The 71,206-nt window shown below is 42.3% G+C and overlaps 7 protein-coding genes and 1 non-coding gene across 9 annotated transcripts; 3 read left to right on the top strand and 5 right to left on the bottom strand.

Moving 5' to 3' along the window:
* Positions 1–19,245: 19,245 nt before the first annotated feature.
* Positions 19,246–21,996, top strand: LOC4348011 (MEIOTIC F-BOX protein MOF-like). Its single transcript, XM_015757935.3, has 5 exons — positions 19,246–19,275; positions 19,455–19,530; positions 19,667–20,544; positions 21,200–21,355; positions 21,429–21,996. Exons 3-5 carry the CDS (start codon positions 19,720–19,722, stop codon positions 21,624–21,626), a joined length of 1,179 nt encoding a protein of 392 aa, XP_015613421.1. The 5' UTR covers positions 19,246–19,275; positions 19,455–19,530; positions 19,667–19,719; the 3' UTR covers positions 21,627–21,996.
* A 2,742-nt stretch (positions 21,997–24,738) lies between these two features.
* On the bottom strand, positions 24,739–27,808 carry LOC4348010 (putative F-box protein At2g02030). Its single transcript, XM_015757460.3, has 2 exons — positions 26,357–27,808; positions 24,739–24,956 (listed from the first exon to the last, which is right to left on the bottom strand). Exon 1 carries the CDS (start codon positions 27,765–27,767, stop codon positions 26,394–26,396), a length of 1,374 nt encoding a protein of 457 aa, XP_015612946.1. The 5' UTR covers positions 27,768–27,808; the 3' UTR covers positions 24,739–24,956; positions 26,357–26,393.
* An 8,643-nt stretch (positions 27,809–36,451) lies between these two features.
* LOC4348009 (disease resistance protein RGA5-like) lies at positions 36,452–43,472 on the top strand. The gene is given in 7 exon segments (XM_026020940.2): positions 36,452–36,577; positions 36,732–36,860; positions 38,170–39,018; positions 41,100–42,037; positions 42,040–42,675; positions 42,678–42,737; positions 42,740–43,472. Coding segments are annotated over 5 exon segments (2,652 nt in total). The 5' UTR covers positions 36,452–36,577; positions 36,732–36,860; positions 38,170–38,179; the 3' UTR covers positions 42,919–43,472.
* An 883-nt stretch (positions 43,473–44,355) lies between these two features.
* LOC107275543 (probable CCR4-associated factor 1 homolog 11) lies at positions 44,356–45,243 on the bottom strand. The gene has a single exon (XM_015758017.1). It carries the CDS (start codon positions 45,241–45,243, stop codon positions 44,356–44,358), a length of 888 nt encoding a protein of 295 aa, XP_015613503.1.
* A 3,270-nt stretch (positions 45,244–48,513) lies between these two features.
* Positions 48,514–51,905, bottom strand: LOC4348008 (uncharacterized). 2 transcript variants are annotated; one of them, XM_015759012.3, is made up of 3 exons: positions 51,662–51,905; positions 49,929–50,274; positions 48,514–49,830 (listed from the first exon to the last, which is right to left on the bottom strand). In XM_015759012.3, exons 1-3 carry the CDS (start codon positions 51,749–51,751, stop codon positions 48,704–48,706), a joined length of 1,563 nt encoding a protein of 520 aa, XP_015614498.1. In that variant the 5' UTR covers positions 51,752–51,905; the 3' UTR covers positions 48,514–48,703. The 2 variants fall into 2 exon arrangements, with proteins under 2 accessions (XP_015614498.1, XP_066160768.1); XM_066304671.1 differs by having other exon boundaries at positions 49,929–50,268.
* Positions 51,906–52,530: 625 nt separating this feature from the next.
* LOC4348007 (uncharacterized) lies at positions 52,531–54,167 on the bottom strand. The gene is made up of 4 exons (XM_015758016.2): positions 53,955–54,167; positions 53,764–53,867; positions 52,890–53,021; positions 52,531–52,778 (listed from the first exon to the last, which is right to left on the bottom strand). The coding sequence occupies exons 1-4, from the start codon at positions 54,070–54,072 to the stop codon at positions 52,752–52,754; spliced, it is 381 nt and encodes a 126-aa protein (XP_015613502.2). The 5' UTR covers positions 54,073–54,167; the 3' UTR covers positions 52,531–52,751.
* A 4,198-nt stretch (positions 54,168–58,365) lies between these two features.
* On the top strand, positions 58,366–59,193 carry LOC112936656 (probable CCR4-associated factor 1 homolog 11). Its single transcript, XM_026020870.1, has one exon. It carries the CDS (start codon positions 58,366–58,368, stop codon positions 59,191–59,193), a length of 828 nt encoding a protein of 275 aa, XP_025876655.1.
* An 8,625-nt stretch (positions 59,194–67,818) lies between these two features.
* LOC112936709 (U6 spliceosomal RNA) lies at positions 67,819–67,921 on the bottom strand. The gene has a single exon (XR_003239133.1). It is a non-coding gene; the product is annotated as a U6 spliceosomal RNA (small nuclear RNA).
* Between the last annotated feature and the right edge of the window lie 3,285 nt (positions 67,922–71,206).

Here is a 71,206-nt window from a genome sequence, read left to right as displayed (position 1 = left end):
TTTTATGCACCTTTTTCCTTAATTCTAATAAACACGTTCCATGGCATGTTTGGCTTATTTGTCTACGTGGTGATAAATTAATTTTAATTTTATTTGGTGTTCTTTAAATAATGTTATATCATTTAGCATAACAATTAAAATATATTTTGACATAACTGTGACTGAAGTTAATTTATTTTAGATGAGCACTTTTCTTCAGAACGGGAAGAGTACAATATTGAACTGCATGCGCGCAGCACTAATTTTCTTTCATAATTTGCTATATGTCTAATTTGGACTGTAGATATGACAAAGAGGCCGTGGGTACGGATGTAACAACAGCAAAGGAAATAAGGAACGAGTTAATCCTGCAAATTGCGCAAGTAGGACACATTTGTTTCTTCCATGTATTTCTTTTTTTTTCAGTCGTTCCCACTTAATAAATCCTATGCGTTTATATATATGGACAACATTTTTTTCAGATTTTTTATGATTTTCGAAATGGGACAACATATTTTGTAATACAGGTTTATAAAGACTAAAGAGTTTATTACATTATCAAAGTAATTTTCAAGACCAAACTACATATAAAAATATAATTTATGTTTTCACCTTAATTTATTTTAGAAAATATCAATAGTAAAAAAAATAAAAGTTATTCATAAGAAATATCATTTTACCGGAGGAAGTTCACTCTTTTAATGAGTTTTAATCTGAATGGCAGAAATCTATTATACATAAATGAACATAGAACACCCCTTATATATACTAGAAGCCTAGCTAGAACACCCCTAACTGTAGCTTGTGCTTTCCACAGGCCATGTGTGTGTGTATACATATACCTATATATATATATATATATATATATATATATATATATATATATATATATATACATACATATATATATATATATATATATATATATATATATATACATACATATATATATATATATATATATACATACATATATACATACATATATATATATGTACATATATATATATATATATATATATATATGTACATATATATATATATACACATACATATATACATATATATATATATACACACAGATACACACACACACACACACATATATATATATACACATATATATGTATATATATACATATATATATATATATATACATATATATATATATACATATATATATATATATATATATAAGGTTTATGGTTTTATCTTAATTGTTGTAACACCTTCCTAAAGTTCATATATAGCTAGCTTCCACCATATCACTGTCCCGTCGTATAAGAAGGGTTATATATATCACAGAAAATATAAAAAGGTTAGTATGGATATGAGAATTGTTTCGACCACATGGTTCTATATTCTGGTTCCAACCTATTATTTGTCATTTATATATGTCATGTCATCCTTGAAAGCAATTCTGCTATAGGACATATCATATTTAATTATCTTGCAGCTACTGGAAAAATCATGCGAAATCATGCTGAAGAAATATATTGCTGGTGACCTTTTTTCTGAAAGTAAGAAAAATATCGCGAAGGCCCTAAGCAATGAAGACAACCCCACCAGCTCGGTGGATGATGTAATTATTCCTTCCTTGAAAACATTTGATTACGTATGCCAAGGTAAGATACTCACCGCGTATTCCCGTTGTTTCTTTTTATGGTGCACATATTATTTCGAGGAAATTTTTTGTATCTCACTAAATATTTAACTAATTCTTTTTTAGTTTTGATAATCACTTTTATATCCCAAGTTTTTATATTAATAATCTCTTAAGGTTGTGTTTGTTAGTGAGTGTTGGGAACCCATCTCCTGCGAAAAAAAATACGGAACTGTACATTAGCGTGTGATTAATTAAGTATTAGCTTTTTTTCTAAAAATGGATCAATATAATTTTTAAGCAACTTTCGCACAGAAACTTTTTATAAAAAACACATCATTTAGCGGTTTGAAAAGTGTGCACGTGGAAAGTGGGGAAAGACTCAGCCACGTGTTCTGTTAGTTTATTGTAACAATATTGTCCCTAGTTTGTATATTAAGTATAAAATGGGAGACTAAAAACAAAAGACAAAATTTGTTGTTGAACATCCTATTTTGGGGCACCTTTTGTGGGCATTGTAAAAATATGTCTTTATCATGACACTCCAGCTTACAGTATTTTTTTTTTTCTAAAAAAGAAGTTCTGACCGTTCTTATTAGTATTACGGATTAGATATATATCCTATACTTGAATTCATAGCCACCGGAAATACAGAAGTAAATGTATATCCGAATATGAGAATATTGTGGATAAAGTTATAAACTCTATTCCCGCTAAATAAAGATGTCAGACTGCGGCCTAGAAACTACATGGACTTATCTATCCATATCCCTTAAAAAGAAGTCTCCGAGTTCTAGTTAGATATAAAGGCCGGTCGAGTTTAGTTCTAAACTTTTTTTTCAAACTTCTAAATTCTATTACACCAAAACTTTCCTACACACATAAACTTTCAACTTTTCCATCACATTGTTTCAATTTCAACCAAACTTCTAATTTTGACGTGAACTAAACACACCCGAAGTTGTTTGTCCATATAAATATAATGACCACATAAGGAGAGGACATCGAATTACAAGATTTAGCCTATGGAATGGTTTGGATAGCTTTTTGTACCTACAACTTCTCCGAGAATTAGAAAGACCTTGTTTAGGCTTAGACTTATTGACTTATGCTTTTAAGTCTTTTTTTTGTTTATGTGATTTATAAGCAGATGAATTTAAAGTCCTAAATTTAAAGGTGATGTCATACTTTTAACTCACATGAGCCAAAATATCTTCTTCAACCTAGTTTTTAGCTTAATAGTGTAAGAGTGGCTTATGACTTTAAAGAATCCAAACAAAAAAAGTTGCTCGGTTGTTTAAGATTAAACTTTTCAGCTAATAAGTTAGCTTATATGCCTAAACAAAGAGGGCCTAAACAGTCCGGTTTTTTATCTAGATTCTTAGATGATATTACTGTAGAATTCATAAAATAACTAGAACTCAAGAGCTAAGAAACCTAAACTTTTTTAGATTTTCAGTAGTTGGCTACCAACCAGCTGCTTCTTAGAATCTCAAATTCCGCAAACAGACCCTATAATTACCCGTTGACCCTACGTCGCCAGACTAGTTCTCGAGAACTACTGGTTGGTGGGCTAGATTAGTTAGCTTGCTCCCCATTATAATCGTTGTGGTACTTTTAAGCTATAAATATAATAGAAGTAGGACTATGACCCATCCTCAGAGGTTCTGAACCTGTATAAAAATCTCTATCTTCCAATCTTTTATTCCAATCTCACTTATATGCTAGTACCAACGTAACCTACTTATATACTCCCAATATACTGTAGTTGGATCTAACACTTCAATAATTATTTTTACACAGTATTTTTTTAAAAAAAAGTTATGACCATTCTTTTAACTGGCTCAACTGGAGAGAGAACTTTGAAAACATGCACACACTTTTATCATCGTTTAATCTGTGAAACAACTGCAATATATAATTCACAAAAGATTGCACCGACATTTAGAAAAAGCACTATTAATAAAATTTTACCGCATAATGCATCTAATCTAGTACCTTTTTCCGCATAATGCCAGTACTTCAGTTTCGCCTTCGTTTTTAGAAAAAGCACTATTAATAAAATTTTACCTCTCTGATTGAATGGAATATGTTCAGATGCTAGCCATTTAGAGAACTTTTTTTATTTTGTGAACCTTTTTAATTTATAATTTTAAAAATAAATCATTTCAGAACTTGTTTTCAAGATCTAAACCTTTTTGTCATGTTAATTAGTCAAATTGGCATGTCAAAGCAACACTGCAACACTAGTCTAACTAACGCGACAACGTTATTTAGCCACGCTAGTATGGCTGATATGGCAGCTTTATTTGGTCACACCACTATGGCGCACGTGACAGGACAAAATTATTACACCCGCTATGTGTGACATGTCAGTATTGTTTTGCTATGCCACACGGGCTAGCATAATTTAGATTCTAGAAAATAATAAGTTCAAAAATAAAGTTCTCATTTAGAGTGGTTTGCCACATTGCTAACGCCACGATGGTGCGTAAGGCAAAAAGAATATTTTTTCACTTCTAAAAATTAAATAGCTTTAAGTTGTTCCTATATATCACTTCTTTCATAAACTAGTTACAACTTAGATATTTTTTTCTATGGGCAAAATAAAGTATAATTATTCCAAAAAATAGTGCCTAAATCAGAATAAAACCATACTGGCAACATATAACTAAATTTCATTTACTCTGGACAAATTTGTCTATGTTTGTGGTCTACTACAAAACTATATTTTTTTTTTGGAAATGCTTTACTTCATTTGTTAATTTTTAAAATTCAAATACAAAAGCATAGCTGAAATTGTTTTTCAATCTTTAAAATTAAAAAAAACATGAAAAAGTTATCACTTATAGAGTCGTGTGTTTGAACCTAAATAAATTGGGCCCACTGGAAATAAAGTTTATTACTTGCACAAAAATTATTTTCCCTAGATTATAAAATTCACGAATCGTATCGTGCAATTGTCGTTCTTTAGGAAATTCGTGAATTAAGTACCAACATAGTTAGGCTCCCATTCTCACTAGAGGGGCTCTTTATAATTAGTTAAAAAAGACAGACAAGTCAGTTGACTCAGCTGTGTGGACTATGAGGTATATGGTCCAATCATATGGTGCACTACTATAGCCTTTAAACTGGATATATATGTGTCCTTAATACGCCATGCAATCCTCTTTTTTTCATATTTCTGTGTGGTCGCGTGTGTTTTGGTTATGTGTATCCTAGCTAGCTAGATACTCCCTTACCCTGAAAAAAAAAGCTATATACTCCCTCTGTCCCAAATTACAAGGTCTATTTTTCACACGGTCTACAATAATACTCCCTCCATACTCGTAAAGGAAGTCGTTTTGGACAGCGACACGGTCTCCAAAACACAACTTTGACTTATTTATTGAAAAGTGATATATGTATACTTTTATGAAAGTATTTTTTAAGACAAATCTATTCATATAATTTTTACATTTTCAAACTCAATAATTGGAGAGTTATTCATAATTTATATTCCCAAGATTTGACTTAAATATTGTTCTAACTGACTTCATTTACGAGTACGGAAGGAGTATACTTTAACCATTGATTTATACCATAAATTATATCATTGTCAATGTTATGGATTAAGATATATATCCTTTCCTTGGGTTCATATCATATGGAAATACCACATACCTAATGTTATACGGGAAGATATACTTAACTAAGGAGATAAAGTGGACTTGGAAGACAATTGTCTTCGTGCGGATAGAAGGTGTCAGGGTTCGGTCCGGAGAAGATAAGGATTGCCTTGGTTCCTAGTCCCTCCGTTTTAGCTTATAAGACGTTTTGACTTTGGTCAAAGTCAAACTGCTTCAAGTTTGACTAAGTTTGTAGAAAAAACAATAATATTTTTAACCCAAGATAAATTTATTATGAAAATATATTCAATTATTGATTCAGTGAAACTAATTTGGTATTATAAATATTGCTATATTTATCTATAAACTTAGTCAAACTTAAAGTAGATTGTCTTTGACCAAAGTCAAAACATCTTATAATCTGAAACGGAGGGAGTATTATGCTTGCGTTCTTCGAGTTCTATTTAGAGAGTAAGACATTACCGCTATAAATATAGGGTCCCCCATGGAGGCGGCATCGAATCACAAGCCGTAGCTAAAGTCACATTGAGAGAATCCGGAGAAAGTTGGAGCCCTAGTCGCTGACTTTTACCTGTTGAGACGTACTCATCAGATTCTACTCAACAGACTAGACTAGCCTGCAAATTCCCCCATTGCTTTCCCTAGCAATACATATAATCTATAGAGGGGTTGTTATTCAATAATCATCTTTGAGAACTGAACCAATATAAATCACTGTCTCTTGTCTTCTCGATACAATCTCGTGTATATCGTGCTACCAGCAATCTCATACTATACAAATACCATTGTTAGATACAGCCCATCAATAATCATCAAGAACCACAAAATTAGTATTACATGAAGATATTTTAAAATACGAATTTAATGATATAACATATATAAGACTTAGATATTGTTAATGTAATTATTAGTCAAAAGTTAATCAAGTTTGATTTTCCTAGAAATAAGGGTGCCCTGTGATTAGGAAGAAATAAGGGTGCCCTGTGATTAGGAAGGAAGGGAGTAAAAACCTGAAGTATTCTTTGAAAAAATATATCATCTTAATGTTGTTGGCTTACAAAGCTTCTACTTCCTTCGTCCCACTCACTAAAACACAGTTAAACTTGACACAGTTTTCAAAACTAAATTTTGACTTTAAATATCTTATATACTATAATGTTTTTAGCAACAAAATCATACTCATAGAAAAGTAAATTTAAATGACAATCCAATGATACTATTTTTATAAAATAAAATTTAATTTATAATAAAATATTTATTGGTTTAGTGAGTAGTATGGAGGGAGTATTATCTTTAGAAAAATTGGAGCCAATCGGAGACTATCCTATTCCTCTCCGTTTTCATCATTACCACCCATTTACTCAAAATGTGTAGTATCGTTCTAATTGTACATTTATAGTCGTTTACTCGTTTAAACCACTCAATTTCTTTGAACTCGTCGATACCATTGTAATTGGTTTACTTATTGCCAACAGATTTGGAGAAGACATACCGAGCTTCAGTCGAGGAAAACAGGGCAAAACTGAAAGACGACTTACGCAATTATGCAGTTAAAAAAGCCAACAATATTAAGGTGATTAAAAAGATGAAGTTAAATGAATTATCTTCGTCACTGTGATTCGTGATTGAATACTTTCTTTTTCTACGTCACAGCAACGTGCTAAGTACTCCATCTGTTTCACAATGTAAGTTATTCATATTGATATTAATGAATCGAAACATATATATCTATTTAGATTCATTAAGATCAATCTAAATAAGGAAAATGCTAGAATGACTTATATTGTGAAACGAAGAAAGTATTAGCTATGCTTATATTATTAATTGTGCACTTAAAGGGTAGAGCAATCTTACCGTCAGGTAAGCTACTCATGTTTTCGAACTGATAATTAACCGTTAGCACGCTGCACGCACTAGGTAAAAAGGACTTCCTTTTATCGAGAAATGCACTAGTATGATGTACTCTCATTCCATTAACTTCTACGGAATACTACTACTTAATTTTCAAACATTAACATGGCATTTAACGAGGCAACAACATACATATACACCATGATTTTAGATTGTTTTTTTCAATCTATTTAATTATACTATTTTTCCATTATACATGTACCATAAATATTGAATAATATAATGGCGGAATGATCTTAGATTAATATTAACTAGAATATCGAGAAATTTTCTTATGTATTGCTGAGTCTTCACGCGTCATCTGTTCCATGCCAGTTAGTTTGTTTTATCCTATGCATGCTTCTCTTTAGAGTTTTTGTTTTAATTTTCTACCTTTCTCGTTAGTTGATTGTTAAATTTTTTGAATGACTACATTACATTGCCTTTCATCCCATATTAAAGTTCTAGCTTAAAAGTATAAATTTCTCGAGGTCAAAGTTTAAAAATTCAATACTAAATAAATCAAAAGGAATAGAATTATTTGGAACAAAATCAAAAAACAAAATTTAATTTGGAAATAAATTTAATTAAATTTGATAAAATTTCAAAGAGTAATTTAACCTGTGTCCCTCCAAGCAAATTTCTTCAAATTTTCTTGAAATTTTTTTAAAAACACCAATAGATTTTTATTGCTGAGAAGAGGATAGAAATGGTGATTTGTGTTTTTTTTTCATTTTAAAAGTTTCACGAAATTTAATTGCAACTCATTAGATAAAGTTAAATTTTTGGATTTTGAATTTGGGGTCAAGCAATTGATGATGTTTTATAACAAGGTATCTCACTTATGTACGAGCAAGAAGCAATATAGTTATTTTTGAAAAAAAATGTCAACTTAAGTTCAACTAATATAATAGGTATAGAAAGGATCAAAATAAAAAAAATTGGTTGATATAAGAGAAAAATATTAATATTCGTTTGATGTGAAAATCTTATTTATATATATATATAGTAGAGAACCAAATAGGTAGGAGTGCGCGTGGGAGGAAAGAAAAAAAACGTTAGTAACTCAATTACTAATGGGTTAAGAGATCCACTAATTCAGTTACTCATGGGCCAATGGAGAACCAAACTGATAAGAGGGTGGGAGGAAAGAAAAAAAGGTTAGTAACTCAATTACTTATGGGTTAACAGCCTCAGTAATCGAGTTACTTACAAGCTAGTAGACAACCAAACTGATAGGAGTGCGGATAAAAAAAAGAAAAAAGGATGGGGAAGAGTGCGGGATGGGTTGGTTGGGAGGGGGGTGGGTAGGTGGGGGGGAGGGGTGCTGTGAGGGGAGTAGTTTAGTTATATCGCATCCTGGGTGCGGTATATATATATATATATATATATATATATATATATATATATATATATATATATATATATATATATATATATATATATATATATATATATATATATATATATATATATATATATATATATATATATATATATATATATATATATATATATATATATATATATATATATATATATATATATATATATATATATATATATATATATATATATATATATATATATAGATGTATATATATATATATATAGAGAGAGAGAGCAGTACTGTTCGTGTTTTAGATGTGCATATTGCAGCATCTTACAATGACAAATAAAAGAGATGGGAAGTAGATATGCGATACCAATTAATTGTATATGTGTCATTGTATTACATATATCCTTGACTTGGTTATACTCTTTTACCATTCATATACCTATATTTTACTATGTTACAGACTATGCGGGAACTCAAGGGGGCAGCTATACAGACTGCAATAGTAGGTGCATCGCTTGTGAGCAGTGCTGCGTGTCCATTTCCTATGTAATATTTTCGGTGCTTGTTTTTTGTTTGGTTCTTATCGATGTAATTTGTACGAGGTTGTTGGATTATTAGTGTGTCGATCATGTGTGATATGTTGGTGAACTTATGGCTTGTGTGATGAACAATTGATGAACATGTGATCCGTTGATGATATTGGGTGATTTGTTATGGATGATTCATTGTTTATGAGAAAGAATAGGAGCTGTAACAATTTTTTTTTGCCTGCTCTAAATGAATCGCTGCTGGTTGCACAACCAGAATAGATACCTGGGAGAATCATTGCCGCTTTGCACTCTCCCGATTCAAAAAACCTCATTTACAAGTGGTGCACTTGTGTTGCTATTAAATACTCCTATAATATAAGGGATTTTGATATTTTGTTTGTACTGTTTGACCACTCGTCTTATTAAAAGAATTGTGCAAATATAAAAAATAAAAAGTTGTGCTTAAAGTACTTTGGATAATAAAGTAAGTAAAAAAATAATTTCAAAATTTTTTGAATAAGACGAATGGTCAAACGGTGCAAGCAAAATGCCAAAATCCCTTATATTAGGTGACGGAGAGAGTACTAAATACCCGTTCGACGATCTATTATCTGCTTCTATTATTACTCCGTACTACAAAACTCTCCTCACTGTGAACGTTCGATGATTCCTCACGTTTTACTACGGGAATTACTCAACAATTTTTAATATACTTTTTCGACAATCGAGCTTGGAGTAAAAAAAATAATGAAACATCATGATCTATCAGTCCTTATCATGAAACAAGCAAATGATATTGTTGACACGAAATTACCACTACTAGCTAGAAAAAGAGTTTTTCAAGGCGATGGCCTGTTTTTTCACTGGCGGCCCGATGCTTCTCCGCTTGCAAAAGGTAACGAGGGGTGGGGGGGTGTAACGCCCCGATTTTCGTTCGGGATTAAAAATCAATTAATAATGCATTTCCTAGAAATTAAATAAAAAGTTAATCAATTTAATCAAGTGAAATTATAGAGGAAATTAAAATTTCCTTTAAAAATCATTGGCCGGGAATATTTTGTAATATTCTTTGTGCCCTAATGTACTCTCCGGAATTTTCCGTGAATTTTCGGAGCTCGAGAAATAGTTTTAATAGCACAAAGATCATTGCATCAATTAAAATAAAAAGAAAACAAATAAAATCCTCCCTCCTCTCTTTGGGCCCCTTTCGGCCCAATTTCCCCCCCCCCCCCTTCTCTCCCTCTCGGGCCGGCCTTCTCCCTCGGCCCGCTCGGCTCTCTCTCCCTCAAGTCTGCTTTACCTCCCTCGCCCGTTTTCCCCTCTCTCTCTCCCCGACAGGTGGGACCCGAGGTCCCACCAGTCAGCTCCTCCTCCTACCTCTGGCTGGCCGGCTGCAACCGCCAGGGCCGCCCGAGCCACCCCACGACGCCGCCGTTTCCGACCTCCTCCACCCCGCGCGCGAGCCCACCGGTCGTGGGACCCCGTCGCCCCACGTCCTCCACCCTTTTCCCCACTCTCCCCACGAAAATCGCCGCCGGTTAACCTCTCCACCACCCCCACGATGCCCCGCCCATCTCGCCGGCCGGTTGCCACCTCTCTCGAGCACGATCCCGTCGCTCCAAGCCCATAAAAAGCATCCCCGGCCTCCCCTTTCCATTTCCCCCAATTTTCCCGAGCTTCTCGCGCCCTGTACTGCTCTCCCCTCGCTGCTCCCATCGCCGCCGCTCACCGGCGACTCTCCATCCGCTCGCCACCGCTGCTACAGCCGTCGCCGTGCTGTTCCGCCGCCACCTGCGGCTTCGCCGTGCCTTGCCGCACCTCGGCCCCGCTCCGTTTTCCCCATTCCATCGTCGGAACCCCCTCCCCACCGTGCTCCCTCTCTCCACCACTCACCAACGAGCTCCAGCCGCCGCTCCTCGCTGCTCCAGCCACCACCGCGCCGTGCCGCCGCCACCGCCGGCATCGCCCCGCCGAGCTCCACCCCGGTCCCTACTCCATTTTCCCATTTCGCCTCCGGAACGCCGCCGCCACACGCACCACCTCTCTCCCTCACCATGGCCACCTCCAGCCGCGTCGCAACGCCGCTTCGGTCCTCGCCGACCCGCGTCGTCGCCTCCCTCGGCTCCGCAGGGACGGGGAGATCCTCGGCCACTGGCCCTCTTCGCCGGAAATCCGCCTGAGCTCCACCTCCCTCGTCGCCGGTGAGCTCCTCCTCGTATTGTCGTGGTCGGCAGTCGTTTCCATTTACCTCGCACCAGTTCTCACCTCCCTAGCCCCTCCTTGATTTTCCTCAGACCGAGGCCGAGCCCGTCCGCCCCTTCCTGAGCGACGCCCGTCGCCGGAGCTCCGTCACGCCGTCTTCCCGAGGAGCCCCGCCGCCGCCGTTCCTTGCCGTCGGCCGCCCGTTTGCCGTCGTGCCGCTCGGTGAGCACTCCCCTCCCTCTCCCCTTCCTCCCCTTCGTCGGCCACCTCCTGTGCCTGCTCGCGACGCGCCGCCGTCGCCGGTGGCCGTCCGACCGGGTCGCCGCCGCCGCGCTCCGCGCCGCTACCGGCTGTGCCGGGCAGCCGGCTACCGCCTCACCTTACCGCGCCGCGCTGCCTCTCCCTAGCGTGCGCCGCCACCGCCCGCATGCGCTGCCGCTCCCCGCGCCGTCGTCGGCCGTCGTCACCGGTGGCCGCGCTGCCGTGCGCCATCACTCGGCTGGCCGGCTTTGAGCCGTGACCGTGCCCCAGCCGCGCGCCCCGTGGCCGTCCGATCGGCTTGGGCCAATCCGGGCCGTCGGTTCCCGTGGACCGGCGGTGGACCGCCTCGGTGGTCCCGGTCCACGGTGGACCGGCGCCCTTGTGCCAGTGACCGGTGGGGCCCGCTTGCCGGCGCCGCCCCTCCCCTTTGATGACGTCAGCAACCCTCTTTTCCTTTCTAAAAATAAATAATAATTGCGCAATAATTCGTGAATAATTATAGAAATTCATTTAAATGGCTCAAAACTTCTAAAATTCATATCTAATTCATTCGAACTCCGAATTGAGCCATTCAACTTGCAAAATTCATCTAAAATTGAGCTCTACATGTTTGTTTACTTTTTATGTACTGTTTCCTTGGTTTTTATTAGAGTTTTTCCTCGTTTTGCGTGCCAGCGTGTAGAATCCGTCGTTTCGGAAGTCCGCGGTCGCGAGGAAAAGAGTTCGGAAGATCAAAGTGAAGAAGCAAGGCAAGTCACACACTCCCCTTGAGCATGTTGATCCCAATTTATAAATGTTTTACTGTTTACAAATAAATATGCATGTTTTGCTAATTACATGGGATCCGGGTATTACCTATCTGCTCGCTTGTGCCATATTTACTTGATATCTGTTCTTTGTCAACCTTGGGTAATAAATCGCCTAGCTTGTGTTACTTTGATGACCTAGCTAGAACTATATGCTTAGCCATGCTTAATTACCACTAGCTCAGTTGATGGGATAATTACAGTATTAGACCTTTTTAGTATCAGAGTGAGCTGCGTGCTCGAGACATCTGGCCATGCTTCATGGTCGTAATTATCCAACTAAAATGCGACTGAATGGTGGGCTGTGGGTGCATGGTTTTGCTAGTCGCACCCATGGCAATTAAGGACCGGTTCGCGGGATGCCCTGGAAGAACTTATCGTACTTACCACAAGCCAGCGTGGGCAACGGCTGGGCTTGTAGTGTAGCTTTCCTCTAGCCGATGCATCCAGGCAAGGGTGGGCGTGATGGAGTTTGGATGGGCCCTGCGACGGCCTATGCGGCTTCCGGATTCACCTAGGCATGAGAGGGGACTGCCCGCTGCCTTGCGAGGAGTGGGGGTGAAACCTGAGGTGTGGTGTGCTTGGTTAGAGGGGGTTATGCGAAGGGTCCTGTCACGGCCTCTTTCCGGTATGTCGTGGTGGCATGTCGGCGCACGGAAACGTGTCGTGGGGCTGTGTCTTGTGGGTACAGTTGTACACCTCTGATCAGAGTAAAACTATTCGAATAGCTGTGCCCGCGGTTATGGGCGGTCGACCAGATTCACCGTGATTAGTCCCATCTTAATAAATCGACTCAATACACTGTAGTTTAGGAGGGTTGGTTGGGCCTGTTCAACATGGTGTAGCGTTGATCAGTGAAGATTTAATGTTACTCTAATTACTCAACAGTTTTACTGTCTTGCTCAATAAAATGTTTTACAACTGCCTTTATGCAAATAGCCTCAAACCCCTCCTTGTATCCCCTTGCACGTCTGCATCGTTGGTGTGGCTTGCTGAGTACGGTGGTTGTACTCAGTCTTGCTATTATTCCCCCTTTTCAGAAGTGTAGTGCTTCTGAGCTGAAGACGAAGTTAGAAGACCAAGGCTCAGACCCCAGTTGAGTTTTGCCTGTGGAATGGAGCTGAAGCCCCGCTAGGATCGCCTTTTTCCGCTGCTGCTGCTTTTGTTTCGGTGTGAGGACTAAGTGCCTCTTCCGTAAGTATTTTACGCTTTATTTACGTTTGGAACTGTATATTACTTGTCGTTTTGTGTACCCTGGCTGGTCCTGGACAGGGATTTAATATGCAAAATAGTCTGGAAATTTGGGTTAAATTTCTGGGCGTGACAGGGGGTAAGGGCTAGCTACCCCAGCGAAGAAGATGCCATCTTCTTGGCTGTCCTCTTAAGGCACCACCACCATGATTATTTTTCAATGGTGGTGCCTTAATCGGGCCGCCAGCGAAAAGCTCTTCTACATATTCCCAGCCCGAGCTGCCATGCTATTTGGACACAATTTCATCTCTCTTAAGAACTCAAATATAGGGGAGAAGGTTTTGAACTCGAATGGTTCGACAGATATATTCTACAAAAGGTTAGTTCTACAATGTACTACTATATTTCTCTCTTTTTTTTATTTTTATGCGTTTTCTTGAGAACTAGCGCACTTTTTATGTCCATGGTCAAACCATGGCAGGTACGTTTTATTTGTTATGTGGAGCTCAAGATGGTCAAATTTTAAAACAATATTGTACTTGATCGATCTACTATGGATTTCACAATATTTTGATAGGTTTATTTGTAGTAGATTTCTATGTCAGGTTCTTTTTTATGCACTATGATCTTATCAAGTTAAGAAGAGAGAGAATTAAGGGTGTGTTTGGTTGGGCTTCTTAACCAGCTTTTGCTTTTGTAAAAGTCAAAAGGCAACCAAAAGACCCAAAAGTCATAAGTGCTTTTGCTCTAAAGCTGTTTTTAGTGTTTTTAGTGTAGTATAAATCCAAAAGCAACCTCTACCCATGCTTTTACTGGCTTTTGAGGGAAAAAATTACTCACCTTTACCACTGGTTATGAAAAAAACAATTCTTTTCTTTTCTCTCCCGTTCCTTCTCACACATCACACCACTGCCAGACTCGGGAGCAGAAGGAAGGGTTAACGCCGCCGCCTCCCCTCCGGCAGGCTGGCCGCCGCCCGGCCGGCTCCGCTCGGCGCCGCCCCTGGTCGTCCCCAGCTAGCGCCGACCCCGCCCTTCCCCGCCTGACACCGCCCTCCCCTTCTGCGCCCGACGCAGGCAACACCAGACGCCGCCCTGCCCTTCTCCGACGGCACCGACGCCGCCCCTAGTTCGGTCGCCGTCCTGCCCTACTCCGACGGCACCGACACAGCCCCTGGTCCCGACCTATACTTGCCAGAGAGGACGAACTCAAAGAAGGTGGCAACACAACATACCTCGAGGAAGAGCCACGGCATTGGACGATGATGTGCGCTGCGGCGGCACCGGCGAGTTGAATCCGAGCCCCTCGTGGCGGCGCCGGAGGTCGAGCAGCAGCTTCTGAGTGAAGTCGGAGCCGAGATCAGGCACCTTGGCCATTGCCTCCCACTCTCAAGGAGAAGCCAACACCTTCCTCTCCCTCTCTCCAGCAGCTGTCCTGCACCATGAAATGATGAAACCACAGCCAGTTTGTTGCCTGAAGAACAAAAAAAAAAGGAAAAAAAGTACAGTGTAGTTTTCCTCGAGTTGGTCAGTCCGTGTGTTCAGGCTCTCATTATCCTGACTCACATTCTGGATAATTCACAATTTAGTCCTTTTAAAAAACTTATTTCATAAATAAACCTCTAAAAAAAACTTATCCAAAAATGATCCTTTTTAGCGTCAGAGTCACTGGACGGCGCCAGCCTGCCGTCCTCCTCCGACGTGGCCGGGCAGTGCTGAGGTGGCAGGGGAGCGCGGCAGCCATATTGGCGCTCCCCCCCCAACCCCCGCCGGCATTTTTTCCTCTCCTCTCCTCTCTAGTATAGAGGAGAGAGATGTGCAATATTTTTATTTTATTTTATTTTTTTCATACTTAGAAGCAAATAAGAACCAACCATAAAAAAATAAACTCAAATGAACGAGATATGTGATTTGTAAAATTTTCTAAATCTTTACCGAAAATAGGCGTTATTCGAGTGTCATTTCTTAAAATTGGCGTAACTTTCTCATACAGACTCGGAATCAGGCAAATAATATATCCACGGACATCTACAGAAAAAGTTACATTTGATTCTCCCCCGCTTTGCCAGTTCGGCGAAATTAAAACCACCAAATTCTGCTTGCAAGATTGTGTTTTCGAGGCTAGAAGCTTTTCGGTAGAGCTTTAGAAAATTCCACAGGTCACATATTTCGTGCATTTGAATTTATTTTTTCTATGGTTGCTTCTTCTGTGCTCCTGAGCTTGAAAAAAATATCAAAAAATAAAATAAAAATAAAAAAGTTGCACATCTCTCTCCTCTCTCTCCTCTACACTGGAGAGGAGAGAGATAAAAAAATTTACAATTCACATATTTCGTCCATTTGAGTTTATTTTTTTTATGGTTGGTTCTTGTGTGCTCCTAAGCATTAAAAAATATCAAAAAATAAAAGAATAATAAAAAAATCCGGGGGGGGGGGGCGCCAGCCACACTGGCGCGCTCCCCCTACCACCTCAGCACCGCCCTGCCACGTCGGCAGGAGGACGGCCAGTGACTTTGGCGTCCTAAAAATGATTATTTTTAGGATAAGTTTTTTCATAGGTCTATTTGTGAAATAAGTTTTTTCTAAAGGACCAAATTGTGAAAAATCCAGGACTCACCTTTGCCTTGTTCTGCTTCAATGAGTCTCCTACAGTGAGCTACAGTGAGGTGAGGTGTCTCATCTCACCTGGGATGATGCATCCTGTTTAGTGGAAGATCGCCTTGGAAGTAACACATCACTCTGACCTGTTTGCATCCTCAGTTTCACCCGAATGCAAGCAAAGCAAGAAAGATTGTTTGCATTTGGAATCATCCTTGATGATGAGGGTTGTAGTTTTAGCTAATGTTTGCATTATATCACTTTGATGGATGAAAAACTAATATATTTTGATGAAAAACTTATAATTTTTTTCTTTCCAAATTAGCCCTTTAAATACGAAATATTGAACAGATTAGATTTTTACGAGTAATTTGTATATAAACAGTCCCACAGGCCTTTAGGGGCATTATAAATATTTCTTCTATAACCTATAGTTTCACAGTTGCTCTAACCAAACAGGCTTCTGCTTTTCCCACAAAAGATTTTCCACAACTGCTTTTCCACAGCCCACAGCTCACAAAACCTTTCCAAAAGCTACAGCTCAACCAAACACACCCAAGAGAAGGAGGGTAGTTTGGTAATTTTTGTCTAGTTAGTTGTATGTAGTTTCATGTATATTGGGAATTAATAAGTGGTAGTTTTATTTTTTTAAAATGACGTAATAATTTAATTTTAACTTGCTTTAATTATTGGCTGCCACCAAAAATAGATGTTTGTTGGCGGTTTGTAGCCGCCAGAGAAGATATTACATCTTCACTTGCCTTTGGTCTTTGGCGGAGCTTGTGGCCGCCAGCAACAACGTATTTTGGCTGCAAAAAATGGTTTTTTAGTAGTGTACGTCATTCACGTGAAGATCTGAGAGATCCGCGTAGCTCCATTGTAGGTCCTATCAATCGGGTTAAGGGTGTGTCCATTAGTTTGATTTTGTAACTAATTAATAAGATACATAGATGGATCATATAAGATCAAGGAGCCGATTGACCAATAAGCCGATGGGATATAGCAAAGCCAGCCGATGTCGATAGGGTTTTAATCAATCGCTATAGATCTAACGTAGATTCAAATAATCCGATAAAGGGCATGTTTGGTAGAGTTCTAACTCCTAAATTTAGCTCCAGGAGTTGGTTTCGGAGTGGAGTTGTGGAGTTGTGAGCTGCCTAAACCCAACTCTATCTCTCTAGTTCATATTGTGAGATAGCTCCACCCAGCTCCGCTCCCATTTTAGGTGGAGCTGAAACTGTTTGGCTGAGCTCCAGCTCTCGGAGAGGTGGAGCAAGAGCTGGAGTTGGAGCTGTGCCAAACAGGCCTAAAGAATGAGATTTATGTTATTATCGGTTGGAACTAAATTATACATAATCATTAATAAATCATTTTTTATCAAAAGCAATCTTGATTGATCAGACCAAACTGAGACATTATAAGATTGAAGTTGATAAACATAGATTTAATTAAATAATATACAAGTTTGATTATAAGCCGATGTAACTCAAAAGATGTAACAAGATAATATAATGTGAACCTATCGACCAAACTGATATAATGTGATAGATGTAGATCCGATAGTTAAAGCATATATCAGTTGTAGATCCGATCTAAGTAAACTAAAATGTATATTGGCTAACTAACTGATGTATCTGATAGTTGAAGCCCACAATAATGAAAATGCACGGCTAAGAACTTTGATAAACGATGCATAAAAACCTGTCGGCTTACTAAAATTAATTAAACATATTAGTAGCATTCTAATAGATCGAACCCAACCGAGACAGTATAAGATTAAACATAATAAGAAAAACCTATTTACCTGATAGATTTACACAAAAGTGATGGATATAACAAATCTATCTAGAACAACATTACAATTAGAGAAATATCAACTTAGCCAAAACATCAGACCTAACCGAGAAATTCTCATTAAGACTATACAAATCTAAACATCAATACAATTAAAGATAGAATTAATATATTAGATAGGCAACTATTACGTAAACCGAGATAGAATATTAGACTTAACCGAGAAAGTTCTAGTCACGCCGATACAAAGTAAGTTGACTGAACTTACTTACTCACCAGATATCGAAACTGATGCAAACCAACAAAAAATAAGAACTTGATGGAATAAAATATTGAAGATGTGTCGAAAGTAATTGTAGTGATCTGTGAAGGTAGTTTACGAAGAACCCGAGTGTACATATTTATACCCTCGGTTTGATACTGGTCCTAAGCAAACACGATACAGGTTTTTCTAAAGATAAAAGGAAAAAATACAAGTCATGATCAGACACTATATAAACTTACTAAAGATAAACTAAATCCTACCTAATTAATACATAGATAAAATTAAATTGCCGTCTTCACGATTCTTTTTTAACTCAGTCTCTACAGGATAAACTTCCATTGGTTGATCGACTTAACAAATTAACTAAAGAAGCGTACCAAATTTTGATGTTAAGATATACCCACACTTTCTTTCACCTCTCATTGCATTCTTTCACCTCTCATTGCAGTTATGCAACGTACCAAATTTTGACGTTAACATATACCCACGCTTTCTTTCACCTCTCGTTGCTCTATGCGACAGTATTTAGGTTTTATATGGTAGGGGACTTCAGTATTGTCGGCGGCTTTGACATGGTCTTCTGCATGTGTTTTTCTTTCTGATTTTTTCACGATGTAAGCACGTAATTTTCGTACTTGCTTTTTTTACATGGTAAATTACATACATTTACATCACAAATCACAAATCTTACACTGCAAATTTTATATATTAGACTGTGATCTTTTTTCTACACTCTAATTAACATACAAAACATTTTATTACCAACTTGGCTACTTGGAAGAGGGAATAAGAGCAAGTATAATAAAGTGATGTAAGAAGTCTAAATGCTGAAGTGGATGAGAGAGTAGAGGAGAGAGATGAGAAGCGGGCTTTTAAGTTTACAGCTGGCTTAGACACAATAACTAAGAAAATACACACATGTAGACCATATATTTATAGTGAAAAGCTAATCACTATATAAGTGAGCTGAGAGATAGACTATAAAGATCTATACAATAAGTATAGTGGGTAGCTTGCTCAGAAATAGAAACATTTCTGAAGTAAAAATGATAACGCTATTTTTTAAGTAAAACTGAAATATTTAATGCGAGCTTGAAGTCACCGCAGCTTGTCTCCGCCTTTGTAATAATAAATCGATAAAAAAACCCAAGGAGACGTACAGCGAGAGAGACGCTTCGTTTCGTCGAGGTATGCGTCGTCTCCCTCCTCCTCCTCGATTCCCTCCCATCCTTTTGCATTTTGATCGTTGAATTTTTCTTTTCACCTAAAGCGTTCCTGCCTGATCAGTCATCCTTGCATCGTTTCGCTCCCATGGAGTCGAGGATTCATCATGGATTCTTGGTTATTCGGTTTTTCCCTTTCTGCAGGTTCCGCGCGCGCCACCTGTTCGACGGAACGCCCCTGTGACACCTGCCGCCACGCGCGCGCCACCGGCAACTCGAGGTACGTTCCTTCTTCCTCCCCGCCTCCCTCCCCCCCTGTTGTCTTGTTCCTCTTCGAACATTCTTATGTCTTGCTGCTCCCGTTCGAGTTGAGGATTCATGGATTCTTGGTTCTTGGTCTTCCCCGCTGCCTGCAGCGTCCACGCGCACCACCTGTTCGACGGAACGCCACAGGACGGACGGGCGGGTGATGATGGAGCCGGCTCATGCCCCCGGCAGAGACAGGCTCAGCGCCCTCCCGGACAACGTCCTCCGCCGCATCATGTCCTTCCTCAACGCGCGCCAGTCCGTGCAGACGTGCGTGCTGTCGCGGCGGTGGCGCCACCTCTGGCGCTCCCTGCCACGCATCAACGCCGACTACACCGAGTTCTGCTTCGCCTGCTTGGATGAGAAGAAAGAGAAGGTGCAGGAGGCGCGGTTCAAGAAGTTCGTGAGCACGCTGCTGCTACGCCGTGACCCCGTCCCCTTGCTGGACAAGTTCTGGCTCAGGTACCAGGTGTCTGACGGCAACAACAACGAGAAAGCTTCAGCAGAAGCTGGTCTGTGGATCAGCCATGCGTTGCAGTTGCAGACCCCGGTCGTGGAGGTTCTCACATTTCAATTTCCATTGATGCTAGACCATGCTGTATTTACCTCAGACTACTTGAGAAAATTGGGCCTCTCCAATGCTTATCTCCGCATGGGTTTCTTCGAGCAACTCAGCAGAGGCTGCCCACAGTTGGAAGATGTGTTCTTGAATGATTGCATCATTCTGGATGATGAGATTTCCTCAACCACTCTCAAGACTTTGAACATCTATGCTTCTCGGTTTTCGGAGGACTACCGTGCTTCTATTTCTACTCCGAGCCTCACTTCTCTGACATTGTATAAACCTGATGCCAGTGTACCTTCACTAAAGGACATGAAATCACTAGTGTCTGCTTCCATTATTCTCGACGATAATACTGATATCCATGAGTTGCTCATGAGCCTTTCTGGTGTCAGAAATTTGGACTTGGAGTGCCCGCAGAAAATGGTATGTATCCTGATCTGACATATTTCCTCTTTTCCTACCATGTCAATGCAGCATGTGCCAGTACAATAAATGGAGAAACTTCTGTTTCATGCAAAACTAGGTGTGCATAATTGATTCTTATGAATGATTTATTGATAGGATGATTTGTGCTGTCAGAAGTCAACTCGATGCAATCAATTCCTTATACTCAGTTCACTTACAGATTCATCGACCCGATGAACTGAAATGCCTTAATTAGTGGGCATTTTAATTTCAGACAGCGACTGGAGCACTAACACCGGCATGTTTTGATCTGGTTGAATACAGGGGTGATTAGTTAACTTCTATGGAAACCAGTACGTATAGAACTATAGATAGATACCGTGTTTTCACTAGTGTATCTACCTTATTTGCAATGAAAACATCCTGTCAATTAAGTCACATAAAATCCAGGTTATGTATTCTCAATAAAGCAAGTAAATCATTGTTCAATGTGGATTTTAGTTAAACTTAGTTTTTGTTTCTGTCATGTTCTTTTAACATTCACTCAAAACAGAGTACTTATTGCATGATTCGGTGCGCTATTTTTTAGCGTGTGTGGGTGTGAATCGGGAAAATGTTTCCATAATGTGGCATGCGTTTTGGGTAGCCTCCTAATCATTTAAACCTTGTGCAGGTCACAATCGCAAAAAATACGCAATGGTGTCCAGAATTCAAAGATCTTGTAAACCTGAGTCTGGGTCAGTTTTGTCTGGGCTCAAAGTTATATGCATTAACTGTCTTCCTTAAGAACTCACCGAAACTAGAGAAGCTGACTCTGGACCCCCCTGAGGTAGAAGCTTTTCTCCACATGTATGCTTAGCGTATGTGTTATCAGGATAAAACTTACCATTTTCCTACTGTAGGTAATCATTGATAAGCTTGAAGAAAGATCATTTGAATGTGAGCACCTTAAGATTGTTGAAGTCATATGCTCGGAGGATGATAGTACTTTGCTCAAGCTCGTGGAGGACATCTTTGTTACTAGTGGCATGAACTCTCTTCAGATTAATCGCAAAAGCAGTTACAAGCAGTACTATTCAGATGATTTTTTTCAGATTTGATTACGACAGTACGACTGCACAAGAACATGCGGAATGACAAAAGGATCATGCATTCACTTGTCACTAGTCGTCAATATGATCACGCTGTTTGTTGGATGAGCCTAAGTGCATGCATTTCTTCAATTAGAATTTGAAGGCAGATAGACATGTTTACTGCACTCGTTTGCTGATATGGCTTGAGAACAAACAAGTGTGTCTTGAGTTGCATGTAAGGTCTCAAATTCCGACAGGGTGGTTTACTTGTTTGGAAAATTTTCCCCAAAAAACAGTGATAACAGAATGTGTGGCTACTTCTGTTGATGCTCAAAGAACAAAGTGAACTGCATGTTACATTACATGTTTTCAGTATTCTATGTGGCCGTTTTATGTCTTTCTGAGTCCTGACATTATGTTACAATCTGAAGACCTGCTTTCACTTCAAATTTCACTATTTTTTAACCCATAGTTTTCTGCGATTTTCGTTCAAATTAATTTCGCTATCCTTTGTATTAACACATACTACCTTCTGCATTTGCAAGATGCAAGATAATTAGAGGAGTGCATTACAATTTACATTTTACACATGCATTTTTGTTAATTAGATATCTTTTGACCCCTTTTTGCTGCGATTTTCTTTCAAACTAATTCCACTATCTTTTGCACATTAACACATACTATCTTGTATATTTGCAAGATGCAAGTTAATTAATTACAGGAGTGCATTGTTACAATTTACATTTCACACGCATGCATGCATGCTTGAATCTTGATCATGATGTTAATTAGCAAGCTAAATCAAGCAAGCCTAGAACTAGAAGCGATGGAACTTGGAGCAGAACGCAAGGGGGTCCATGTCAAGCCACTGGGCGTTCTTGGGCTGCGCCGCCTTGGCGACACAGAATGGGCAGAAGGCGAAGTACATCTTGCTCGCCGCCGCCGCCGCCGGAGACGGCCTTCTCCTCCCCCTCCGGTACGTCGACCTGTAGTTCTCCGTGCAGCAGCCGTCGTGCCGGACATGTTCTTCTCCGTAGTCGCGGGTGGCGCGGCGTTGGCTGTGCTGCCGCGGCGGCGGCGGCGCCGGACTCTGGCGTCTTGGCGGTGGCGGCGGCTTTGGCGCGTCGCGTTCCACGTCGTCGCCGGAGAAGAAGGGCGCGTGGCCGGAGCTGATGGCCTCCCACGCCTCGGTGACGAGCTTGAAGGCGCCGTCGGCGGCGGCGGAGCGGTTCTTGTCGGGGTGCGTGAGGAGGCGCATCAGCTTTAACTGCTTCTTGGCGGCGTCGAGGCCGTCGCCCCGCCGGACGCCGAGGAGCGTGTGCCAGTCGACGCCGCGCCCGCGCGCGTTGCCCGCCGCCGCGACGACGTGGACGCGGTACGCGGCCATGGCGCGCGCGGCGGCCGGGTGCAGCGGGGAGGGCGCCGGGCACAGCGCGCGGGCGCGCGCCGCCTCGCGCCTCGCGCCGGTGAGGTCGCCGCGGAGGAACATGTTCTCCGCGAGGCGCAGCGCCGCCTCCGCCGCCTCGTTAGGCGACACGGCGGCGGACGCCCGCGGCGGCGTCGCGGCCGGCGTCGACATGTCGGACGACACGCACGCGCACGGAGTGCGCACAGAAGACGACGCCCGTTCCTCACGTCTCGTGTCCTGAAATATGTAGGGAGTTGTCGAGTCCGAATTGGATTATGAACTTAAATCATATTTCTTTCTGCTTGCGGGGAACTTAATCGCATATCAAAATTTTGTCCATTAACTAATACATTCGGCGTCGGTCTTAGATTGCCAAATATTAATCTTTGCATTTTGTCATAAGATCAATATAAAAAAAACTTAAACAATTCTCAATATAACGTGGCGTGTTAGATTTCATCCTTTAACATGTGAAGGCCAAACGAAAAGTATGTTGAGGGAAATTGTCCCTTTATTTTTTTTTCTTCAAGTAGCATTTATCCTCATATTTCGCCTTTATTTTTTAATAAATCTTATTTTTGTTATTCGCACTTTGGAGGGAAGGGGGAACTTGAACTGAACATCCCCCTACCACTCTTGGGTAAAAGAATATATTCATTTTATTTGGTAAAAATTTATGGTGCAGCTCTATCTTGATTCAAATAACACACATTTCATTTTGAATCAAGTTACTGTTGCTACCCACCACTGGATTTATTTAAATTCATCAATATGGATTCGCGGTTTAGCAACAAGAAACCAGAGTAAAGTTTTTTCTTTCCAAAACACCCAAAAGATTAAAACAACCCATATTGCACATTTGAGTTTCACAATTTTTCGTCCGACAAAATCAACAAAGTGCAGCATATATCAGTGCACTACAATGCAATACTGAAGTTTTGCATAATTAAGAGATGGGACTGACAAAAAATAAATAAATGTATAGATGAGACGTAAACTAGAATACATAAAGATACATTAGTATGGCATGATGACAATTTTTCCTTCCCAGTAATATCAACATTGGATTCCTGAAAATTATAGCATTTCTAAACAGAAGTTTTGTTGGAAAAGACGTCATGTAGGAACCATTTGAGAGTACCAATCTATTTAGGTCAATTTATGTTTCCCCAAAAATGGTTCTCTGATGGATTTTATAAATCCATCTAATGGTTTATTGACGAACATATGACTGACTCTTGGCTCCTTGGTTTCCAATGATAACAGCAACGGTGTATTTCAAATCACCAACTCCATCCCGAATAAGTCCTCTTTCAGTTTGGAGGACATTGGAGGGAAATTATTCTCCGTCAAATCCCCTCCAATTCTCTTCAATCTCTTCCAAACCGAACAAGGCCTCTTAGGGATTAAGCGAACAAGCCCTAAAAGAGATTGAGACGGATTTTAGTTCAATGCGAGGGGATCAGTATGGTGGTGTTTGAATCTCCTGAAGATAAAGATGAAGTGTGATAATAATATGTCCTAAAGATTAAGTGTTTCACACAAAACGATGTGATAATAATATGTGATTAATTAAGTTTTAATTATTGCAAACTTGAAAAATAGATTAATCTAATATTTTAGAGCAACTTCCATATAGAAAGTTTTCGCACGAAACACACCGTTTAGCAGTTTGAAAAACGTGCCACGAGAATCCAAAATGTTGCCTAACAAGTGCAAGTGAACTTCCAATACGGTGCAAACACAAGCGGCATAATTGACCTTACTTGAGCAACCAAAAGTAACTTTAAAAACAGAACAATGTTGTCAGAGAGCTACAAATGCTGGAGTAACCTCAAACAGCGACGGCTAGGTACATCTTACATAGAAATTAGTAAGCGCAACGAAGAACATATAAAGTTTAGTCTTTGCACCGGTGTCCTTCACATAGGAAAGTTCTCTTCAGCATCCTGAAAACCACAGAGAAAGCCGGTGAGTGAAGAACGGAAGATTAAATGTAAACTGGTAACCTTTTTTGGCTAATGATTTGTTAAAAGTTATCTAAAGGTGAGAACATCCACAGGGTTAAAAGAAAAAAAAATTCTCTGAGCTTGTAGTAATTCCAATGGTAAGTAATGTGAACAATTATATTTTGTACACTACACAAGCCCAACATAGTAATTCACTGAGCTGTAAACTAATGGCAGAGGTGCAACATAACATAATGGCAGTTTCAAGTTGTTTCTAAAGGAAGGGGTAAGGCTGTTTCCTCATAGAACAGTGCTACTAGTGCACTCAGTGACTTGTATATAATGCTTAACTAAATGATTATATATCATGAAGTAAAATTAGCAGAAAGTTCAGTGATAGCTTCTGCTTACACACCAGAAATAACAGAGAAAAATTATCTAATATGACATGAAATTCTGAAATTTACAGGAAAAGAGATAGCATTCACTTTCTCAAAGAATTGGTGAAGTACCACTGACGGATTAGCAAATGTGCAGAGTTCATGCTGCATTGGGTTAGGGGCTTAGGTATCAGCAAGCAAGATCAATATCAAATGACACTTGTATGAATCACTCCACAAGGCATAGCAAAGAAGCATGTACATATTATCACAGGGCCATTCCCTATGCTTTATCTAACACATGAACTCTCGTGTTATATGATCAATGTGATTTCAATGGATCGGTTTTGGAAAAAACATGAGAAGGGCAATGGTTGTTCTTCACTTCGTTGTATAGGGTATTAGTTTGCACAAACACCAACATGGCCATGAAATACCTCCAACCGTAACCCAGTGGCTCTTATATATTGTTAAGTATTGACACGCTACTGTGAATATCTAGGGAAAGAACCCCCATATAATTATTATCTTAAAAGTTCAGAAGAAAATATATATATCCACATTGTCTCTTCATGGAGTAAAATTCCATGTGGTGACATGATTAATTACCCTAGTTGAGTGAAATCCTTATTTGCAAACTTCCTCTACCCCATCTGTGGATGCAAGTTGAGCTGCGGGGTCACTCAAAAGTCAAGAGAAGTACAAGGAGCCTCATAGGCTCATGGCTCCACTTCCTCTTGCTGTGTTTTCCATATCAATGGTTGAACCCTTGAAAGGACCATAATATTATTGACCAGATTTTTTTCTTACCAAGCTAATTAGGCAAAGAAACAGCTTAATTAGCTTGTCTTAAACATCATATGCTAAAATATGGAGGTGGTACTATCCAAGACACGCTGGTAAGCTAGTCCAAAATACTTACAAAAGTTGCAATTGCCATTGCCTGATTGCTAACAATATGGTATCAGTTTACATAATTAAAGAAACAGACATAGCACAACAGATATTTAAATTACTTACGTTTCACATGGCACAAAATGAGATGGATCAATCAGGATCATTTCTTTGTTCCTTCCTTGAAAAAGGCGTGCTGAATAAGGCTTTCCTTGATTCTATGAGGACTGATTGCTGGCAAGTCATCATTGTACTGGAATTTGGACACCAAATTACCCTTGTTGTCACAGTGCAACAACCAGCCAAAACAACTGACAAGAATATCTCCCTCCTCGGACACAACCTCCGCCCACCAATCACCCTGATCTTGGAAACGCCTGATCTCCATTGTTGGCAGCTTAATCTTGTACCGGAACACCCAGACCTCATGATCGTAGTCTTCCAACATGAAGATGCTCATGTCCATCACACGTTCTTTGCTAACGGACATAGCAAGCATGCCATCCATGGCAAGTAACCTTGTATAATTCCGAGGATTCACAGCTGGTGGGCGCAATTGCCGGAATGACTCCGCCACCGTATTGAAGACTAGGATCCTATTGTAGCGTGTTCCCCGCCGTTTCTTCCAATGCAGGTGCAGATTGCCATGGATGAGTACCGGCCTGCCAAAGATCATCGGGCCCGGTGCTCCTATGATCTCCTCATCCATGGGTGTCACTGAACACGGGATTTGCCTCGGCTTGTTGCTACCCACCGCGAGGACACAGTAGCAAATCGGGCAATACACCTCAGAAGGGGTATCTGACGAAGCGAAGTAGAGCACGCGATACTCTCCGGAAGGTTCATGCCGGTATAATCCGACGATATTGTCAATCGTCCACCTGGAAATGGGCGCGCGTTGGCGTGTGGTCGGGTTGCAGATGTACCCGCCAACGATGAGGAGGCCATCGCAGGAGGCTGTGATGGGGAAACCTCCACAAAAGGGTCGCGGGAAACTGAAGATTGGGCGGCGCTCTGCAGATCGGAGGAGGATGGCGTCGAGGCAGTTGGGCATCCATTGGTCAGCGGGTGCGGGGTTTCGGAAGGAGGTGACAAGGGGGAACTCCGGCTGGCGGCGGTGGTGGCGGAGGAGGAACGCGTGGGTGGAGGCGATGTGGCGCCACGACCGGCACACGGCGCGGCAGTGGAGGACGGAGTTGGCCGGCAGGCGGAGCAGGATTTCCTCCTGGATCTCCTCGGGGATGGGGAGGCCCGCGACGGCGGCTTCGCTTGTTGCTGTTCCTGGCACGGGAGATGGAGACGGAGGTTCACCACGCCTCCTCCGACGAGGAGGTGGTGGCTGGCCATCGCCATCGTCAGGAGGAGACCGGATCTGGCCCGGAGAGGAGGTGGGGCTGCTCCCGCTCGGACGGGGTCGACGAGAGGAGCGGCGAGACGAGTTGAGAGGGGAACCTCCGCCGGGAGGAGAGCCTCGGGGTGCGCCGCCGCCGCCGCCGCCGCCGCCGGCGGCGAGGCGCCGCCCAGATCGAAGGAGCATTGTTGTCGTTGAGTAGTGGATCTGTGGATAATACACATTTCAAAATTTGACTGTAAATGATCGGTTAAAAGAGCGGTTTTCGCTATTTTACTTTATTTTTGTAGTGGAAGTTTAAATAATTTCGAAAATTCGAGTCATGCATAATTTTTTTTTAATAGCCACTACGGCACCTGAAGTTCCACACATTTTTTTTAAGGAAAAAGTACGAATTACTCCCCTAAACTATCGCGGTCGACCGAATTATCTCCCTCAACTCAAAACACAGAGAAATTACCCCATCGACCTAATCAAGAGCGGTTTTGTCCTACGTGTCGTATGCTGAAAAAGCTAGTTCACAGGCGCCCGACGCGCGTGGCTATTCATCGGGCTGTCACGCAGCCATTGGATGTTATCCAAAGCAAATGCTCCCATCTCTCATTTCTTCGAAAGATTTTTTTCTCGTAAACTATTTATCTAATCTACGATCTGATTACACCACTAATTTTTTTACAATTAAATCTTTACAACAAGACCACACATGATTATATTTCGATAAAAAAATATTTTAGCTTTTTTATTGATATTTTTAGAATGTTGAATATGGTCTCTTTTGATGTTTCAAACAGTAATTTTACGATGTTTCAACTAGTGTACTCGTGATGTTTCACTATGTACAGATCAAATATTACAGTGGATTTTGATATTATGTAACGCGTCGTTGCAACAAATATTTTGGAAACCCTTATTAAGGGAATCCGTTTCATTTTCTGTTCCACCAAAAATGTTTCACCTAGTATTCTCATAATGTTTTACTATGTATGGATCAAATGTTACAGTGAATTGAAACATTCTTTCACAACAAATCACCCATATAGTTTGGAAACCCTCTATTAAGGGAATTCGTTTCATTTTTGTTCCACCAAAAATGTTTCACCTAGCATACTCACAATGTTTCACTATGCATAGATCTAATGTTGCAGTGAATTGAAACATTATTCTTATATAAGGTGAAACAATGCCCGATTTAAACAATTGAAACATTTTCGATCTACTTAGTGAAACAATTCTGACATACTTGGTGGAACAACGTGCAACATTTAAAAATAATTCAATAATAAGCTAATTTTTTTTCATCGGAATATATCCATGTGTGGTCTTGTTTTAAAGATTTAATTGCAATAAATTTAATGGTGTAATCGGATCATGATTTGGATAAATAATTTAAGAGAAAAAATAGTTTATAGTAGTTTTGCATGCATGCCTCATGCTGACGTGGGCAACCAATTTTCCCACTCCTGGATTGGGCGCCCGATCCTAAGTTGTGTGGTAATCCAGTCAGCATTTTATTTGTTAAAAATGTGGGACCCACCTGTCATACTCCTCTTCCCCTCTTCCTCTGTCTCTTCACTCTCTCGCATGACTCTTCCTCTCTCTCACGCACACATGGCGCTCACGGCGACACGGGGACGGGCGGTGGGCGGGGACGGTCGGCGTGAACGGCGGCACGCACGGCGCGGCGGCGCTCACAGCGGCACGCACGCGGGCACAGATGCGCACGGCGGCACGGAGGTACGAGTGGCAGATGACGATGTGCGGGGACGGACGGTGGACAGCAGCGAGGGACGCGGAAGCGAGAGCGGCGAACACCGGCAGTGACCCGTCCAACCCCTTCCACCCACTCCTCGCCTCCCCGCCCCACCACTTCGGCCCCTAACCCACTCCCTCCTCCTTCGCCGCCACAGCTCCCCACCGACCCGCCGTCGCTCGAGTGGGAGTGCCTCCCGTAGTGGTCCCACGCCGAGACGGCCGCCTTCCTCGCCTTAGTGGGGTGACGCGGTGCCCGTGACGCCGGCGGCAGGCTCGGGCAGGAAGGGGAACTAGTCGGCGCCGAGCGGCAGCGGCCGCGGCTGGGTGGCTCCAGTTGACGATGGCGCGGATGGGAGCGCCATAGCTCGAGCTTGCGCTTCCTTCATCGTCCATCCTTCGTTCCCGACATCGTTCCCCACCCGTCGGTGAGCTCCCTGCCTCCTTCCCCTTACCGCACGTTGTGTTGCCACTGCCGTCGTTTTCTCTCTTCTCGCCATCGTCCGGCCACCATCGCCGCCGCGCGCGCCATGCGCTGCCGTTGGCTCCTCCCACTAACCCCCACCCCCGGAGTTCCTTTCCGCCTCCCTAATCCCTTCCTCGGCTGCTGGCCCTCTTCTCTTGCCCTCTTGTCGTGCCGCCTTTCTCCGTTGCTGTCCATCCTCTGTTCCCGGCGACCAAATCCTCCCGGAGTTCGTCGCTACCGCCTCTGCGTCCCATGTCGCCGCCTCCTCCATGTCCCGCGCCACCCACCGCCCGCCGTGTGCGCCGAACGCCTGCCGCCGCTTGACCCGCGAGAGAGAGAGGGAGAGTGAAAGAAAGAGAGTGAGAAGAAAGAAGAGGTGAGATAGTATGATAGGCGGGTCCCACATTTTTTTAATAAATAAAATGCTGACTGGATTGCCACGCGTACGACATGTAGGACAAAACCGCTTCGGATTGGATCGAGAGGGATAATGTCCGGTATTGAAAGTTCAGGGTGAACGATGTCTGGTTTTCGGGTTTAGGGGGTAATTCGATTGGCCGTGATAGTTCGAGAGAATAATTCGTACTTTTTCCAGTCTTTGGTGCTTTAATTTATCCAAACAAGTTCTTAACATATATCGCTTGGCTTAACATAGCCTTTAAACCCATAGAAAACGCTACGTGGATGTGTAACGTCAGCTATGCATGTAAGAACAATAATTTAATAACCAATCAACCCTAATATATATCACAATTAAAGAAAAAGAAAGAAAAACCATAATACAACCATTTTTTCACGTTCAAATCATCAGATTGAATTTACGGTGAATATCACAATTTTTTTAACTAAATTTGTTGAACTTTGATGATCGAATCTTCGGTGTGTATTTAGATGGATTTTTATTCTTTTATAGGTGCATGTAACACCTTTACATTCCATTATCTAAAAAAAAATAAAATGTAACACCTTTACATGGTTTGATACATCATACATGTATAGTACAATATCCATGTAGGTCACAGATTTTCGGTTTTCAACATGGGTACTTTGGTATAGATTTGTGGCACTCTCAACGCTGGCGTGCTGTTTCATCTTTTAATTTGGTCTTCCAATGACATGGAGTGATGACTAGCTAGGCTATATATATACCGTTTCTTTTGGTGACACTATTGTTGTTTCGTGATCTCCAACTCTTCAAGCACCATTAATAAGACTGTCGTCTCCTGTTCTAGCACCGAGTCTATGCACCATACAGTCACGGAGGATTAATTGTTGGCTGCACCAACTTCTCGTCAAACAACTCCAGTCGTCTTTGGCATCCCATTTTGGTTCATTAATTTGCCTAATCTCCCAATCTTGCGCGGTGGCCTTAAGATCTGTAAGCCCAATTTGTCTGGGTTGGTGAGCTCTGAGAGCCTAATTTCATGCGTTTCTAGAATTTTGAATGAACAAAAGTGGTATATTAATAAGGATCTTCGTCTCAATTAATGTTAATTCGTCTCAAGTAAGAGAGAAGTAACATAATCTTGCCTATAATTTATTTTTGGGAGGTGGTGAGTTACCTGGGTGCGAACCCAGGCCAATGGCTTAATTATTAGCTGCTGGCAACTGCTTGCCAGCTGAGCTAAACATGGTTCCCGTGTTTCTAGAATTAATCCATTGTAAAAGAAACTTGTGAATCTACCTGTGGTCGAGTTGTTGAGGAGGAACTCGCCATATTGATTCAGATGAAAGTCTCTCTGGTAATTGAAAGAGCACACACGTGTGAAATTCTTTTTAAATTAGATGTTTATAAAATAAACTCAACCCTTCCTTAACTAGTTAAGACTATACTCTTTTCGGACCGATAATAGATAAAAGTGACGTTAAACTTTAGAATCTTTGATTATAAATTATTTTTAAAATATTTCCCTTTCAAATATGGTGACTACATATATATAGATTAGTTTTAAAAAAATACTTTAATAAAATCGTATATTTATTAACACTTTTATATATATTATAATAGAAAATAATGGTCAAAGTTATTTTTTTAGACCATGCCCTTGTCCAAAACGATAAGTATTATCAACCCGCAAGGATTATATTCACATTTCCAATGACTTCTCATGATAGTTAAGTTACCTTCACACTATTTATTTGATGTTTCTAGTTACGTTAGAAGGAGAGATCAACTATTTGGGTGCAAGTATGCAACCAAATATCTATTTACACGTGCATTAATATTGGTATATCACTAATTTATTCATTAATTGCTTTATCCTATCTTTGTATAAAGTTGACGCACCCTAACTTCTAAAGATCAACATGCAACCATGCCACATCATTACCTACTAGCAGTATTTATATATTTAACCCCATACGAGCATACAATATCATCTATAATTTATTTAATTCTACAAATCAACGTGCAAGTATATCTATCATCATTCATCACATCATTTTCATAATATTTTAATAAACATATCTATAATTTTTTTAATATTTAATATATACTCATCAATATGTTACATATTAAATCACGGGTATTATTTGTTTGTTTTATAATAAGTACCGATAAACCCCCACGTTTTATTATTTTGTTTTCTTTTTACTCCTAGCTTGATTATCGAAAAAATATATTGAAAATTGCTTAGTAATTCTCGCAGCAAAGCGCGGGGAATCACCCTAGTTAATATTATCATGTACCAAAATAATAGATTTTGGCTATGCATTTGCATTACCGAAATTCCTTACGTTCCTAGAAGCAAGCAATATGTTTGAAAGTTTTTAATCACAGTATATTTTTCGTGTGATTATTAAATATCGTTATTGTAACTTAGAGCTCGCTATATGTGCTAATCTTCTATGTAGACATTAATCTGCTATCCATTGTTCGCTAGTTATTACTACTACCGCTGCTTTTGCTCTAATAACGGTCAACATACTTATTTTCTCGGTTATTTTTAGTATATCTATATCTACATCTATACTAATATAAAAAAAAGGAGTTGCATCTTTTGCTAACTGCATCTAAGAAAATGTACACAAGACAACCACATCTCTATCCTCAACCATCCGATTTGCTCATCCAACGGCTGAAAACGGATGTGAGTCCTCTCTCTCTCTCTTACAATGCAAAGGTGAAATCACCGATTCCGCTTCACACCCGTTACACCGCGATCCTCTCCTCCACCCGTTACACCGCCACCACGCCCGCAGTTGTGCTATCCCCACGTGCCCCATGTAATGACACCACCGTGTCATCTTCTCCTCGCGCTACTCCAACTCCAGTCGCTGTGCCTTCTCACGAGTCACGACTACTCGCATGCCCCTGCCGTGGCTGGCAGGTTGCACCACACCAATCCGAATCATGCCCATCCGTACTCCACCCCGCCTCCGTATCCTCCCGCCACAAATTGTTTTGTGACACCTCAAATCAGCTTCACTCTGCCACCCATCTGCCGGAGCCACTTCTCAACACACCCTGGGACGGTCGCGCCTTCAGCTACACTGCAACCACGGTCGATCCCGTCTGGACCCTCCTCCACTCAACCACAGCCGCCACCAATCACTGGCCATGTCACCTCACCGTGTCGCTCATATTTAGGCGCAGAGGACCGTGACTGCAGCGTAGCGGATGGAGGAGTAGAGGCGGGCTCCCGGTGTCAGGTGTCGAGTGCTGGAGGCATTGCCGTCGTCATTGGTGCCCATCCAAGCATGGCGGGACCTCTAGATTGCGGCAACGCTACAGGAGGTGCGGTGACGAAGTCAGCGACCGGTGGTGTAGAGGTAGGGGGGACCAGTGTTAGCCGTGGCTGTGCCAGGGTATAGCCATGGATGCCGCGAGACAACAAGGAGGGTGTTGCCGTCGTCGACGCAAACATCGCCTCCATCTTCCATCAATCAGTCCTCCCCACTGCAACGCCGCACTAGGCGTCGGTCCTCCTCCACTATCACCGCCACCACCGCCATCCACTCTTCAACTGGTGATTCTCCGGTCCTCCCAAGCAGCAAGCACTGCAACTGCAAATGACAACCCCGGCCATCACCACCACTTCGCCACTTCACCACTCCATCGGTGGTCTCTTCGAATATAAACGATTTTTCGTATGTTCACGAGTAAATCCAAGGTTGTGCAGTCCATCTGCTTCTTTGGCTGTAAGATTAATGGTTGCTTTACTTGAAATGCCAACAGATTTTACAAGTTCAGCATTTGCAATATGTGCTTCTATAACTTTCCTTTGGGATCTTAAATAGTGGGCCTGATCTTGAGGAGCAAGAATGTGGATATGTGCAGCTACAAATTCATAAACACGATATAATCAATTTCTGAGACTTATCTTCATACGCGCTTCACAATTGCATCGAGTTTCAGGCCTATTGTAATTGAATGTCTCTTCTCTTTTATCCTCAGCACGTGCTCCTGTTTATTATATAAACAATCGGTTTATTTTATCCCTAGAATGAATGTAATGAAAACAAGTTTGTTTAGTCAATACCTTCACGAGAACAACAAAATGCGCGTTGTTTTATTGTAGAAGAGTTTTTTTACCAAGTGTTGAATGCCTCTTTTGATGCTAAAACCTATCTTGAAAGTGTACTTATTATAAAAGTCATAATCTTCTTGTTCAGATAAAAATTGCATACCTAGCTTCGGTACATGTTCTTGAACGGGACCTATATTTTTTGTATCTATAGTTTCCTGAATGCCCTAATTTTGCGAAAAGTAGCCATAACCGGAAGGAAACAGGTCAATCAGCCAATGACTACAAATCTAATAAATAAAGTTTTGCAATAATACTTTTGTCTATGTTTTGGTTTCTGACAGTTAGCTAAGATTGCATTACAGGTTTCTACTTTAGAGTTTACGACCCACACTCTACTTCACATTTCATTTCTATCATGGGAGATATCAAATAATTGCAGTAATGATTCGAGAAGAGAGAGAGAATAAAAAATGGGCAGCCTAACATTATTCATGTACTTTGTAGTTGAATCCATCAGTAGTGAAAGATATTTTTCTCATAAACAGGGTTGATCGGAAGTTAAAAAACAAGAATGACAAAGAATATAAGTATCATATGTTACTTTTTTTGGTTTGATCATTTAGAGTCTCATCCACTGCTTCAAATTTTGGCATGGATATTGGTGGCTTGATGGTGTATGATCAAGTGAAGATGTGTGAGAAAATTGCCGAGGGTGATGCTTCTGTTGAAGCAGATATATGGCCTATTTGGGAGAGTTTTTAGTAGCTACAGCTTCTCTCAGAATCATAAACTCCCCCAAACAGTCAAGCTTTTAATCCATATTTTGAGAATCTGTAGTTGTAGAATCCAGAAAATGAACTAGAAGCCAGAAGTTGAGAAACCCGATTTTTCCAGATTCTCAGAAGCTGACTACCAACTAGCTGTCTCTCATAATCTTAACCTCCTCCAAATAGGCCCATAGCTAGTTTTGTTGGTGCGAACTAGAAAGAATTTTCCCTCTAAAATACAGTGATATATTGTTAATTACCTGCCGTTAATGATGGGATTCACCTGTTATGGTTGTGGGCCAGGGGGGAAAAAGCTGGGAAACTCTAGGATTGCGCCATGTGTACAGGAGCGTGCCGACGGATCAAGTAAGCAAGCCGCGTCCGTTCAAGTTGCTATGAGAACTGCCAAGCAATCTAATAGACAAAAATTGCGCTGGTGCTAGAAGATTGTATGTCCATAAGTTTATGTAGTTCACATGTGTTTCCTAAGTGGTGAAGATATTCAAATCTATGTCTGTCATCGTAACTACACATGTTCGGGAGGTGAGGTTGGGAACTCACCTCCCACGTACGCAAAACAGAACACTGCATTTTCCTATGATTAATTAAGTATTTATTATTTTTTTGAAAAATAAATTGATATGATTTTTTAAAAAATTTCATATAGAAACCTTTTAAAAAAACGCACCGTTTAGCATATTGAAAAGCGTGCGCACGAAATACGAGAGAGGTGAGTTAGGAAAATTGGGGGAAGAACACAACCAGTTGTACTCCTAAGTCAGTAGTGTAAAACTAACTAATTATATTCATAGAACTTTATTTGCCAGAATTATGGTAGCATGCTATATTAGTTAATCAGGCCCATTTTTCTTATCATGATCCTAGCGAAGATGTTCTTAATATAATAATGTATTGAACTAAATCTCTATTTGCCAGATGACCAGTGATTATTCATTGGTTCTCTATATTCTGTTACTTATATATATATATATATATATATATATATATATATATATATATATATATATATATATATATATATATATATATATCTATATATATATATCTTAATACAAATTTTTTTTTATTGAAGCGAATGCATGAAAGAAGTTTAGATAGCCAATTCTGATTTTACTAACAAAAGATAAAAAGTAGTACAGGTAGGACCAAAGTCAATTAGCCTAACAAAAGGTTTAAAGAGTGAATTAAAAAAAATCATAAGCAGGTGGTGTGTCATTAGCGCGCGTCCCATCCTCTGGTTAAATCTAATCCATTAGATTATACCCGATGTACGGCTCTTTTGTTCCATATGAAAAAAAAAGAATCCCATTTCCTCAGCTTGAACACGAAGAAGCTGCAACTTTTGTTACCGGCGGCTGAACATGGCAATTACAAGCAGGGCCCACACGGGGCTTGACTGACTTTGGCTCTTGACTCCATTTCTCCATTTCTTTCTCTTCCTCCTGCGGCCGTGGGTTCCCCTCTATCTCTCTCTCTTCGTGCAGAGTGGCTTGTGCAGGTCGGGGCGATGGGTCGAGCAGTGAGGTTAGTCTCCCTAATTCGCAGATTCGTTGTAGTGTTCGATTTGAAAGCTCGGAATTGCATGGTCGAATTCGGGAGTTGATCGGGTTCTGGAAGCCCGTGAGTTTGAGTGCAAATTGTATGATTTGTTCTTTTTTTTTCTTCAATTTCTTTGTAGATGAGCTGAGAGGAGGAGTTGGGACTTGGAATTGGACGATCAAATTGAGCAGGAAGGTGCTGTCCAGTTTCATCAGGAAACGACAACAGAGTAGCATTCCCCTTCTCTGCAGTTTCTACTGGTTAATTAGTAAGCACACATCTCATCATCTACCAAAAAAAAAAAAAAAAGAAGAGCAAGCACACATCTAAGTATTTATACAAGACTTGTCTGTACTTAATTTCGTTAGTTGAGGTGTCAAGATTTGATCGTCTAAAAAATGGAAGCATACCCAATTATTGCAGGAGTAGTTTCTATAAGTAGTTGGGATAAGTCCATTTTAAACCCCCAAACTTTTACCTTTGTCTAAAATACATCCCTAAACTATAAAACCGGGTATTTGACACCTCCAATTATCAAAACCGTTTAAATGACCCCCTCGTTTCAGATTAGACGGTTTTAGCCTGCGTGGCAAATGACATGGCATTCAGATTAATTGTTTTTGGGTCCAATCTTCTTTTTTTTTTGACATGCCATTCAAAGTCTTCGGTTGTGCAAATGGAGCGAGGCAACCGGTGATTACGGAGCTAGCTCGCGGACACCGGTTGTGTTGATCCTGTTCTTCGCATCCATCCATTGCCGCTGGTCGCACCGTCCTCGACTTCCGCGTCCATCATCTGGCGTTGCGTTTCCCTCTCTTCCCTCCCTCTACTCACTCACCGCTGAAGAGCACAGTAGAGCCAACCCCCTCGGCCAAGATTGGAGAAGATGGGGAGATGAAGGGGTGGGGACGAGCACGGGGATGAAGGGACAGGGGCCGTGGCGTCGCCGTCGCGGCGGAAACGAAGACGGATGCGCGCTGGTTGTCGCCGGCGAGCTCGAGCTCCTCCTCCCCGAGCGACTCCTCATCCTCAACCAGGCGGCAACGACGCTATGCTGGGATGACTCCTCGTGCGTGTGGCTCCGGCGAGGTCCGCGTCTCCCGCGCGGGGAGAACAGGCTTGTGATTCGTGAGGGAGGCGGCAATGATCTCCTCGACCTCTCGCTACTCCAGGCGCCGCCCCATCAGATGATATCTCGCGTCGTCGCTCGCCGCTCGCCATAGCATCTCCCCCCTCGGCATGGATGTTGATGGATCATCAAGGGGGTGGGGGCGGTGGGTGGGTGGAGCCGTGGAGGGATGGAGGGAGGGAGAATGCCGGGGACGAAGCTGACGGAGGGAGGGAGCTCGCCGGCTTCTCAGCGAGCTTAGGGAAAAAAAGGAGGATTGTTTGACTGGTGAGACCTATACTGACGTGGTGTCCAAAACCAGTCTAAAACAGCTTTAGGGGGTAAAATGTCCGGTTTTGATAGTTGGAGGGTGTCAAATACCTGGTTTTATAGTTTGGGGGTATATTTTAGACAAATATAAAAGTTTGGGGGTGTAAAATGGACTGAGTGGAAATTTCTATGATTGCAGAAATTGAGGCATGGAGGTCACAGCAGGGGCGATGAGAGCTCTCCTCCCCAAGCTTGCTAAGCTGCTCAAGGATGAATACAACCTTGAGAAGCATGTGAGGGAAGGGGTCAAGTCTCTGGAGATAGAGCTCACGATGATGCATGCTGCACTCCGTAAGGTGGCTGAGGTGCCCCTAGACCAGCTAGATGATCAGGTCAAGATCTGGGCATCCAAGGTGAGAGAGATCTCGTACGACATGGAGGATGCCGGTGATGCATTCATGGTACGTGTGGAAGATGACTCCCATAGTGGGCCCAGTACCTTCAAGAACAGAGTCAAGAGGCCTATTAAAAAGATAAGCAAATTGTTCAGAAAGGCAAAGGAGCTCCATCAGATTGCTGATGCCATCAAGGAAGCCCAAGCCCTCGCGCAGCAGATGGCTGGGTTGCGTGAAAGGTACAGCGGACTCGAGCTGCAAAACAGCGGCATGGTTACTAGTACTATTGATCCACGCTTGACAGCATTGTACATCGACGCAACAGATCTTGTTGGTATAGATCACGCTAGGGAGGAACTGATCAAGACATTGACAGAAGGTGAAGATTCATCCAAGCAGCAACTGAAGATTATCTCCATCGTTGGCTTTGGAGGACCGGGCAAGACAACTCTTGCAAGAGCAGTGCATGAGAAAATTGAAGCACAGTTTGATTGTTCGGCTTTTGTTTCTGTCTCTAGGAATCCTGACGTAAGAATGATTTTCAAGAAGATGCTTCATCAATTGGACAAAGTAAAATATGCAAACATCAATGAATCATCAAGGGATGAAATACAGCTCATTGACGAATTGAGAGAATTTCTTCAGGACAAGAGGTACCCATGACCGAACAGAGAACATATACCTTTCTTTACCTTCTAGGATAAGCATAAATGATGATTTCTGCTCAATTGCTTAAGCCGATCCTTTTTTAAAAAAATATATATATCTTTAGCTGCGGGTATTTCATTTCTTTGCTACGCAACATTCTTTTTTTTTTCTCTTTTGTTAAATAATCTCACCATTATTTTGGAGTCTGCATGGATGCATGTCTTTAGTACTGTGTTGGTAATCATTGTATATAAATACATTGTTCTTATAAGTATCTACTCCCTCCAATTCGATAATACTTGTCATTTAGGACAAATGCACGGTCTTCAAAAGACAACTTCGGCCACTATATATATATATATATATATATATATATATATATATATATATATATATATATATATATATATATATATATATATATATATATATATATATATATATATATATATATATATATATATATATATATATATATATATATATTGCACTCGAGCACACATGCACCCACAATCTACACACTATATATAGGTTGCACGAATCTTAGAGCAGGTACATTAGGTACTAACAAAATGTACCATCACATGATGTTTACTTTATACAATATTTTTTACAAGTGCAAAATACCTTGTTGATGTAATTTTTTTTCTTATATGTAAAACATTGAGGTTATCAAATTATCAGATCAAATTTACCTTGTTTATATAAATTACCTTGTTTATATAATTACCTCATTTATGTAGTTTTGGATGGTAGGATATATCATTTTTGCAAGATGATAATTTGGTGATATAATAGATGTAACATTTTCTCATGTTGACTAAATATCATGTTATAAAAAAATAAGGGTTAGAGAAATATCATGCACAAATTTCATATATAATTGTTATTGAAAAAAATATTTGGTAAAAAAATGCAACATACTTATTATATGTGTTGTGTACCAACCTAATCTTTTCTTTTTATAGTAAGAATTCATTTGATCAAGGTTAGGTACATTTTGCAGCACGAATCTTGGAACACATCAACGGTGTAGATTGTGGGTGCATGTGAGCTCAAATGCAAATCTGCATTTTCCTATATATACAACGAATATATGGTTTTATCATTGTATCTTTCAAGATTAATCTATACATATAGTTTCCATGCTTGTAAAGTAAAACATTTTAAAATTTATTTATAGTCAAAGTTCTAAAATTTTGAGTCTTGTCCAAAACAACAAGTATTATGTAACCAGAGGGAGTAGCATTTTTCTCGTCTAGAATCTGACACTTCTTAATTTAATATTCCCTCTGTCCCATTTTAAGTGTAGTTGTGTATTTTCGTGTCCAATGTTTGATCGTCCGTCTTATTTGAAGATTTTTTAAAAAAATACGTCACGCATAAAGTACTATTCATGTTTTATCATAAGTGAAGTGCACCAGCGGTCCTTAAATTTATGTGGGTGTGTCATTTAGGTCCCTGAATTCTCAAAATGCATTTTTGGGTCCCCGAACTTGTCATGGGTGTCATATAGGTCCATCCGCTAACGTGACATGCCACGATAGCGCCTACGTGTCAGTGGGGACCCCACATGTTAGTCATATGTATAAAAATAAAATTAAAAAACTATATTTCTTCTCTTAGGTAAAGAGGAAAAAGATAAAATTTAAAAATATTAATTATAAGGTAGAGAGGAGAAAAATATGTTTTTAAATTTTATTTTTTTCTATGTGAATGCATGTGGGTCCCCACCGACATGTAGGCGTCACCGTGACATGCCACGTTAGCGGATGGACCTATATGACACACAGGACAAGTTCGGGGACCCAAAAATGCATTTTGATAGTTTAGGGACCTAGATGACATACCTATACAAGTTTAGGGACCGTTGGTGCACTTTACTCTTTTATCATCTAATAAAAAAATACTAATCTAAAAATTCAAAAAAGATAACGGTTAAATGTTGGACACAGAAACCCACAAGTGCAATTAAAATGGGCCGGAGGGAGTAACGACTTCCTAACTAGGAAAAACATCAAAGCTACAAATTTTATATATATTTGTTTTCCCTGTTAATGCCAAATTCTCACAAGCTAATATTCAGGTACTTTATCATAATCGATGACTTATGGGACGAGAGAGTATGGGACTATATCAAGTGTGCTTTTCCTAAAGACAATCTTGGCAGTAGGTTAATCATCACGACCCGCAATGTCAATGTATCTAAAGCATGCTGCTCTGCCAATAATGATATAATCTATAAAATGAAACCTCTTTCTGAAGATGACTCCAAGAAACTCTTCTATAAAAGAATATTTCCTCATGGGAATGGATGTCCTTGTGAACTAGAGGAAGTATCCAATGAAATTTTGAAAAAATGTGGCGGTGTGCCATTAGCCATAATTACTATAGCAAGCCTTTTGGCTAATAAGGAGTTACAGACAAAGGATCAATGGTTTACTTTGCACAATTCTATTGGACGTGGACTTACAGAAGGCCGTAATGTTGAAGACATGCAGAAAATATTATCTTTCAGCTATTATGATCTACCTTCACATCTGAAGTCTTGTTTATTGTGTCTGAGTGTATTCCCAGAAGATTATGAGATTAGGAGAAACCGGCTGATATGGAGGTGGATAGCAGAAGGTTTTGTGCAACAAACACAAAATGGTGGTAGCTTATTTGAGCAAGGTGAAAATTACTTTAACGAACTCGTAAATAGAAGCATGATCCAACCCATTGATATCGATGCTGAAGGCAGAGCAAAAGCTTGTCGTGTACATGACATGGTGCTTGATCTCATATGCCACATGTCAAGCCAACAAAACTTCATCACTGTGTTCAATGATATTGGGAATATCACATGTTCACGAAACAAGGTACGCAGGTTATCTCTCCAACATAGCACCACAGAGTGCAATACCCCTTGGTGTACCCTGACTATGCTTCAAGTGAGGTCCTTCACTATGTTTAGTCCTGCAATTAACTTAATGCCATCCCTTTCAAGCTTTAAAATGATAGGAGTATTGGATTTGGAAGGTTGTGACTTCACCTTAGATACCTAGGACTACGAGACACATACATTATAAAATGGAATAGTAAATATGCAGAAAGCCATACCGCCACATATGTTGGTCACGAGCTCTCAGTGCAAATTGGCAAACTAGAGTTTTTGCAGACACTGGACTTAGTTGGATCTCGTATAAACAAGTTGCCTGCCACTATTGTTCAGCTTCGACGTTTGATGTGCCTACGTGTTAGCTTTGACACAAGGCTGCCAGACAAGCTAGGCGAAATGACATCGCTAGAAGAGTTGTCGAGTATCTCAACTAGTAAATGTGTAGACATTGTGAAAGAGCTGCGCCAACTGACCAGACTGAGAGTGCTTGCCATCGAATGGGAAGAAGTGGGTGAGAAGCAGGACAAAGCTTTAGTAGAGTGCCTGGGAAGTTTGCACAGGCTGCAGATCCTGAATATCTACGCATTTGGTGGATGTCTGAATCTGATGCAGGAAGGCTGGATGCCCCCTGTATCTCTCCACAGATTTCTGTCCAAAGGATCTACCGGTTCGTTCTCGACTCTGCCGACATGGATCAACCCATTGCTCCTCATCACCTGTATAGACATGTGGGTTGATCAAGTGCGACCGGGGGATATACAAATCCTTGGAGAACTGGCAGCATAGAGGAGCGTGTAGTGGAGAGATTTGTGGTCAGCACCAACGCCTTCCAACGCGCGACAGAGTGCCATCCATGTTCCCACGAGGAGCCATGCCGAGGGTTAGGTACCTTGAGTTCAGCCTCCGAGCATGGGACAACGACATGGCCATCGGTAATGGTAGCAGTGGTGATCTCGACTTGGCCATGGGACATCTCCCTTCACTGGAGCGTGTGAGCGTTACGCTCTTGGTGCACGAGGTCTGAGGCGTGCAACCGAGGTCCACCCCAACAATCCAACCCTTGTAGTCCGTAGATGGGATGATCGACATATTCGGGAGCAAGAGAATAATCTGGCAGATAAAGAGGATGATCTGCTAGAGGAAGATGACGAAAAGGAGAGCTCACCACCCTCAGTCACGACTGACATGTAGCAGAGCAAGAAGATGGTACTCGAGCTTCGTCTGACGAAGAGAAACAAGAGGAAGACGTATGTACCTTAAAATCCTCCAATAGCAAGCGTGAGCTTCCATTCCATTGTAAAGATCACAGCTGCTAACGCTACATATGATTTCCTTCCCATATGTACTACGTTTTGCTTCTCGTTTCTTTCTATCTTGATTTCAGTCGCCATATGTGCCATGCAGGTATTACTAGTTACATAATTCATTTGTTCAGTCTACGAGTTAGTAGTGTTGCAATGCTTGCTATGATGTGTAAAATGCAGCAGCGCAACGTAGGAGCCAATTTAGAACAACAGAAAAAATGGGAACTCTTTTCAAATACAATTTTTAGTCATCCTTTTTAATTTTACTCCTCAATTATAAGTTTATTCCTTTCCTTCCTTTGGGAAATATGGAATTTCATTCTCCATTTTTTATGCTACTGATGCATTCAGCATGCTCGTGAGTCCGTCTCAGTCTGGAGCACTGCATGAGCGATACATTGTTGAATAAATTAAGTGAAAGTGCTCTGTTTCTGGTACAATTTAGCTAATTCATACATGAAAAACATGTCCTCTTGCAGCTAGCAGGCAGCATCTTCCTCGAGATCGACATTACAATTGACAATATGTCAATGTATGCTGAACTGGCTGTAATTGGATTCGTTTCAAATGATAGAAATCGGATGGATGCATTACATTCATCAGGGGACGACGTCGAGACGAAGCTCACAATCTCCACATATTTTGATATGGTTATTGTTGGATTCATCTACTTTGTATCTGTTCTGTCACTTCAAGTTGCCCAATGTTTTTAGGGTTCATCCTGCGTGTTACTTTACTGGTTTGGAAGGACATAAACTTCAGTTTACTGCTAGAACTCTAGCTAGCTCCTAATGAACATGTTATCCCCTATTTTCCTTTCAATTAAGGAGGATTCTGATGTGATGAATGCTCTTGCCTATCGTTAAGTGCTGTGTTACATCACAGAATTTTGTCATGAGATTCTGTAAAGATATATAAACATAACTGATCTTTATCTATGGCAATGTTCTGCAAGTTCAGTTTTCTGAAACTTAAACTGAAACTTGTGTCCCCAAGATTAGTTTTCATGCCTTTAAACAGTTATAAAGTTTTCTACTAAATCTTTATAGTACACATCGAGATATACATCTGAGATCACAGGTATTACTACCATTGAACATTGATCAAAATTCAGAAAGAACACAAACATTGCGCCATCGCCGGCGGCGAACATGACGTCATTCCAGGCCGTCGATCTTGCCGGCGTGCACGGCGACGTCGTGGTAGGCGAAGAAGAGCCCAGTCATCCTAATGAACACCTGGCTCGCCACCAGGCTCTTCTCGCCGGCCTGCCGGGGCTCCTCCACCGCCGCCGCCGGCGCGCCCAGCACCCTCGCCACCCTCACCAGCCCGCCGCGCAGCTCGACGCCGTCCATCGGCAGCCGCGCCGCCACGTACTTGGCGTCGTACACGACGCCGAGGTGCCCGCGCAGCCGCGACGCGAACCCCTCGGCCGTCTCCGGCAGCGGACGCCCGCCGTCGAGCATCTTGAGGAGGAAGCCGAAGTCGTAGAGGCCGCCGAACGCCACCCAGGTGAGCCGCCCGAGGTTGGCGGCGGACACGATGTCGAACACCCGCAGCGCTTGCCCGAACACCGCCGCGGGGACGCCGCGCGCGCGCAGGTGCTCCAAGTCGACGCCGGCGGCGCGGAGGGCGTCGACGGCGGACTGGCTCACGTCGAAGTCGGAGAAGCCGACCTGCCACGCCATCTCGACGGCGACGGCGGCGCCGCCCGGGCAGGCGATCGCGGTGGCGGGGAGGCGGCCGTGGTGGTCGCAGAGCGTGATGCCGAGCTGGAGCACGTCGAGCTCGTCCACCCTGGACTTGGCGAGCCTGTAGCACCGCTCGTCGGCCTCGCTCTCCCTCTTGTTGCCGCGTCCACCGCCACGGCGGCGGCGGCGGCGCCTCCCGTGGCGCGCCGCGGCGTTGTCGACGGGGTAGTCGGCGTGGATGGTGATGTAAGGGAAGTAGGGCAGGTGGGAGCGGATGGTCAGCATCTCGACGGCGAGGTTGTCCGCTGTCACCCGCCGGATCAACACCTCGCTCACCGGCTGCGTGGCCGACATCGCCGGCGTTGTCGTGGCGGGGATTGCGCGGTGGCCGTAGACGGCGAGGTGCGGGCGGCGCGTGTTTGGCGCGAGTAATGTTATAGGAGGTTGCGCCTAGTCCGAGTGGGACTAGGACACCAGAGTCCTACTCCTTTTTTGGCCAAGAGTAATCTATCGGGCAAACCTAGCTAGGCGACGCGCGTTTCGGCGGGTTAGGTTAACTAGTTACTTTCTCCGTCCTATTTTGAGTTTTTGCTTGTAATATTTAATCACTCGTCTTATTCAAATTTTTTTAAAAATATAAAAAACGAAAAATTATGCTTAATGTAATGTAGATAATAAAGTAAGTCACAAATAAAATAAATAATAATTTCAGAAAATTTTGAATAAGATGAGTGGTCAAACGTTGCAAGTAAAAACTCAAAATCTCTTATATTATGGGACAGAGGGAGTAGTTATTAAGGATAGAATTAAGATAAAATTGTCTTTTATTTATTTTTACTACTCCCTCCATCCCTAAATATTTGAAGTCGTTGACTTTTTTAAACATGTTTGACCATTCATCTCATTCGAAAAATTTAAGTAATTATTAATTCTTTTTCTATCATTTGATTCATTGTTAAATATACTTTTATGTATACATATAGTTTTACATATTTCACAAAAGTTTTTAATAAGACGAATAGTCAAATATATTTTAAAAAGTCAACGGTATTAAATATTTAGGTAATGAGGGAGTAATAGATAGAAAACTTTTAAGTTAGATTTGAAAACTTTCGACTTAAGATTTGAACTTTGAAGTTAAATTTTAAAACTTTCAAATCAAACTTTGAAAATTTTCAACTCGAAATTTAAATTAGTAAGACAAATTTCGAAAATTTTTAACTCAGATTTGAAAACTTTTAACTTTGGTTTGAAAACTTTCAACTCAAATTTGAAACTTTCGATTCCAGATTTGAAAACTTTCAAGTCGAGATTTGAAAACTTTCAACTCAAATTTGAAACCTTTCGACTCCAGATTTGAAAACTTTCAAGTCGAGTTTTGAAAACTTTCAACTCAAATTTGAAACCTTTCGACTCCAGATTTGAAAACTTTCAAGTCGAGATTTGAAAACTTTTAACTTCAGATTTCAAAACTTTCAACTTGAAAAACTTTCAACTCGGATTTGAAAACTTTCAACTTAAAAACTTGAAAACACGTGTGCTTAGATTAAAAAAATCGAAAAGAATGCAAAAAAAATATAGAATATGCGCCGAGGGGAGGGACGATAAAATTTGAGAAAAAAATCGCGCCAAATTAGGAGGGAAAAAATCGTGCCACAAAAAGAGAAAAAACATCAAGGAGAAAAATCGTGAAAAAAATAGAGGACACGTGGTGAAGTGGAGGGCACGCGCTGCGCCAATTAGCAGTTTCGTAGCCTATCAGGTTTAATTAAATTTTAATTCTAAATTTGGATTGAGTAATTTAATCATTTTTTTAGGTAGGAAAATATCTGCTTTACCGTAGAACACTAGTAGTATAATTTTATGGTTATTTGTCAAAGATGATTTGACCACTATTTTAATATGTCATCTCCTAAAGGAGATAAAAATTTGAAAAAGATGACTTTGGAGCATCTTTAAAAGAGACCTTAAATTCAACCCCTAATCAGTCCGAGTGGGATAAAAACACCATAGTCCTACTCGTTTTTTTATTAATTCATGAAGAATAATCTATAAGGCTAATTATTTTGGATTTTAAATTTAGAATGAGTGATCCAATTTTACTAGGTTTTATCGCTTTTAACCCTAAACCCCAATACATGTTTAAATCAAATCACACTCGAGAGTAGTAAGTACGGCCACACAAAACAAGTCATTAACACATAATTAATTAAGTTTTAGTTATTTTAAACATGAAAAATGGGTTTATATAATATTGTATATCAACTTTTATATATAAAGCTTTTACACGAAATAACGTGCTAACGAAAACCGAGATAAAATCTGTAGTTTAATCAGAAATGTACGGGACCTAACTGCAACATAAAAAATCTAATATATGCAAAATCTAAGAATATCAACTGAAAACGGCGTGCAACATCCCTAACAACTCCTCAGTTTCAGCATCAAAGATGCACTATGTGCTACATCAAAGAAACATTGCGTTCATGCGTTGCGTGCAATATCCCTGGCAAAACATCAAGAGGAAATACCAATTTCCCCCTTCCTACATTGCCGTAACTGGAGAAATAACGGCTTAACACGTTGTTTTTTATTGGATGGATAAGGGTAGTAACTACCACATCTATCATTTATTCTCTTTTTATAGAAGCCGGAGAGAGGCTTAACTCAGGATTCATCCTTATTTTCACAAACTGCTTTACAATAGAAAAATGCTACACGTACGTCCGAAATGTCCGACTCCTGTACGACTGCAACATCCGTTCATGGCTTGATCCCCGCGCTGTTTAATCCTCCAACTCATTGAGCCTCACGCCGTTGTCCATTTGCTGTTTTGCCATTTAGTCGTACGTCGGTGGGACAAGAAAGTCGGATGTATAGCAGGGTTCTTTACAATATTGCAGCACCATGGGTTCGCCAGAGAGTTGTGGGTCTTCTATTGATCATAGATATCTAGCGATGCCTAAGTGCATGGTTTATCTTCTGAGAATATATTCTTTCATAGTGATTTGTCATTCACCGTAATTAGTTCTGGACTCTTTTGGAGAATTATTAAATTATTTGATGACCTTGAAATATTTTGCCATTATTCAATGTGCTCATAATAATATTAAGATTTATGTCTACCATGCTTGAATAATTGATATTAACATCATAAGATTTTAAATAAGATTTATATTTTTAGATTCACCTTAGAAACACTTCCATAATGTATAATTTTTTTTGACTGAAAAAGGTAGAGAGGCTCTACCTTATAACCATTTTATTAATGGTAGTCAAGGTGTTACAACAGGAGTACAAATATCGGAAGAGAACTGAAAAAGAAACAACAGCAGGAAGAGGAAGGAATAATGTATAATTCAGAAGTTAAACCACATGAACTTCTAAAATTTGATTATCAAAGATATAAATGTACTTTGAACTAAGCTAGAGCAACAATTTAAAATGGAGTAAATAACTTTATCCTTTTGTAATTTTTAAAAACTTGCACAGAATTCAAAAATGTTGAAAGCTAGCTGGGGCCCAGTACCACATGAAGTAATACAGAATAAGCATTACATACTTGGAAACAAAAGAATGAATCTTGCCAAGCCACAATAAAAGAGAAAGAACGGCATCAAACAGTGTGTGAAGTTTTTTTTCGCTTGTTATTATCTCCACTGATTTAATGATTTTCATACAACAGAACATATAAGCTGGAAAACTGAAGCAAGGAAACACGGCTCCCAGTTCCCACAAAGCTTCACAGCTTCTTGTTGTCCACTGCCCATTAAGCTACTTACAACCGTCACTCATCTAAATCTAAACTTATAACCTAAAAAGGCACAACAAACGGCAGCTGATACATAAGAAGGTCAGGCAAATGGACTGCTCTGGGCTGCAGCGAGAAGAGCTGCTCGGTAGGCTGACACCTTGCTGATCCATCGAAGGTCCTGCAGTTATTTTTAGGGGTCGCCCGGCAGCTGAAGAGCCAGTCCTGGTCACCAACATCTGTATCTTCCATCTGTGTGGGTGATGGTTTCCAGTTCACAAACAAATCTGCAAGCTTCCTCCCTTTCTTCTCAGCCTTGCGGCTTTTCCGGTCAGAGCTGGACTGTTGTGCCTCTGTTACTGGGGATGCTGCTGCCAAGACACTTCCAACAGAACAAGGCTCTTCTTGTGCTTCGGGCACAATCTGTTGCTGCTGCTTGACAACAGGTGGTTCGACATGCGCCTTCGGTTTGTTCAACAAGCCAGGTGGCTCAACACACAACATCTCCGGCTTGCTTAACAAGATAGGTGGATCAGCACACACCTTGGGCTTGTTTAGCAGAGTAGGTCGCCCTGTGTTAAGCTGGCCCCCAAGTAGGGGACCTCCTGTTTCTTTCCTCAACTGAACTTGAGTACTCTCTCTGTTGAACACTTTCGAAAGAGTGATATGGCCAGCTATTTGCATTGCTTTCACAGGTGTAGCTTCAACCTCTTGCATCACCTTTGTGGACGTGGGATTAGCTCTCTGCATTGACTTCACAGGTGCAGCTTCAACCCCTTGCATAACCTTTGTGGGCGCAGGATTAGCTCTTTGCATCACTGCCTTCTCAGATGAAGGCGGATCAACTCTTTGCATCGCAGCAATCGGTGTTGACTTAGTTCTAACTCTCTGCACCATATTGACTCTTTGCATGGACTTTGCATCATGCTGCTGACTGACTTTTCTTGACTCATCCAAACAATTGCCATTCCTTATAGACATGTTCTTCTGTTGGGAGACAACTTGTTTCACCACTGACACTGTGTTGACATGAGGCTGGAACTCTCTCTTCCTATTGGCCATGGACAGATCCATTCCGGTTTCTTTGACTGGTGATTGTTCAGTAACTCTTGGTTTCATTGACATTCCTGTTGTTGCTTCTGGGTCTCTTCTTTGATTTGTAGGTGTAAACTTTACACGAATGTTAACACCTGCAAGGGCACATAATATTAGCATCACATATTGAGAAATATTGCTTATATAAAAAGAGGTTGCAGAAATAAAAAAGAAAAAACAGAAAAATCCTTACCATTTCTGGTTTGACTAGGGCTACTTGACACTTCAGTCCTCAGCCTCTTAGTGCTGTCCAGTGAGCTCTCTGGGGTACAACGCAAAGCCTGACTGTAGGAAGGAGCCTCATGCTCTTCAGAAAGACTGCTCTTCTCCAAATGCTCCATGGTAACATTACAAACTTTTCTTGTCTCCTCGCCAACTATTTCACAGCCTGAGTGCTTTCTCTTCTTATGGCCATGCTTAGAGTGATGATCATCTGTCTCATATTTCTCACCCAGCTGGGCAGCTTTCTTTTGTCTCCTTTTCTCTTTCTTCCTTTCCTTCTTTTCCTTCTTTTGCATCATTTCCCTTTCTTTCTGGAGCTTCAGCCACCAGATTAATCGTCAGTTCCAATTCAGAACAGACGACGGGAATGCAAAGAGGCATGAAAACAATGCACCAATATTGATACTTTTTCTAGCGTATAATCAATAATCCGGACTCAACAGATAAGAAACCAGTCCCCTTTGAATTATCCAACAATGCTTACCTTCAACCTACAAAGTTCACTAGAAGTCTAGAACTGTTTCGCAATGGACTCGTTCTGTTAGTCACCGTGTCAAATACCCTGCTATGTACTTACCAACCAGCACAAAGTACAAACAAGCACCCATTGTACTATCAAATAGAGCAAAATGGCAACAAAATTTGCACACTTCAAACAAACTACAAGACGATCTGGCTAAAATAAACTCCAAGACAAAGGAAAGCAAAACGGAACTGAAATATGATCTCACAATTTCACAAAAACATTAGAGCAAGCCGCAGATGAATAAAGAGCAAGAAACCAACATTTTAAAAGATTTCATTGTTTAAGAGAAAACATCAAACATATGTTGATAAAAAAAATTAAGTCAAGACATTAAACATTGTAAATAAAACATTTAAGGGCGAGGAAAAAAATGGAACCGGAAAACATTGAAAAAAAAAGTCAAGACAGATGGCAGAAAGGTTTTTGACAATGCAAAGTACACAATGGACATTTCCATAAACGGAAGTAACAGAGAAGAGGTCTGTAATTAGAAGCAAACAGCAACAAATTTCACTCTTATTGCCATTTGTGAGTGACTACATCTTGTTGTCACATTTTACCAAAAAGGACATTTATCTTGTATTACAAGATGTTTTCACCTAAGGAGGAAAAACAAAATCATCTTCTGCAATCAACGATAATCAACGACAGTTTCACCCAAATATAGCTGAACTTTTGCCTACCAGAGGCATTTGCATTCCATAATGGAAAACCATAAACCAGCAACAGGCACGGAAGACTTAACTAATTTGCAATCAATCAAGCACAACTTCTCCGCTCAATTTCCAATTTCCTGAACCAATTTTTCTTGAACAGAGAATTTCACCCCAAACAAACAGTTAATCCTGTTCCCCAAATTCTCCCCAAACAGACAGTTAATCCTAATCCCCAAACATAACCCTAATCCTAGTTTGTTCTCAAGAACATGCCACTATAATCCCAATTGAAGCAACCAACAAACAAGAACCCAAAAGCAAGCATGGCCAACAAACAAACAAACAAACAACCAATCACCCGTGCCTGCCTAATTACTAGCGGCGTTGGTCAGATCCTGCTCATAATCCTAATCCTAATCGCAATTAAGAGTCGATGATTCGACAGCGGCGGCGGCCGTAGCACAGCACAAATTCGGGAAAACCGAATCGGACTTTGCTCGACGGGCGAGCGAGCGAACGAACCTTATCGATCCCCGGCTCAACCGCCGCCGCCGCCGCCGAAGACATCGACTCCGCCACGGGGTTACGCGTGTACGGGAAGCACCTCGCCATGTCCCCCCCGCCCTACCGTCAACCAATCCTCCTCCTCCCCACAAAATCTCTCCGGCCTCTCTCTCTCGGTCTCGCCGCCGCCGCCGCAGCTGGGCTAGGGTTTCGCCGGCGAGGCGAGAGAGGAGGAAAGATTCGAGAGGAGGGGATTCGGTTCGGTGGGTGGAGGGGATCGGGTCGAATTTATAGGCGGCGGCGCGGCCCGTACGGAGAAACCGACTCGGACAGTCGGACGCGGTTTCCCATCCTGGCTGGCACGGGCGGGCGAAGCGGGGCCCACCTGTCGGTGGGCGGGCGACGTGGGCCCCACCTAACCAGTGGGTGGGGGTGTTTCGTATGGTGCCGCTCGGGCGCTACGTGGCGACCTTATTGTGGTTTTGGAGGAGGGAAATATCTGGCGCTTTCGTTGGAGAGGCAGGGCCCACTTGTCGGTGAGAAAGAGAATCTGACACGTGGGCCAGAGATCCTGTTAGCTCTATGTTGAATGTGTCTTGACCACAAGGGTTTATTTAGTACACAGCTTCGCTTGAATTTCGTTTAAATTCATTGCCCAGGATTTATAGCTCCTCCAAAATGCTCCGTTTTTCAATGAATTTTGAACAAAATTCATCAAATTTCATGAATTTCGCTCCAAATTCGTCATCTCGCAAGGACTGAATTCACTGGAGAACTCGATTATTGAATTTCGCTGACGAAACTAATTCATGTTAGTGCCAGTTTGACCGAAAACAAATACTGTCAACCCTGCTCAGAACACATCAATTCATTGGAGAACTCAATAATTCAACTGATCAATCACTGCTCTTTAAGATTAATGGCAGAAAATTCTCAGACATAATACTGGGAGCTGACTAAACTGTCTGGCAAAAAACATATAAAAGGAACTTAGAACCACAGGTATCTGCAACACAGAGACACCATCACCAGTCCAGGCCTCCGGCTCCTTGTGAGGCCCTTCACGCCGAAAACGCCATGGTTGAACTTCACCTCATCAGATCACTGATCAGATCAGGAGCTTCTCAATAGCGACCTGCAATGATTCATAAGGTTGAATAGAATTAACAAGCTGTGAAGGAGGTGAATGCAAAAGTTGGGAGGTTTAGCCTCTGAGAGAGGGCGGGGGTGATCCATCGGTCATCACCTTGAGGTTATTGATTGGATCTCTCAAGTTGCTGGCCTCATTGCTGGTCACCGAGCAGGCGATCACGGGCCTCGTCACCCCACATGCACGGCCGAGAGCTTGCTTTGATGGGACAAAGACGTATGGCACATTCTGCACATCGGTACAAATGAGTTCGGTACACCATTGAGGATGAAACTCTTCATGGTTTATGGCCAGTGGGCGTGCGTGTGAAAGTGAGATGCAAGGTCAAGATGTAACAATTCATTCATGATTTTGTATTCAGAAGGAACAATTGAGTGTAATAAGAGCAGTACAGCACCATCAATCAACTAAAAAATGATCCTACCGTATCTTGTAAAATAATGCAGTATAGAAGATACACTAATAATTTGTGGAAGAGTATACTCAACAATCATCAGTCACATTGGCAGAGTCAGGTAATATTGATGTGCTTCAAAAGAAAATATCACAATTTCACATACAAAACAGGGAAAACAAATTATCAACACATAAGTATCTTTTCCAAATTGCAACTAAATGTTCTTGGACAAGCTACTCGTCAGCAATTTGGAAAATTATCAAGGTAGTCTTAAGTCTTATCTATACATAATTGAACCTGAACCGAGTAGATCATGACAAAATAAAGCACAGGGCATCAAAAAAACTATCGGAATATACGCAATGTTGAATAATCAATAATCAAAATTTGTCAGCCAAATAATGCATGCACTGGATTCAGTACTAACAGGTATCAAATCACATTTACTGCCTAAATACTAACGACTCTATCACTTCTTGTGCTGTTTCATCTAAACCCTGCACCCCAAGCAACAGCTATCGAAACCCGCAACAATTAGAAAAAAAAAAAGAAGCATTGAGCAATCTGATGGACCTTGTCCTCGGCGAGGAGGGGAAGGTGGAGAAGGATCTCGAGGGGCTCGGCGTCGGCCGCCATCACCACGAACTCCGCGATCCCTCTGTTGAGCGTCTTCGTCGCTGCAAAAGCACACAAAACTCACACCCTTTTAGCAGCAGCAAGAACATCATAGCAATTCCACCCAAGAACCGAAAGCGAGAACTTACCTTCGTTGGCGCCCTTCTTGAGCTGCTTGTAGTTGGCGGCCTGGCTGACGAGCTCCTGGATCGCCTGCGCCAGCTGCGAGTCGGCGAGCGGGTACGCCTTCGGGTTCACCTCCGCCATCTTCGTCTGTGGCTCGTCGGCGGCGGGGGGTGGGAGGTGGGGTTTGGTCGTCGGCGGCGGAGGGGAAGAGAAGGGGTTAGGTAGGGTTTTATCTCCTCTTTTTATTAGGGCCTCGAGGGTTTAGCGGGCTGGGCTCTCCCAACATGGGATCCGTGGCCCATGGGCTGAGGTTGGTCCGGGTTGGGCCAGGCCAGCCTAGAAATAATGTTGTTCCTTCTATAAAAAAAAAACCCGAATGGCCATTTTGTTGTTGTTATTCTCTAGGAAGGACTTTGGGGAAAAATATTCTACTCCTACAATCCATTCAGGAAAGGAGAATTCGGTTGGGTTACATCAAAAGATCCCGAGTTTAGAGACATCTGCATCTGCATCAATATCAGGTTTTGAATGTAATTGAAGGCCGGGGTTTAACAACATCCTCACCATCAATTGAAATGTGCTTTGCACAAGCATCAACGCATTTTTGCTTTCTCAGTTGGACAGTCTATACACATGTAGATGCAATCTTGTTAGGACTACGTCCAAATCATTCATGTAACAGATCTCCTTTTCTTTCTTCTATCTTGACAAAAATGGCAGCAAAAATTGCCTTCCAGTCAGTCAGCGATTAGCTGGAGTCGCCTGTGTACTTCCATACCATCTAACCTGTTTAGTTTCTCTACAGTAGAAGCTAATGACAGCCATCTTCCTACTGGATTAGCAAAGACAGCCACGTGTGCACTCTCTCCAAGACAAGAAGGAACTCCGTTAAAAAAAAGAATAGAAGAAGGAAGAAGACTGTTCTAAAAAAAACAAGGAAGAAGACAAAAACATTTTGATACTTTATTTTCGATTTATATCTTCATTCAAAGAAAAAATATTTCGCATCTCTCACACTCCTTTTGTCCCCTTTTCACTCTAACCATTCATTCGAGTTGAAAATTTAAGTAAGGATACAGATATCTATATCCGTTTTGTTTTCGGGCCCTAACATTTCTTATATATAGAATTAGCCGATGTGAAAATTTAGATTTTAAATTTTAATTTGAAGTTGATTTTAAAACTTTTTCATTAAAGTTTAAATCCCTTGTATATATAAATTTTTAACTACAAATTATTTTAAATCGTGCGGCGTATTAATATTTAGTGTTTCGCCAAAGGGATAATTGTGCTTTTCAGTCAATTTGGTCCTTTTTTTTAACTTTACTCACTTGACCACCTTTTTAAAAAACGAAGCTGCCGCTTAATTGGCCAAATTCTAACCACAACGTTACATATGCATTCAAAAAATATAAAGTTTTCGGGTTACACCCGAGTGTACATGAACCTACAGGGTCGCGCGCTTAATGGGCCGGAATAAGGGGATTGGACGTAGATCCAATATGAGCTTAATTCGGATAGGGATCCGAATAGGAGTCCTTTGGGCCTTGGAGGGCCGAGTCATGGATCCTATATATTCGTGAGGGGTGTGACCGGTGGTGTGATTGCATCACGTGAGAAACCCTAGCCGCCACTCCTCTCCCCGAGCAAAACCCTATCCGCGCGCGGACGCTAGCACGTCTGCGCGTGGTGTTCCATCCCTGTACGTGTGGATACCGGTATAGGTGCCGCTGGTTTGCGGTGCTGATCGGTGTGAGAGCACGGCGAGGAGAATGCACGAGGAGGAGAACGTCGAGCTGCTGCGATCGACTACTTCCTCTACACCGACGCACGCTACATCCCAGACGTTCCTTCGGCTACTTAGCACTTACTTCCACTGCACAACACGTCGAGTGGTAACGATATATGATCTAATACTTGCATGGTCCCTGTTTTACGTGGTAGAAAATTTTTGTTTTATGCTATCGTAGCCTACGCATATCCCTACAGCTCAAACCTAAGTTTCGGAAGAATCTACCCATTGTGCGCTCGATGCCCCCAAAAATATTAGGCAATCAAATTTGCCAGTTGACTAACGAGTGAAACATCAAGTTATACTAGAAAAGATGCTCGTGCGTTGCAACGGGTAGATTCAATTTAATTTGTACATGTGTGTCAGTGGATAAATAATCACAGCCCATTATTTCGTTTATTCATGTGCTTATCTGAATCACTTATTACCAAATAAAATACTATTTATGTGCTAATCTTTTATATACATGTTGTTAGCGACTAAAAACAAATGATGTAAAATAAAGTACGATAAAAAACCAAAAAGTCGAATTCAAGATTAAGTTCTAAAATTTAAATTTTGGTTTATAGTAATAAGTATAAGCCAAACAATGAAGCCTTCAAACATGAGTTTGATTTGTCGTCCAGCTTTATCTCAAGTCGGGCAGGAGTTGATGACGGACGGATTCAGCAACTTTGATCATCCTTTATTTTAGCTGGCACGTTATTTTAGAAAGTAAAACTAATTCTTACGTACGAGCATGTGTGGAGACTGACTTAAAATTATGCTAACATGTTCCAGAAATCGTGTGATGTAATACGAATAGAATCAGATGATCTAGGCAACGACGTACATGATATCCACACGGACTCTGCGAGTTTCATTTGCTTGGTATCGACATCACACGAACTCTCTTTCACAGTTCGCTCACGAGTCGTGACTTTGCAATGAATGTTACACGTTACGGGAATCGGATACGGACAACGTCCCATAGTTTTAACAAAAACATCTTCAATCTTTAAATCATGAGCGAGGGCGGCGCTATCCCAATCGGACATGCGGCAAGGGCAAATCGCGCGTGAGAGCGTCGCGGGCCCAATTGGGCATGCGGAAAATCGTGTGCGCGAGGGTGTTGCGGGCCCAATCGCGGTGGCGCGCAAAGGTGCGTGTGGAAAACGGTCTCATGCACGCCCGATTGGTGCGTGAGGTAAGGGGCACGTGAAAAGGTGCGGCCCAATTAATTCGCATGCGTCTCGAATAAGAGGGACACTCTAGCGTAAGAAAAAAGGAACTAAAACCGATTCAAATACAGATTACAAACCAAAATTTTAGCGAAAACATCTTCAATTTTCATAATAGTAGAGATATGGTGAAAAAAAAACAACAACTGAAACATTTAAAAATTTTATGAAACATGTGAATAAACACAGTGAAACATGTCGCTATTATATATGAAACAATTAGTGTTAACATATTGAAACATATGTTTTTCTTTTATCAAAATATAATCATGTGATATATGGCTGTAAAGATTTAATAACAATAAATACAATGGTGTGACCGAATCATAGATTGGATAATTAGTTTAGGAGAAAAATCATTTTAAAGCTCGCCAAAATGCATGCATACGTGCATGGATGAGGTGGAGAGAGAGAATAGAGAATAGAGAATAGTGACGGGTACTTTCGGGAATTTTGGCAAAACACTGAAGACACACATTGAAACGTATCACTATCATGTATGAAACATTAAATTTTAACGGTTTGAAATATATATTTTTCTTTCACCATAATATAATCATGCGATATTTTGTTATAAATATTTAATTACAATAAATACAACAGTGTAATTAGATCGTAGATCGGATAAGTAGTTTATAAGAAAAAAACATTTTAAAGATTACTATTGGAACAAAAGAGGGAGCAGTAGTACACTAGTAAATTAGTTGTTGAAGCTGACCATCCGATATTGTTTGGTAGGATTGATAGACCGTTCATTGACATTCTCGCTAAGTTTCGTTTTTAAATAAGAGGATCAAATGAAAAAAGTTTTTAAAAAATAATGTCAAATTAGCAGTTAAGCTTTGAACCAGGGCTCAAAGCGCAATTAGCCCTTGGCCCAAAGACGAGGTCTTAGCCTTGATTTTAGTCCACGTAGAGATGGTGGGCCCACTTGTGTCGCAAGGTTTGTTTTGTCCGCGTTAATTAGTACTACGCCGTGTCCGGTTCGATCTGTCTTACGTACGCCCGCACGCCGAATCCGCCTCTGTTTCACTGACCCTGCATGTGGGCCCGCCCAATCCGAGTCGTATCTGGACACGGCATACATGCACGTGTACGTGCAATCACTATTTAAGGTGACAACAAGAATCCTCGGGGTTCATCGTTTTCATGCATTGTCTACAGGCGATGAACTTTCGCCGGAACTCCGCCGCCGGCGCCGCTCCGGTAGCCATGCCATTCGGCCCTCCGCCGCCGCCCATGGCCTTCTCGCCGCTGTACCGGTAGCCCTCGCCGTACTACTCGCCATACCCGGCTCAGTCGACGTTCCTGCCGCCACACGTCTACTTGCCACAACCGCTGATCAATGCCACCACGTACAACTTCGCCCAGGCGCCGGCGGCGCCCGCGCCGCCGCCGCACGTCAACGTGCCACAACCGGCGATGCATGCCGCCGCGGCGCCGGCGCCGCCGCTCTGGCTCCGGACCATGACGGCGGCGAACCTCGACTCGGAGATGGGACTGATCGGCGAGATGATGGTGCAGTACCCCTACGTCACCATCGACGTCGAGTTCGCCGGCGTCGTCCACCACCCGCCTTACACCGGCAGCCGCCCCACGCCGGACGAGATCTACGCCGCCTTGAAGTCGAACGTCGACGAGGTGCCCGCCGTCCAGATCGGGATCACCCTCTCCGACGCGGAGGGCAACCTCCCCACGAGATCTTCGTCTTCTCCTGAGCAGGAGATCGCGTGGGAGGTCGTCTTCTCCGACTTCGACGCCGGCCGCGACCCCCACGTCGTCGACTCCGTCGAGTTCCTCAAAAACCAAGGCATCGACTTCGACCTCGCGCGGCAGATCGGCGTCACCTCCACGGCGTTCGGAGAGAAGCTGCTCGCCATCCTGCCGCCGCCGTCGCGGCGTGGCGAGCTCACCTGGTCGGCGTTCGGCGGCGCCTACGACATGGGTTACCTGCTCAAGATGCTCACCGGCGGCCAGCCGTTGCCGGAGACGAGACAACAGTTTATGCAACTTGTCAAATCTCGGCTAGGCGGCGGCCGGATATTTGATTCAAAATATTTGGTAGAACACGACCGTCAAGATCTGCGCAATGCCGGGTTGAGGCACACGGCAGATGTTCTTGGCGTGAGACAGCAGGAGGGGGTGAAGATGCTGGCTGGGCACAAGAGCGTGGTAGCAGCTGCCATCTTTGCCACAATCCGGTCTCAGGGTGTTCACCTCCTGCATGGAGTTATCGATGGAATTTTATAGTCCATATATATTTGTAATCTATCAATAGATGCTAATGTATTGATTTTCATTTCGTTCAGAAAATCATATAGATTTTTGTGTTGTCGAATATCCTCACTGTAAATGAAATATGCAAAATAAAAGTTTTATTTATGTTATTGAGAAAATCGCTGAGAACTCAAGTCGATCGACTTCACGCAGCCGCACGCTGAGGGGAGTTAGACTCAATTCGGAAATACTCGCATCACACGTACGATTCAAAAACTATGAATTTCTGCCTCGAAACTCTCATCGGAAAAATTACAAACTTTCAATTCGGAAATATGTAAATTTTCATCTCAAATCATTAAATTTCAATTCAAATATGAATGTCCCATCTCAAAATTAAAAAAAAATACAATTATATATTAAAGCACTCAAAGTTTCACCTCAAACCAAAAGAGCCGGGATCTTTGCCGCAATCCGAACTCAGGGCGCTGACCTCTCGTTCACCAAGGAGTGTTTGATGGATTGTCATGGATAAAAATGTAATTCTAATGGAATATGATGCTGTGTATCTTTATTTCGTTAAGAAAACTGTACACATTTTCTCCCACTAGCAGCCTGCTTTAACTGCCATTTTTTGCACGAACACACACTGCTTGACGCCAGGTCCAACTCCCAATTCCAAAATAATCCTGGCAAAAAATATACATATGAGGGCCCTCGTCTTGTCATCGGATTACAATTAGATATATGCCATCCTTCAACAAACAAAAGCGGATTACTATGAGACCTTAGGCGGTTTTGACCTCAGTCTTTGTCTGACGTGGCATCTGAGTTAGTGGGACCCATGGTGACCACTCCTCTCTTTCCCCTCTTCTCTCACTCTTCTCTGGGCAGGCCGGCCGGCGGGGCGAGGTGGGAGAGGAGGGCGTCGGCGGTCAGCGACGCGGCGACGAGCAATGCGGCGGCGACGACACAAGAGAAGGGGAGGTGGCGGTTGCAGAGAAAGTAGGCTTGGAGGAGGGCCGCTGTCGAGGGATGAGGTGGGGCTAGCAAGGGGGCAGGGAGGCCTGCGGCGACCTCCTCACCGGCCGCAACATCGCCATCAAGTCATTCCCCAACCCCCGCCATGGCCTCCGCGGCGGCGAGGATCTCCATCCCGTACCCATCGAGCGGGAGGCGGCCATTCTCCCCAAGTAGCACCACCGCCACGAGGTCCACTTCGTCCTCGACCTCGCCGCTGGCGACTAGCTGTTCTCCCTGCTCGACGCGTCCAGCCGCATGATAGAGGACCTCGCACAACACTACTTTCGGAAGCTTATCTTTGCTGTCCGGTACTACCACTCTCGTGGCGTGTACAATCGCGGCATCAAGCCGGAGAATCTCCTCCTCAACAATGCAGGCGACCTCAAGGTTGGTCGCCCACTTCAGCCTCGGCGCCCTCCACCACACCCTCTGCGACAACCCTTTTCCTGCGTCGCCGCCGCCGCCACGGCGTCGCCCATCGCCGCGTTGCTGGCCCCCGATGCCCTCCTCCTCTCCCGCCTTACCCTGTCGGCCTCCTCCCCACCCGTCGTCCGGCCTGCCCAGGGAAGAGTGAGAGAGAGGAGGAAGGGAGAGAAGAGGAGAAAGAGAAGGTGATGATGTGGTCACCCTGACGTGCGACCCATGCTGACTCAGCTGTCACGTCGGATAAAACCGGGGTCCAATCCACCTAAGGACCTAGAGTAATCCAGTTTTGTTAGTTGAGGAATGGGACTATGACTAGAAGTGAATGGGGCTTTACGCATACCGCTTTACCATTTCAGTTCATCTTCCCCGAGCTCCTGATGGCTTTGTTCGGCACTTGTTCTTCCGCCTCCAGCTCTGTTCATCTCAGATACGTTCATCTCAGATATAATATAGAGTTTATGAGCTGTCTCTAAATTTGTGAGGGTGTGTTATCTAGGTTACCGAACAATAAAAGTACATTGTTGGGTCACACAATATGTTCATTTAGATCCAAACAGGCTCCAACACTAGTAAATACTCCCTCCATTCCAAATTGATCTACATATAATTTTTTTAGGTTATTCCTAAATGATCTACATATTTGTGTTCATTCATTAAGTCTATTCGTTATTTGTGTATTGGAGTAAATAGACATTGATGCATGCATCCATGCACATAAGTATTTATAACCCACATGCAATATCTTGATTTGCTATTGGCTAGGAAATAGTGGGGATGGTGCATGCATTGAGTTTGTTGCTAGAGTAAATATAGTATAAGAGAGTTATTAGCTTTTCTTGGTTTTGGTGTACCTATGAAATATGTAGATTAATTTGGAATGGGGGAGTAACTGTTTTTGTAGACGGCCAAAACCGATCTTTGCATGCGGCCTCTGAACTGCCCTCCGGGGGGAGCAACTTTCGTAGATACGAGCAGTTATGGCTTACCTGCAACGAGGGGCTCTCGTCTAGAAAATTCGTTTCTATAGTATAGTGCAACCCGCTCCATGCACTGATGTGGTATGACACAGTGACGTCCATGTGTTAGTGGAACCCAAATGCTAGTCACATTTAAAAAATATATTTTTTCTCCTCTCTCTTAGTCTCGGGGGAGGCAACCCAACCAATGTATAAGTTGTCTAAAAGTAGAACTTTTACTCCGATGCTCGAATCAAATGTAAAATATGAGTGCATACTTATGATATTCTTTTATGATCATTATCACTTGACAAGCTAGGTTTGCCCCATTCATGTCTAAATGCTGGTCCCGCCACTCTCTATTCGGTGAATCTTTATAAAATTACGGCTCAATCCCTGCATAATTATTAAAATTTTCATGTAGAGAGAAATATATTATAAAATTTTCTAATTATATGGTGTCCTAGTTCTAAGAATCATTATTGCAATATATTCGTCAGTTTGGATTAGAGAGGTTAGAGTAGTCAATGTCAAATTGAAAGAATCATGAATGGTTGTTGGATCTACTCAGAAGTTTGCCTCTGGGGACTCGATCTAGTTCTTTTGTGGTCTATCTAATGGTAATACTGATACAGGCTGTTATTTGCTGACTTAATTATCAAAAAGGATATTACTGTAGAAATTCAGAGTAGCAGAAGTGTAGATTGGAACGCTGACGGTGCAGCGATTACGTGTTAATCAGGCGCACTAAGCGGCGCAAGTAATACAGATATATATAAGCCTGGTTCGGTTGGTTTAGAGCTCCTAATTAATTACGTGGGATAATAATTACAATTTAAAGTTTTCTCTCTTAGAAGGATTATTGATCTATGAATATGCATGACCAAGCTTTCTCAAGGAGCGCATGCATAACCCATGCCATGATGAGATGATGAGAAACTGAAAAACGTTGTGGTCTTGATGCCCTCATTTCAATTGAGACTAATACATCAGATCGATCTATAAATATAGATGGTGCATTCTTGTTTGCTTGAGGTAGCAGTACACTAATGCATAGCTAATAAAGTTGATTCGAGGGTATGTACACACGAGTAACAAATTGCATGCTCATGCCTTTAAGAGATGGGATAGTAGAGGTTAACTGAAAAAGCACCAGACACTAGCATCCTTCGTTAAGATGCCCAACGGTGGCTCGCCACGGCTGGAAACCAGACACGATTTCCATACACAATTGAGGTCTAGGTTGTTAGGACGGCAACAGGATCTTTGATTCCAAATACATGTAGAAGTACGACCAACAAGATCTAAGATCTGCGTGATGCGGTATAGTCTCAAGTCTCGACAGGACACAACCACATGGAACAATGATGTTTGTTGGAAAAAAGAGTATATATCGTAGCCATATCTCCCAGGCTAATGAAAATCGTCACAGAAGGAATGGTGGATGACTTGGAAAAAAAGAGTATATATCGTAGTCATATCTCGCAGTCTAATGAATAGTTAGTTAATCTGGATGATACCCTTCAACTTGCCGTGCGAATTCGATTATGTTGAAAGTCTTATGACTGATGTTTTCACGTAAAAGTGAATGATGCATGTAAGGTTGAATAATTATTTTATTATGTATCCAACGAATTAATATATTGTGTTGTGTATTTGTGGCGTGTGGGTATGATATGCGTGTGGAATGTCATGTATTATGTATGCATCTTCCGTTTAATCTAAAAAAATATAGCAAAAACTAAATAGATGACAAAAGGCTAAACATTATAATGGATCACAGTATTCCAGTTCTGATATGAAGAAATGATTAATTGATTTCATGCCATTGCAAATATGCTGATTCAGATAAATATCATTATAATTCATCTGTTCGTATACATGCCATTTGAATTCACAGTAAACTGAAACCATGCCATCACCCCTTTTTTTTAGGGAAACACTGTAGAGGAAGCCCCCACATTTAATAAATTAAATTAAAAGAAGGAATACAAAATATTTACAAAAGGTTTATTCACTGAGATAAAGCTTGTCTCTCAGAAACTTTTTAATCTAAAGACTAAAAGGGAAAGATCAATTTTAAAGAGAGCTTTTCAGGAAACAACCGAAGGTGGTACATTCTGCAAAATGAAAGCATTTCGTTGCTTCCAAATGTTCCATGCAACATAGAGAATTTTTTCAACAAAATGAGTAGATCTATGAGTTCTTTGCCTGCAGCAGCATATCATCAAAATTGAGAGAAAGGTTCCAGACAATTCCCAGCTGCACCCAACAATCTGAGCTGAATTGGCATTGAAAGAAAAGGTGGAAAGATGTTTCCCTTGCTTAAGCTGGACAAAGGACACATGCTAGATCAGAATTTTCAGGAGGGCAGTGCCTTCTCTGCAGCATATCATAAGTGTTTAATCTGTCAATTAGGAGAAGCCAAGCAAACACCTTAACTTTCATAGAACATTTGCTTTTCCAAATCCAACTTAAGTACCCAGGGGCTTGAACATGCATGCAATTTATTGTATAAATTTTATGAGAAGAGAACAGTCCATTCCCCTAGACATAAGCCCAAACATCTTTATCATCAGATAATAAGTTGAGGGGGTCAGCTTCACTCATGGATTCATATTCCTGGAAAGCTTGTTCAGATAAAGGCAGAGCAAAAAGCTGTGATATGCTTTTAGTAGAAGTTATGCTTACTGAGTCCTTGTGAAAGAGTGCAAAAGAATAAATTTTAGGGTAAACAGCTGACCTGACTTTACCATTCCAAAAATCATCCCAGAACAAACAAGTTTTCCCATCACCCACTTTACAACTTGACAAACTTCTGAAAATATCCACAAATTGCAACACATCCTTCCACCAAAAGGAACCTCTTGGGCGAACAACATGTGGTAATTTATGAGAGTAATAAGAGGTCCAGATCAAATTAACCCAAGGAATAGGATGCCTGTTGTAAAATTTATGCAAATTTTTCATTAAGAGAGCAGCATTCTGAAGATTGAGATCAATAACACCCAAGCCACCTCTATTCTTTGGTTGACAGACTCTCTCCCAAAGCACTAAGGATTTCCTACTAGAATTTATGTCAGACCCCCTCCATAGGCAATGCCTTCTTGCTCTATCAATACTTTCAATCACAGATTTTAGGAGGGAGAGGGAACACATGTAATCAGGGGCGGAGCCCAATGGGCCTAGGGGGGTTCATAGGCACCCGGCCCAATTTCTAGATTTAGTACTTACCCCCCTATTTTGGAAAAAGTCCACTTTGACTCCCTTAAATGTCGGCCGAATCTAATTCGTGACCCTCAACCGCAAAACCGGGTACGATGACTCCCTGAACTATTGAAACCAGTGCAATTTGACTCCCTAAGTAGTTTTGGAGGGTGGTTTTGCTGATTTGGCGCTGACGTGCCGATGTTGACCTAGTCTTCGTCTCACGTGGCGCTTACGTGGCATTCAAATTAAAAAAAAATATATGTGGGACCCATCTGTCATTCACACACAAAAATATATTGTGGGACCCACTAACACGTGGGGCCCACATGCCATCCTCTCTTCTCTACCTTCTTCATCCTCCCCCTCTCTTTCTCTTTGCCAGCGTCGGACGAGGGCCAGCGGTGTGGTAGCGGTGGCCGGGAGCCACTGGCGGCGGCGGCGGGTGGGCGAGGGCCGGAACAGGGGCTAGATCGTCGGCGGCGGCGGCGGACGGGGGCCGAGCGGCGGTGGCCGGCGCCTCCTCCAACCCCATCCCGCCCGGAGTTCACCCGACGCCGGCAAATACTCTCGATTGAGCTGCCGGGAGTTGCCCTCGCCGCCCCTCCTTCTCTCATCCAAACGGGTCGTCGACATCCTCCCCCGCCCCTGCCCACGGTGCCGTTGCCGCCCCGCCTTATCGGTCCAGATGCCACAGCCTCCAAGGCCCCTCCCCGCGGCGTCGTTGCCGGCGCCGACGCCGGCGGGCGGGAGGGCGGTAGTGACACCATCTCGCTCCGGCCCCCGTCCGCCGCCGCTGCCAACCCGACCCCCGTCCGTCGCCGCCGCCAACGCCGATCTGGCCTCTGCTCCCGTGAGGACAAATGAGGGAGAAAGAGATGAGGGAGAGAGAGGGAGGGGGAAGATCTGGCCCCGCCGCCGACCACTCCCTAGACCGCCGCCGCCGCCGACCACTCCCTCGACCGGCGCAGCCGCCGCCCTAGTGTCGCTTGCTGCCGTCGCTGCTTGTTCGACTCCCGCCCCTGCAGACCGGTGAAGGGAAGAGATAGAGAGAGAGGATGACATGTGGGCCCCACGTGTCAGTGGGTCCCACAATATATTTTGTGTGTGAATGAAAAATGGGTCCCACATATATTTTTTTTAATTCGAATGCCACACAAGCGCTACGTGAGACGAAGACTAGGTTAACATCGCCACGTCAGCGCCACATCAGCAAAACCGCCCTCCAAAACCGCTCAGGGAGTCAAATTGCACTGGTTTCAATAGTTCAGGGAGTCATCATACCCGGTTTTGCGGTTGAGGGTCACGAATTAGATTCGGCCGACATTTAAGGGAGTCAAAGTGGACTTTTTCCCCCTATTTTCACCACATAGGAACCCCCTCAACCCAACATCATGCACCACCCCTGGCCCATGAGCGAACAAGTGAAGGCCTTAGGCCCATGGGTAACGCTTGGGAGGGAGAGGAGAAGGACAAGCGAGGAGAGGCGGCGGCGGCGGCGAGCGCGGTGGAGGGCGAGGGGGAGGCGGCGGCGGAGGAAGGGGAGGAGGGGCGCGTCTTCACCCAGGGCAGCCACATGGGGGAGATGGATGAGGCGAGGGGGCGCACAGCGCACCTCACGCACCCAGGAGCGACGCGCCGCGAGGCTCGCTCAATCACCGCGCCTCAGAACTCCTCGTCTCCCGTTTTTCTTTTTTCTTTCTTTCTCCCCACCGCGATTCCGCGTCTGTTCGTCATCCGTATCGGCGGTATCGCCGTCGCCTTAGCAGGCAGCATCGCCGTCGGCCCCCGTCGCCCGCCTCTTGTAGTCTCTCTAGCCGGCCGCAGCATCGATAGGCAGCAGCGCAGGTAGTGGCGGGTGCATGTGCATCGCGGCATCGCATCGCAGTGGCGCAGGCTGCAGGCATTAGGATATAGGAGTACTGATTTAGGCCGGGTGCGTGGCTGCGTGCATCGACAGACGACAGGGAGGCAGGTGGCAGGGAGCAGCGCAGGCTCGCAGCAGGCAGTAGCAGCTGGACTACAAGCAGGGCACAAGGGCAGCCGAGCAGTGCAAGCAGCACAGGCAAATTGATGAAGGTATTTATCATTTTTCATTCTCTAATTCTCTTGATTAGTTCTAAACTTTCAATTTATCCTCCTCTCTTGTAACATTTTGATTAGTTAGATTTGTAACCTGTTGATATATACTGCCTTTTCAATTGTCCAGATTTATATAAGCTAGGGTTTAAACCGTTTAAAGTTTTGAAGAACTGGACGTTTAAAGTTTGAAGGCACCATCACTAGTAAAATTATAAGCACACTGTGACACTATGATATTATCAAATTATCATTGCATTTGGAGTGTACATTGTTCTATTGTACAGTGCACGTATAGTCTAACATAATAAAACTATTTAATTGACAGATTATATACAAGTATCTCAAGAGAAAAGCGCCCAATAGTCCCAATAATTTTTTGTGTTTATTGGAACATAAACTCTAAACCCTAAACATATTTATTTTTTTATATTTTTTACATGTTTATTGGATATAAATTTTTAGTTGAAAATTAAGATGTTTCTGACTTATGTTCTGGTTTTATTGTAGGCTATTAACTATCGATGATATTGACATTGACAGTTTTGAGGTCAAGGATGTATTTTGCATAGATTGATCGTCTTTTATGTATCCTTTATATGTTTCCGTTCATGGTTTCTTTTCATCTTAAATTTCGGTAAACACTTTTACTTGCTATTCAATGATTTGGTGTCAATATTTATATATAAATGGTCAAATACCATTATTTAGAGTAATAAGCCAACATCTATAGAGTGAAGTAGTGTACCACCCTCGATTTGGTTCCAGCTCCGCCACTGCATGTAATAAGTAGGGAGGGAGGAAAGTACTAAATTTACCATTGTGATTCTGTCACCATAAGACAAAAGAGCAGAGGTAGTTGAGAGCCTCCTTTCAATTCTATCAACAAGAGGTGCAAAGTCAATTACCTTTGGTCTAGTGGTTCCCAAAGGGAGGCCCAAATATGTAAAAGGTAGTGATCCAACAAAAAAATTTAGACCATTTCTCGATTTGTGCGTGTCATCGTTGTGCAAGGGCCATGCTAATTTTCTCTGTATCGTTCCAATTTTATCGGATGTCTCGGAAGAGACCCATCACCCCGTTTTTGTCACTGCCGTCTAGTTTTCCATCACATTTGCTTTCTTCCTTGTTCCTTTCCTTCTCCCCATTGCTGGGTGGCAGGAACAGCAGTGCGTGGTCGGCGTGTAGGGGCGACGGGGGAGGAACATCCTGCAGCGGAGTATGTCCTGCCGCAAGCACGACGCAGGCAAGCCAAGCCGGTAGGCTGTGGACTGATGATACCATGCTGTGAGCATTGTCCACGCCGTACAGGAGCACTGGATCGAGAGCACCTCGATCGCCGGCTCCGGCGCGTAGGCAGCCAGATAAGAAGAAGAAGAAGAAGAAGAAGAAGAAGAAAATGAAGGGAAGCAAACAACACCGCCTGTTCGCGGCCATGTACGCCGCCGCTGCGCCCTCTTGCTCAGTTGCTCCACTCCTCTGCTGCGGTACCCTCGCCGCGACAGCCGCGCGCCCGGACACGTTCTCGGCAGCACCGCCACCACTTCATCCCTCATCTTCCCTGTTGCTGCCGGCGGCATCCTCACCGTCCTCATCCTCCCACCGCTGCTCCTTTGCACCCACGCAGGCGACCTCATCGAGGTCTCCTACCTTTTCCTGGCCTCACACGCTCTCCGTTGCAGGTTCCTCTCCGAGATGGGTCGCGCCACTGCCGACGCCGTGAGTGAGGGGTGGCGAGCGGCAGGACGATAAGGCCGCAACAAATGACAAATTTTCAGTTCATTCAATGTATAATGCGACGATGAACTCTAATATGACATCTGTAGGAAGATCTTATGGGAGTTGATCAAAGTATTTATGTGGTTATTTCAGAATAAATTAATCCTAACAAAGGAAAACCTTCGAAAAATGAATTTTATTTTGGGGTGGTGGTAAGAAATGTTGTCTTTAATGCGCAAGAGACAATTTAGCGTGTCTTCTTTAAATGTCGCATAGCAAGATTTGCTTCACGGTGTATCTTGTTTGCTTTCAATATTCCTCCACCCTGTAGTGTCAAAAACATTTTTTTGGAAACTAGCTTATGAGGGTGTCCATGTGAAACAAAGGTTTTATTTGGATCTAGTGCTCTATGTTGGCTAATTTGATTTTGCTGAAATGATAAAGTTTTGATAATAAAAAAGAGCATAAATCCTAGAAAACACTACACGGTTGCAACCTAGTTTATGTTTACTGACATCATGATGAGGTCAACATGGTACATGTGGATATCGTGTCTGGTACTTCTGGTATCATGCCGACGTAAGTATGATACCTAAGTATCACTGCTACAAAATCGGTTTTTCGTGGCGGCACCATAATTTTTTTTTGTTGGCGGCACTGTGCACATTCTGTGAAATTGTAACTTGGGATGGGGGGAGGCTAAAAACAACTAGTGAAAAATAATTTTCGATGACGGTACGTAGACCGCCAACGAAGATATAGCTATTTTCGCTAGCAGCCGACTAAAGCAACCGCTAGTGAAATATTACCATGACCTATAAATGACCATGGCCCACCACCCACCCGTGGCGACTTTTTTACTAACGATTTTACCGAGGTATCTCTATCCTCTCCCCCCTCTCTTGCGCGGGTGGTGGATCCGGCTATGGGAGAGGCGCGGGCGGCAGATCCGGCCACTAGAGGGCCACGGGCGGCAGCGGCTCTGGCGGTGGTGCTCAGGAGGGCGGCAGGGGGGGATGCAGAGAGGCAGATCTGGCGCCTCCTCCTTCCTCCCGACCGGTGACAGCGGCAAAGGGGAGGGATGGCGGTGGGGCCATCGCCTATGCCCTGCACCAAACACCAAGATCCAATGGTGGGGTGACAAACCATCAGCCGTCGCGCCGACACGGGTGGGCTTGGGGAGAGTTCCGGCACAGGGGGGCTCTGGCAGCGGGTTCGCGCGGGCTTCGGCAAGGGCTCCAACACGGCCGGGCTCCAGCGGTGGATTCAACAGCCAGTGGTTGAACAAGCTTTGGTGGCGCTTGGGTGCGGGCGGGCAGTGACCATGGACGACAAGGGGAGCTTTGGTATCTGCTTCCCTCATCAATGGCAACTGACGACGACTACTTTGATTTGGGATTGTGATTGTAGATTTGGGACAATGATTTGGGATTGCGATTGTGGATTTGGGACAATGATTCAAAATTTGTGAAACTTTTTGGATTTGGATTTTCAATTTTTGTTGCTCAAAAAAAGATTTCGCTGGCGGGTCTCGTAGCATCACCGCTAGCGAAAACTGATTTTCGCCGGTGGCTGTCTTAGCTTTCCGCTAGAGAAAACCCGTTTTCGCTGGCGCACGGCTGGCTGTCCGTCAGACCAAATGTATTGTTTTACTGGCCTTTGGTTGCTACCATCAGCCGCCAGCGAAAACCCATTTTGACCATCAGCAAAAAAAATCATTTTTAGTAGTGTATCGTTCTACTACATGTGATTAACGTATCTATCTTATCTATCTATATATCTGAAGCTGGCTAATCTCCTTGCCAGCTGATTGGTCCATGTTTTACCCGTTTATTTACTGCCACGTGTCTCTCCACCATTTAGACAACCGGCGTAGCATAAACTTCGTGCGTACGCATGCATGCCTCCGTTGCCATTCAGGAATAACAGGGAGTAACAGTGTGTGCCTCTCGTGTAAAAATCATGCACTTTCTAGATCGTCTCGCTTGCCCACGTTGGTTCATGAGCAAGCAGTGCTTTTGCACTATGCCGACCGAGCCAACGGTGCAGTAAGCTCACATATTGTCACATGCATATGCATAAACTAAACTGTTAGCTTGTACGAAGAAAAGCAATAAATAAATTAATTATATATAAAAATTAAATTTCAATATAGACGGTTCAAATACAAGAGGTGAGGATATAAATACTTTTTTTCTATCGCATCTGCAGATTTAACTTCTTAGAAAGTAAATGAGAGATTTCCAAAAAAAAAGAGAGATTCCAACAAGTTAACCTGTATTTCTTAAAAAAAAGTAAAACAACAATTTTCAAAAAAAAATAGAAAGCAAGTATATAATAAAAACTATTTTATTCTAATCATAACAACTTAGATGTTAAACTTTAAAAAAGTACAAAAGCAATGTAGAATATTCAGGAAATACGCTTTTCTATATATTAAAATATCATCTTCACCGCTGATAAGTTCAAACTTAAAACAATATTATTCTATAGCATGATATATGTTATTCTTCGGTGTTCTACAAACTTATCTCGAACACACTAAAGGATACTTTCAACGTAAGATGTTTGCATATATTTGATATAAATCTTTACACTAATTGCTATAAATAAATCCCATATTCGAAATAATATCT

This window comes from Oryza sativa, chromosome 10 (assembly GCF_034140825.1).
Source record: "Oryza sativa Japonica Group chromosome 10, ASM3414082v1".
NCBI lineage: Eukaryota > Viridiplantae > Streptophyta > Magnoliopsida > Poales > Poaceae > Oryza > Oryza sativa.
The sequence above is the reverse complement of the archived record's forward strand: the minus strand, read 5'-3'. Positions and strand labels throughout refer to the sequence as shown.

Bases quoted from the DNA above. Each gene is read 5' to 3' on its own strand.
- LOC4348011 (XM_015757935.3), top strand. From the start codon at position 19,720: ATGATGGAGCCGGCTCATGCCCCCGGCAGAGACAGGCTCAGCGCCCTC. The intron at 20,545-21,199 runs GTATGTATCCTG...AACCTTGTGCAG, and splicing joins TGGAGTGCCCGCAGAAAATG to GTCACAATCGCAAAAAATAC. The intron at 21,356-21,428 runs GTAGAAGCTTTT...TTCCTACTGTAG, and splicing joins TGACTCTGGACCCCCCTGAG to GTAATCATTGATAAGCTTGA.
- LOC4348010 (XM_015757460.3), bottom strand. From the start codon at position 27,767: ATGCTCCTTCGATCTGGGCGGCGCCTCGCCGCCGGCGGCGGCGGCGGC.
- LOC107275543 (XM_015758017.1), bottom strand. From the start codon at position 45,243: ATGTCGGCCACGCAGCCGGTGAGCGAGGTGTTGATCCGGCGGGTGACA.
- LOC4348008 (XM_015759012.3), bottom strand. From the start codon at position 51,751: ATGGCGAGGTGCTTCCCGTACACGCGTAACCCCGTGGCGGAGTCGATG. The intron at 50,275-51,661 runs GTTCGTTCGCTC...TGGTGGCTGAAG, and splicing joins TTGAGCCGGGGATCGATAAG to CTCCAGAAAGAAAGGGAAAT. The intron at 49,831-49,928 runs GTAAGGATTTTT...GTGCCCTTGCAG, and splicing joins CCCTAGTCAAACCAGAAATG to GTGTTAACATTCGTGTAAAG.
- LOC4348007 (XM_015758016.2), bottom strand. From the start codon at position 54,072: ATGGCGGAGGTGAACCCGAAGGCGTACCCGCTCGCCGACTCGCAGCTG. The intron at 53,868-53,954 runs GTAAGTTCTCGC...GTGCTTTTGCAG, and splicing joins CAAGAAGGGCGCCAACGAAG to CGACGAAGACGCTCAACAGA. The intron at 53,022-53,763 runs GTCCATCAGATT...ACCGATGTGCAG, and splicing joins CCCTCCTCGCCGAGGACAAG to AATGTGCCATACGTCTTTGT.
- LOC112936656 (XM_026020870.1), top strand. From the start codon at position 58,366: ATGCATGCCGCCGCGGCGCCGGCGCCGCCGCTCTGGCTCCGGACCATG.